This window comes from Bos taurus, chromosome X (assembly GCF_002263795.3).
Source record: "Bos taurus isolate L1 Dominette 01449 registration number 42190680 breed Hereford chromosome X, ARS-UCD2.0, whole genome shotgun sequence".
NCBI classification, from domain to species: domain Eukaryota; kingdom Metazoa; phylum Chordata; class Mammalia; order Artiodactyla; family Bovidae; genus Bos; species Bos taurus.
In genome coordinates this window covers 119,454,240-119,526,328 of record NC_037357.1, presented here as the reverse complement: position 1 = coordinate 119,526,328, position 72,089 = coordinate 119,454,240, and the positions used below count along the sequence as shown (strand labels likewise).

The 72,089-nt window shown below is 40.4% G+C and overlaps 2 protein-coding genes and 1 non-coding gene across 5 annotated transcripts in view; 2 read left to right on the top strand and 1 right to left on the bottom strand.

Annotated features, from left to right (window-relative positions):
• Positions 1–10,509, top strand: part of PRDX4 (peroxiredoxin 4) — a 16,129-nt gene extending 5,620 nt beyond the window's left edge. For 2 of the 3 annotated variants that reach the window (XM_059883284.1, NM_174433.2), the window contains 6 exon segments: positions 1,375–1,492; positions 5,635–5,751; positions 6,444–6,566; positions 8,379–8,509; positions 9,472–9,506; positions 10,399–10,509. In XM_059883284.1, the coding sequence (XP_059739267.1) occupies positions 1,375–1,492; positions 5,635–5,751; positions 6,444–6,566; positions 8,379–8,509; positions 9,472–9,506; positions 10,399–10,449 (575 nt within the window). In that variant the 3' untranslated portion in view covers positions 10,450–10,509. 3 annotated transcript variants of the gene reach the window in all.
• Positions 10,510–22,536: 12,027 nt separating this feature from the next.
• ACOT9 (acyl-CoA thioesterase 9) lies at positions 22,537–51,713 on the bottom strand. The gene is made up of 15 exons (NM_001034560.1): positions 51,568–51,713; positions 48,396–48,487; positions 46,369–46,414; positions 44,176–44,346; positions 43,900–43,937; positions 38,972–39,055; positions 38,471–38,574; positions 31,786–31,859; positions 25,727–25,794; positions 25,156–25,267; positions 24,918–25,008; positions 24,655–24,740; positions 23,580–23,667; positions 23,278–23,428; positions 22,537–22,840 (listed from the first exon to the last, which is right to left on the bottom strand). Exons 1-15 carry the CDS (start codon positions 51,585–51,587, stop codon positions 22,752–22,754), a joined length of 1,314 nt encoding a protein of 437 aa, NP_001029732.1. The 5' UTR covers positions 51,588–51,713; the 3' UTR covers positions 22,537–22,751.
• Positions 51,714–64,789: 13,076 nt separating this feature from the next.
• On the top strand, positions 64,790–64,862 carry TRNAE-UUC (transfer RNA glutamic acid (anticodon UUC)). Its single transcript has one exon. It is a non-coding gene; the product is annotated as a tRNA-Glu (tRNA).
• The last annotated feature ends 7,227 nt before the right edge of the window (positions 64,863–72,089 follow it).

Sequence of the window (72,089 nt, the reverse complement as noted above, 5' to 3'; positions counted from 1 at the left end):
CCCAAAAATCAAGATTTTCAGAGCAAACTTTTTCAGTTTTATTGCTTTTCCCAATATGCTAAAATCACTATGGACTATCATTGTAACACATTATTACAACTATAACCTCACACTTGAGTAGTATTTTTAAGTAATATATATAAAGCATATGTAGTTCCATATCCTTCTGCTATCTAATTCTCCCTCCTGGCCTTTACCTAATCAGATCAGGATGTTTTTGTGAGGTAGGCTGCTGGCTCAAGATAAGTAATCAACTGTTATACATTAACTCCACAGAGAAATTAATCGTAAGTGTGTCTCTATTTTCAGAGTTATCAAAAATGCTGGCTGCTATACAAAATATAATAAATGCTATTATAAGCCTTACTTTCTAGGAACCTTAGTCAAACTTGGAAGCAAGTATTGACGTTAATGTATGTAATGGTTCTGAAAGTTTAAGTGCTATCTAAATGTGTTAACAGAATATCAAGGTACATTATTATCAGAGCATGTTGGCTAGACTTCCAAGCATACCCTGACAAGACAGCAGCATGAACTATTCAATTTCCATTAGGTCACTTGTTCAAGAGGGTCTCCTCTTTCAAAGCCTGGAAAATAATCCTATGGTCTAGGATTTTACACTTCTGTCCTGACATATTTGCAGATTTCCTATTCCTTGAACGTAGCAGCAGGTCCTCCATGTATATTCAAGAAACTGGACAAACACTTAAATTAATACATCTGGAAGACTGCCATTAGAGAACGGAAAATCTAATTATTTGAAATGTGGCAAGCTGATTAACTTGGAGGAACTATAATGAAGTATCCTGTAGGGTTTAGTGCAGGGATAGAATGTAGGGGGTCTGTGAGCATGAATAGGAAAAAGAATCTTTATTTTCACTAATCTCCAGCTGAAATATAGCAGTTCTTTCCATTATGAACATCAGCAACAAACCACCTTAGCCTCAGCAGTACTCATTTGTAGTTGTCGCCAAGAAGAATCGCATAGATTTCATACCATTATTACGGGTGCTGCAGGTATCCTGAAACATCATTTACACTCATCACAATCTTGAGTAGTTACTAGATCACCGCCAGGTCTTGGAGTTTTAAAGTGTTAAGAAAAAGGACACGAATATTAATATATCACCAGTTTTTTTTTTATAGTTTTGATGATTGCATTTCAATGTAATTTATTTCCTTTGAAATTCTAAATATGCTAAATATTTTATGCATTCAGTAACCCTGCAGAAGTCCATCTGCATCACCAGACTGCTAAAAGAGGTCCAAAGATTCCCTCCAAAACCTTGGGTTTAGTGATGTCCTAAAGATGTCCTTCTGTCATCCCACCAACCTTCCCGTCGTTTAAGAACATCATATGTTTTTCTTTCTTAGTTTCCAAGCCAGCACCTTATTGGGAAGGAACAGCTGTGATAAATGGAGAATTTAAGGAGCTCAAGTTAACTGATTATCGTGGGAAGTACCTGGTTTTTTTCTTCTACCCACTTGATTTGTAAGTAATCCATATCATAGCAGCTAGTAATACCTCAGTCATTATTAATCTTTGCTCAGGAGCATCATGTAGTTAGAAATTTCTTAGCACTTGTTCGTAAAGGGCAACCTGAGGTGAGTTTTTTTCAAGAAGGTAATATCTTGAATATATTTCAGAATCATAAGTGTTTGATTGTGTTAATGTAATGTAATCATTAGACAAAAGCCACAGTTATATTCATTAAACTCTACTTACTAAGGCAAGAAAATGGACTGAGAATATTTTAGAAACCATTTAAATAGCAAGACTTAGGCCACAAATCTGTTTCTCTGTTAACGTGAATATTTATAAGGCTTTTTATCTGGTGATACCATTTAACTTTGGTTTTATTATTTTTGTTCTTTGCTGCATGTTACTTTCCTGTGATTTGAACATTTTCCTGAAAATATTGGATATGTTTAAGGAATAACACCTATTAACATAAAGTATGATTATGGAGGGGGTTCTCTTTAACTCTGACAGAGCTTTTATAGGTAGAAAGTTGACTCAAAGTAAAGATTCTTGGAGTTTTAGTCACACTGAGGATTTAATTTTAAATTTTTCAAATTCCATGAAAATGAAAAGAATACCAAAGAGAGTTAGCAAAACTTTGATCTTTTCTGTTTGAATATGTTTTTTGGTTACAAAAAGTAAATAGATTATTCTGTCTGTGCCACTGTATACTAAGTTCCTTTCTCCATTAGGAGTAATCTAGAACTATGTAAATATATTTTAAATTTGTAGGGAGGGTATACTTAAGCTCATATCTTTATGTCTATAGACCAGGGGCAGCAAACTTCTTCTGTACAGGGCCAGATAGTAAAAATTTTAGTCTTGAAGTGATCTTCATTGCAACTACTCAACTTTGCCATTATAGCACAAAATCAGATCAGATCAGTCGCTCAGTCGTGTCCGACTCTTTGCGACCCCATGAATTGCAGCACGCCAGGCCTCCCTGTCCATACCAACTCCCAGAGTTCACTGAGACATCCATCGAGTCAGTGATGCCATCCAGCCATCTCATCCTCTGTCGTCCCCTTCTCTTCCTGCCCCCAATCCCTCCCAGCATCAGAGTCTTTTCCAACTCTTCGCATGAGGTGGCCAAAGTACTGGAGTTTCAGCTTTAGTATCATTCCTTCCAAAGAAATCCCAGGGCTGATCTCCTTCAGAATGGACTGGTTGGATCTCCTTGGAGTCCAAGGGGCTCTCAAGAGTCTTCTCCAACACCACAGTTCAAAAGCATCAATTCTTCGGCACTCAGCCTTCTTCACAGTCCAACTCTCACATCCATACATGACCACAGGAAAAACCATAGCCTTGACTAGACGGACTTTTGTTGGCAAAATAATGTCTCTGCTTTTGAACATGCTATCTAGGTTGGTCATAACTTTCCTTCCAAGGAGTAAGCGTCTTTTAATTTCATGGCTGCAGTCACCATCTGCAGTGATTTTGGAGCCCAGAAAAATAAAGTCTGACACTGTTTCCACTGTTTCTCCATCTATTTCCCATGAAGTGGTGGGACCGGATACCATGATCTTCGTTTTCTGAATGTTGAGCTTTAAGCCAACTTTTTCACTTTCCACTTTCACTTTCATCAAGAGGCTTTTGAGTTCCTCTTCACTTTCTGCCATAAGGGTGGTGTCATCTACATATGTGACGTTATTGATATTTCTCCCGGCAATCTTGATTCCAGCTTGTGTTTCTTCCAGTCCAGCGTTTCTCATGATGTACTCTGCATATAAGTTAAATAAACAGGGTGACAATATACAGCCTTGACGAACTTCTTTTCCTATTTGGAACCAGTCTGTTGTTCATGTCCAGTTCTAACTGTTGCTTCCTGACCTGCATACAGATTTCTCAAGAGGCAGGTCAGGTGTTCTGGTATTCCCATCTCTTTCAGAATTTTCCACAGTTTATTGTGATCCACACAGTCAAAGGCTTTGGCATAGTCAATAAAGCAGAAATAGATGTTTTTCTGGAACTCTCTTGCTTTTTCGATGATCCAGCGGATGTTGGCAATTTGATCTCTGGTTCCTCTGCCTTTTCTAAAACCAGCTTGAACATCAGGAATTTCACAGTTCACGTATTGCTGAAGCCTGGCTTGGAGAATTTTGAGTATTACTTTACTAGCGTGTGAGATGAGTGCAATTGTGTGGTAGTTTGAGCACTCTTTGGCATTGCCTTTCTTCGGGATTGGAATGAAAACTGACCTCTTCCAGTCCTGTGGCCACTGGTGAGTTTTCCAAATTTGCTGGCATATTGAGTGCAGCACTTTCACAGCATCATCTTTCAGGATTTGGAATAGCTCAACTGGAATTCCATCACCTCCACTAGCTTTGTTCGTAGTGATGCTTTCTAAGGCCCACTTGACTTCACATTCCAGGATGTCTGGCTCTAGGTCAGTGATCACACCATCGTGATTATCTGGGTCGTGAAGATCTTTTTTGTACAGTTCTTCTGTGTATTCTTGCCATCTCTTCTTAATATCTTCTGCTTCTGTTAGGTCCATACCATTTCTGTCCTTTATCAAGCTCATCTTTGCATGAAATGTTCCTTTGGTATCTCTGATTTTCTTGAAGCGATCCCTAGTCTTTCCCATTCTGTTGTTTTCCTCTATTTCTTTGCACTGATCGCTGAAGAAGGCTTTCTTATCTCTTCTTGCTATTCTTTGGAACTCTGCATTCAGATGTTTATATCTTTCCTTTTCTCCTTCGCTTTAGCCACAGACAATAATAAAGGGGTTTAATACTCCATTGAAAGTTTATACAAAAACGATAAGCTAGATTTTGGCCTGTGGGCTGAAGTTTGCTGACTCCTACTCTAATCCAAACAGAATTCTCATAAAAACGTGTACATTGAGACTGAAACAAACCATGACTCTGCATAACATGTAATCTTTTAAATTAGTAAGAACTTCCTTCTTTCTAATCAATTGTACTATGGCTTGATTAACTAAAATGTGTACTATAACTTCTAATAGAAACCCGAAGTAGAGATTTTAATGTATATAAAATGATAGGCCTTCTAAATTCATGTTGCTGTAAAACCAAAAAGCAGCACACATATTAAATATATATGATGCTAAACCTGAATTTTGAAATTAGCCTAACATAGCAGACCGGGAGTTGGTGATGGACAGGGAGGCCTGGCGTCCTGCGATTCACGGGGTCACAAAGAGTCGAACAGGACTGAGCGACTGAACTGAACTGAGCAGACAAATAAGCTATTTCTCCAGTATTACTTAAAACTCCCTAATGAACAAGACATATCTAATTAGAGCATGATGTTAGCAATGGTCTTCTGGAGCAAGGAGCTAAGAGAGCTTCTGCTGTATGCATGTAATGCCAGCCAAACTGGACCTGGTTAGAGAAAGAAGAATCCTGGGACATTTCCCACAGTCTGCAAGGAAGAAAACCAGATATGTAACCCTTCGGGTTTCTGCCAAAATTTTTATGTTGGGCCAGTAAGAGAAGGAAATGGCAACCCTCTCCAGTATTCTTGCCTGGAGAATCCCACGCACAGAAGAGCCTGGTGGGCTACAATCCATGGGGTCGCAAAGAGTCAGACATGACTGAGCAACTAACACACACACAGTATATCTCTAGGTAACATTTCTTGGGATAACAGAAAGGAGGACAAGGGCCAATCATTCTTACCTTTTGGAAAATATTAAAAGTTCATTTTATAGGCCAGATTTCCAAAGATATAATCTGGATTAAAACTGTCTTCTTGTATATGGCAGTCCTCCACTCCAACAACTGAAACGAAAAGCCTATATTGAACTGTGGTCAGAATCTGTCCCCTAAGTCTACGTTTTTCAAACTTTCTTGACCATGACACACAGAATGAAGTCCATCTTTCATTGCTGCCCTATATACTTACACATTAACATTCAGTCTGTATGCACCAATATAAAGTTTATCAAGACATAATTAAGAACTCTATATTTTTTAATTAAATAATTTGATCCAGTGACCATTTTTTAGACTACTCCATCTTGAGAAGGTTCATATATAAAATTGTTCTTAATGTGCATTTTTATATACTAAAGTGTTTATAAAAACAAAATCATTTGAAACTAAGTATATGTGTATTTTGAGAATAATGATTTTTTTTTATTTCAGCACTTTTGTGTGTCCAACTGAAATCATCGCCTTTGGTGATAGAATTGACGAATTCAGATCAATCAACACTGAAGTGGTAGCATGCTCTGTTGATTCACAGTTCACCCATTTGGCCTGGTCAGTATCTTAAACTTAACATTTATAGGGAAAGAATAGACATACTCTTAAATTATGGGCAGACAACTCTTAACATGACAGGAATATAGTTATTTATCAGACAGTTCAGGAATAAATTTATCTGAGAGCTGCTAGTTCAATGAAAGTACGGTAAAAATGTTTAAAGATTTTATAGAACATTTCAATTTTGGAAACAGTTCAATTCAAAAGATATAGGGACTTCCCTGGCAGTCCAGTGCTGAGGAATTCACCTTCCAGTGCAGAGGGTGGCCGTTTATTTGCTGCTCAGGGAGCTAAGACTCCACATGCCTCACAGCCAAAAACCCAAAACATAAACAACAGAAACGATATTGTAACAAATTCAATAAAGATTTTTAAAATGCTCAGTACCAAATAATTATTTTTAGAAGATGAAATATCCACAGCAAAAACCACTGAATTCTATGATTATGATGATAAATTGGATAACCTTAATCTGGAGAAATAATTTTTTATATTTACTTTCTAAGAAGCAATGATTAAATAATTTTTAATTCATTAAACATGAAAAGATGTTCCACCTAATTGCAAAAAATTTAAAAGTAAAATGACAAGAGATGCCATGCACATGTTTGTGTACATATGCAAGGAGTGTGGACTATTTTAATATATGCTGTTTACTTAACCCTGAAAGGCACATTTTCTGTTAACAGGATTAATACTCCTCGAAGACAAGGAGGACTTGGGTCAATAAATATTCCACTTCTTGCGGATTTGAACCATCAGATCTCAAAGGACTATGGCGTATATCTGGAAGACTCAGGCCACACTCTTAGGTACCTTTCATTAGTTGTACATGATGACAAATACAGATATATTTGTAATCCTACTTGAAATGGAATTAGAAGATACAAGGTTTGATCAAGAAAATATTTGTTCTACTTGTAAAAATGTTGTAGATACCGTTAAAAATAATTGGTGAGTGCCTGACTTAAACTATGTGAGTGTCAAAGACTGTTAGAACTGGAAAATTCTAGAGGTCTTCAGCCCTGTCCTTTTACATAAAAACAGATTCAGCATTCCAAGAACTTAGCCAAAGTGACTATAGTTAATTGCAGAACCCAGACATGAACCCAGGTCCCCAAACTCTCTGTCCATTTCTTTCTCTTGTCCAAACTGACTCAAGTAATAGTTTTTCTAAATACAAGTATAGTATTTAGCCAACCTATGCCTCTGGAGTAGGAAAAATTAAGGATATATTTTACTTAACAGCTCTCATTGAGTTACTTGAGCTAATAACTGCTGATGTAATTCTTAGGAAAAAAGGGCAGCTTCAGCTTGAAATACTTGTAATTTTCTTATAATCATATTGAATTGCTTTGCAGTGCTAATAGTTCTTTTAATGTTTTATATAAAGGTGTCAGTATTTTATAATCTTGTGTTTTTTTAGAACTGCTTTATTGAGATATAATTCACATACCATACAACTCACCCATTTAAAGCATACAATTTAGTAATTTTTAGTATTTCACAGTTGTACAACCATCACCACAATCAATGTTACAACATTTTCATTGCTCCAAAAAGAAATCCCATACCCATTAGCTGTTACTCCCCATTTTACCCAGTCCCCCTCCCCTAGCCCTACACAACCACTAATCTACTTTATGTCTTAATAGTTGCCTATTCTGGACACTTCATATAGATGGAATCCTACAGTATCTGCTCTTTTATGACTAGCGTCTTTCCCTTAGCATAATATTTTCAAGGTTCATCCATATTGAATCAATTTATCCCTGCCAAGTTTCTTTTTGTTTTGTATTTGTCAAGTCTATAATGGTTTCTGCCTAGCAATTATTATTAACTCCCAAGAATAAATATGCCACTAAAGACTGAGGCACTTTTCAAATTGAAAATTATTTGAACATTAACCAAGTAAATTATCTAATATTAGCAAGCACAGCAAATGTCTTAGTCTCATAGTCTACCAAAGAAGCAGCTCACAAAATCAAAAGAGAAAACAGAAGCTACAGTTTGCTACCAAAGAACAGGCAGATTTTGTTTTTATGTGGAGTGCGTGGCTATGAGTGTTATGGAGGCAAGATCAAAATTTCTAATCAGGCTCGCTTACTTCAAAACAGACGTGATCACCTTTTATGAGGATTTTCAATTGTGAAAGTAGTATGTGAAAGAACACAAATATGAATAGTAATTAACAATTTTACCTAAGTTTGACCAAGTTGATCTGGTCTAAGGAGACTGAGCCCTAGTAGGTTCAGAGGTTGAGTTACTCATTCAAAAAAAATTTTTAAGTATTGTAGAATAAGGCTTTGCTATGCAGTTTCATCATTTACAGTACAGTCCCAAATCTAGTACACGTGAAGATTCAACTGTTAATACTACAGTACATCTCAAAGACAAAAACAAAAATTTAATGCTACCATTTAACAGTGATAATCCCAAAATACACAGTAGATAGGTGTGGGTATAGGGGTGTGTGCATGTACATACCAGTCAAGTAGGCAGGTAGTATGCTTTTGGCTCTGTATAACATCCTTCTGTTTGAGCAGTACAGGGATTGACAGTAACTAATATTTGTCTTAACTGAGAACAAATGTCCTCATCTTTCCCATTCTTCTGTTTTACAGAGGTCTCTTCATTATTGATGACAAGGGAATCCTAAGACAGATTACTCTGAATGACCTTCCCGTGGGTAGATCCGTGGATGAGACACTACGTTTGGTTCAGGCATTCCAGTACACTGACAAACACGGAGAAGGTGCCCTTTCCTTCTGTCATAGCCTTTGGATTTTTTAGTTTAAGAGATAGCAGCATAATATGGTTTCTTACCTTAAAAGTAATTTTGATGGTTCCAGAGTCTTCTAGTTGTTTTCAAATTATTAGATCTTTTAAGCAAATCAGATTTTAATTATTAATATGAAAGTGCTTTTAACAAAATATCACTAATATATACTACCTACTGAGTAGGATAGAAAAAATATTATTTTCATAGTCTTTGGATAATCTCAGAGAAAAGTTTCTGCTACTGTAATTTTTCCTATTATATTTCTATTAACTTAAAATGTGCCAGCCAATCTGGCCATATCTAGTAATGTAGGTTTTATTTGCATGTTTTACATTATTTAATTTAGCTTTTTTCTTCAAGGTAATTCAGAAATCTTTGAAGTTATTCAGTAACACATTAGTAATCTATTAGTTCATCCTTTCACTCCAAGTTTTTGCAGTAGCCAAATGGTAAACATCAGATTCTTCTTAAAAATAGAACGTATGTTATATATTCCTTTCAAAAGTATAACTCAGTGCCTGGGTCAGGGTGCTGAAACAGTGAACCATGGCATCAGGACCAAATACTGCAGGGCACACAAAGCAAGCTTAAGGGGATGGACATTTGAGGCATTTCACTGTACCCAGACCTTTCAATTCACCAGATTCCCAAACTTTCCAACTTTACTAGAGGAACACTCAATCTGATTTCTTCTGTTATAAATGTAACTAAACATGACTGAGAAAACTGAAAAACAGCTGTCTGCTGATAAGCTCCAGGACTAAAATTTCTTGTTGCAAGCCAGTAAGCTAACAGAACTCAAGTGTTCGGTGGCCTAGAAATGTTCTAATTAATATAGGTTCTATTTTCAGTATCATTTGGAAAAAGAAAAGCTGAGAGTTGCTAGAGAGAATTGAACAGTTTTTAAACTGTCTTTTGCCAATTTTTCCTTTCAGTCTGCCCTGCTGGTTGGAAACCTGGTAGTGAAACAGTAAGTCAAGTTCATTTTTCTGTTAAGGGGATGGCTGGGGCCAAAAAGAAGCCGCCAACCCTGGGATAATCTCTGTTTGTAACAGACCTGCCTTGATTTTGTAAATGAAGTAAACATTGCTAGGCACAACTCCTAAAAGAATTACAGGCATTCTTTGGACTGTAAGGAGAGTATCTAAAACTGGGAAAGCAGAATATGGGACTTGATGCTCTGGATTTTAAAACCAAGTATTCAGAGAATTCTGTCATTTAAAAAGCAGAAGGAAGGAAGCGGTGGAGACTTGTTAAATTCAGGGCAAAGAGAAAGGTCACAAGAAAAATTTTTCAGTGTATATATTTAAAAGCTTTAGAGAAAATCTGGCTTAACTGACAATGAATCTAATGATTCTCTCCTTGTCATATGAAGGAAGACAAGACTGAAACACATTCTTTCATTTAGGGAGGCTATATAGAGTGTTTCTTTTATTTTGCAGTTTGAGATTAAAAGGTTACACCCTAGACTGCCAAAAAATCCATTTGAGCTCTCTGCCCCCTTTTCAGGTTGTAGCATACCATCACTTCATCAGCAGATTATTTTACAAATGCATTAACATCTGTAGCCATGCTCCCTTAATGTGTTTGATTTAATTAGATCAAACCTGAAGATGCCATGAAAGCCTGGTGGCGAAGAGAAGAGTTATAAGTAAGTTTGGGAGGGCTTGAGTACAGATGTTAATTCAGTAGCAGATCACCTGCCTTCTAAAATAGCTGAGATTAAAATTAGCAGGTAGGACAAATCCAGTTTTTCCTAAATATATATAATTTGACACAAGAAAATAATCTTTACCTTCTTTAGTCAAGAGATGGACAACTATTATCAGACTACTGATGATGTACATTGTCTTCTTCAACAGATAATCCCAGATCCAGCCGGAAAACTGAAGTATTTCGATAAGCTGAACTGAAAATACTTCCTCAGGTCACAATGCTTGAAACTTCTCAATAAAACTCAGTGTGTGTTACCACATTGTGTTATAGTAGTAGTTTCTCGAATAATAGAAAAATCCATGTCAGGAGCCAAAGGTACTTAGTGTCATTAGACACTGATACCAAATTCTCTATCTTTCCAAAACATGAAATGTCAGATTGACTCAAACTAGTAACAAGAGTACTAACTGACATTTACGGAGTACATGCCATGGGCCAGGCATTGTTAGGAGTTTAGGTGCATTTTTTTTTCACTTAACTCTCACAGTAACTCTTTGAGTTCTTTATTTCACAGATGAGGAAACAGCTTGCAAAGGTAGAATCAGTCTTTGAACCCAGATAGGCTAATTCTAGTTTCGGGGCCCTTTACATTCCTCTGTGGCTCACCTCTGAGGGCAGCTGGAAAGAACAGGTTGTGAGCACAGTCACCTTCCACTGTGTCTGGTAGACAGTGGACCCCAGACTCTGCTCTGTACCCAGCATAAAGCCCTTTGGTTCTCTCTTTTATCTAAATTTACATTTTCAGCTTGTACCAAAATTATAAGAAAGAAATATTTGTATTTAGTTTACAGTGGGAGTTCCCTGGTGGCCTGGTGGTTAGAATTCCAGCCTTTCCCTGCCATAGCCCGATTTCTATCCCTGGTTGGGAAACTGACATCCTGCAAGCTGCACAGCATGGCCAAAAACAAAAAAAAGACATATAGTTTAACAAAAGTTGAATCTCTAAATATAATGTAACCAGCTATTCACAAATGACCACATATAAAGCTGAACTCCAGAGCTACTTCATCACCTGAATATAGCAATGGCTTTTTTTGTAGCTTTTTTATGGCGGGGTTTCTCCAGGCTCTCAAGCAAAGGGACAGAGTTTAAAATTATATTTCTTTACTTGTTTACTTTTTTATAGTAAGTTTGAGTAAGTTTTAGGGGCCATTGTCATTTAAAGAATATTGTATCTGGGTCTTCAAATTAAACATGAATGAAGCTGTTTCTATACCTAAAGGATATATGTGTACACTGACTCTGTATTTGTTTTTTTTTAATAGAAACCAGAAATTATTTTCTGTATTTAGCCTATCATAAGGAATTGATCTATATGTTAAGTATGTGATTTGAATTATGGTTGATTTACAAGTGTCACAACTTTTTAGAAAACATAACCCCTAATACATGTTAAACACCATTCACAAAGCCCGGATGGGCCTGTGGTTTGTGTAGAGATGGAAAAGGCAGGGCAATCCATCATTTCTCTTGGGTGGACAATTTACTGTTATAATAAGGGAAGCACAGAAGACCTATTCCCAAACATGCAACTTCATAATCTACAGCCAGTGGTTCTCAACTAGGCACCATCTTCCCAGAGCACAGATTGATGTCTGGAGATGTATTTGGTTGTCAACTATGAGAGTGCTACTGGCATCTAGTGGGTAGATTCAAGGATGCTGCTACACATCCTACAATGCACAGGACATTATCTGGTCCAAGATGTCAGTAGTAGCAAGGTTGAGAAACCATTCTGTAAGGACAGTTGCCAACAGATTAAGGAAAGGAGACCAGTAATAGTTTAGCTACCTATGCAGCAGGAGGATAGACTATGCCATGACAGTAGAAGATTATCCAAAATAATAGGTCAAGAGGTAGCCCAAAGTTTCTATGAAACACTAGGCCAAGTCTTTTCTGTGTATGTGTGTGTATACACACACACACACATACATACACCATATGGGCTTCCCAGGTTGCACTAGTGGTAAAGAACCCACCTGCCAATGCAGGAGATGCAGGTTCAATCCCTGAGTCAGAAAGATCCCCTGGAAAAGGGCATAGCAACCCACCCTAGTATTGCCTATAGAATCCCACGGACCGAGGAACCTGGTGGGTCACAGTCTATGGAGTCACAGAGTCAGACACGACTGAAGCAACTTAGCACACATGCAAGCACATACGTCAAAAAGCTTCCCAGGTGGCACAGTGGTCAAGAATCCACCCGCACTGTGGGAGACCCAGGTTTGATCCCTGGGTTGGGAAGATCCCCTGCAGAAGGGAATGGCTACCCACTCCAGTATTCTTGCCTGGAGGATTCCACGGACCAAGGAACCTGCAGGCTACAGTCCGTGGAGGTCTCAAAAGAGTCAGACACAACTGAGCAACTAACACTTGCACTTATTTCATACACCACATATATGAACAACATATATATATATATATATTTATGAATAACATCTGTAATTCCCTGCTTCTCCCTCAAATCTCTGATCTGTTGGCTATTCCCCAATTGAGCCTAGCCAGTGTTCTGACCTCTGAAGTGCTCATGGTGGCCTGCCCTTTCAGGAATTTTAGTCCCCAGAAGCTCATGCAAGCAATCATTCCTCATTCCCATCATTTCTTCCATATCCAAGGATACATCTAATCCAACATAGTAAAACTTTGCATCTGTCAGTAGACTTCCAGGTTCTATATTTTGTTCTTAAATATATTAACCACTTTTATTAATATTTTTGTACCTTACCCTCCCCATGTGATGTTATGGAATGCATTCTTGTATTTTGTTACCTATGAATTATGTCACTAAAATATCTCTGAATAGAGGTATTAACGTGAATGTGAAGAAACACATACTGCATGCAAATAGCTCCGTAAAGGTCTCCATGCCAGTCGTGGTGGGGCTGTATAAATACTAATATGTTTGTGTGTATACATACATATGCATACACATATGCATACATATATATACACTTCTATAAAATCATTAAATTTTTTAGCCTTTAAAAGGAAATAAAATGTTTATCGTAGTATAGTGTACTACTATGTATTTAGTCCAAGATAGCAAAGAAACTTTTTGTTTAACATATCTCTGGAAAATTTAATTTGGACCATATTTTCTTTTGCTGAAAACATCAAATATTTCCATACATTTTGGGTTCCACAACTTACAAAGGGGCAGTGGGTTTCCTGCAGTTACATACTGTACCCGACTTTTATAGAAAGATCAGACATTTTCTAACCTTGCTTTTGAATATTGTCTTTAAAATGCTGCAAAGCAACTTTTAAGAGTTCCACTGTTAACATAATAACACAATCTGTGCATAATATTGTACACTTAGGTAAATTCCTTAAAAAACTTTTTTAAAGATTCACCATACTGAGGCTTAAGCTTATAATTTTTTTAATTAACAAGTTAAAAAGCCAAGTCAAATATCCAAATTCACCTAAATCATGCATCCATTCACATAGAAATTATTTATGACTTGCATACGTGCGAGGTACTTTGCTACGTAATATGAATAAAAAGATATGGCACAATTCCTTCCCTCAAGAAGCCGTTTCCCAAATAAGCATGTAAAAAAAAAGTGAATATATCAGTGAAAAAGAATAAATGCTAAAAATGCTGACACTTGTGTTGGCTCCAAGGCCAGCATGAACAACAAGGGAAGACAGGGATGAGAGAAGGCATCACAGAGGAGGGGAAGTGTAAGCCCATTTCCTCTTCCTCCACTGAAAGCGGAATCCACTGCAAGTATACTGTCCTTACTTAAAAAGGCAGTACATGTGACCCAACCTTGGGAGACTAAGCGCTGACTGGTCTCATGATCATCCTCTCTCATGACTGGCTAGAGTTACAGGTCGAGTGTGTGGCCAAGGATAAACGAAGGTAAGAACTGAATCTTCAGACTTGGGTTTAACTTTAAAGCTCTGGCCATTTGTACAGCGCAGCCAGGACAACAGAAAAACAATTCGCAAGTTCTCTATCAAAGGGAGTTATGTTGCACTGTAACCCAAAGGCCACGAGATGGCGCCCAGCACACCAAAAGCCCCTAGTCCTGAAGTTTCCGCCCAAGCCCCCCACCCCACCCCCTTTCAGGATAAACTATTCAGAGCAACAACTGACCCAAATGATTTTCGATTTTCGGAAGGCTTTTTTCTTTTACTTGGCCGGGCAGCACAGCATGTGGGATCGTTTCCTAACAGGGATCAAAGCACCCCCTACACTGGAAGTGTGAAGTCTGAGCCACTGGACCACCAGGGAAGTCCTTGATTTTTGTTTTTTAACCAGTCTAAGGAAAACAGTATCCCTGTGGCTCAGACAGTAAAGAATCCGCCTCCAATGCACGAGACAGACCGAGGTTTGATCCCTGGGTCAGGAAGATCCCCTGGAGAACGGAATGGCACCCCACTCCAGTACTCTTGCCTGGAAAATCCCATGGACGGAGGAGCCTGGTAGGCTGCAGTCCATGGGGTCGCAAACAGTCGGACATGACTAAGTGACTAGTGCACACAAGAAAAAAAAAGAAAAAAAAAAAAAAACCTTAAAATTCAGACCAATTCAAAACTAAGTACAACTCAAGGAAGCATCTTAATCTGTACTGAGTATCCCTCCCATCAATGACCATGACCCAGTTAGAAGTACATTTTACACCATGACCTAGCACAACCGTGTGTGTGTGTGCACCATGCACGTATATAGCAAGTTTCATATGAACTGTTACTATGTGTGACGCAGTCTTCTATTTTTGTAACGTTGGCTACAACCCACTGAATTACATGACCTATTAATGGGTCACTTTTTTCTAACAAATGCATATATATATAATATAGACCAAACCAGTCAATCCTAAAGGAAATCAGTCCTGGATTTTCATTGGAAGGACTGATGCTGAAGCTGAAACTCCAATACTTTGGCCACCTGATGTGAAGAACTGACTCATTGGAAAAGACTCTGATGTTGGGAAAGATTGAAGGCAGGAGGAGAAGGGGACGACAGGATAAGATGGCTGGATGGCATCACCGACTCGAAGGACATGAGTTTGAGCAAGTTCCAGGAGTTGGTGATGGACAGGGAAGCCTGGTGTGCTGCAGTCCATGGGGTCACAAAGAGTTGGACACAACTGAGTGACTGAACTGAACTGAAATATGTGTGTATATACAAATAAAATCAGGATACAATAAATGCCTGGCATATCAATACTTTGTCATATGTAATTTTCCTTCCATTATGGTTTTGTTCATTTGTTTTAGTCATACTATTCCCTCCATTAAAGGTACATAATTTTCGTGACACAGGAAAAAAATTTCCTACCCTTTCTTTCATTTACTATAATCCTTTCTCTGAGGTATTACTTTATCAATGCCTGTGGCTTACTGAATGGTTTTGAGAAGGTCTTGGTTTATTCTGAAGCTCCATTTTTTTTAGCTTACACATCTTAAATGGAACTTGATTTTTTACATTATGTGCAACACAGGTATTAAAATTTTTCACTAACCAAACAGCCAAATCAAGTGGAGAAAAATAGGCCTAAATCAGGAAACTGTGGATGAAAAACTGCCTCTCCTTTTATGGAGAAGGAAACAGAACCCAAAAAGATGAACCACCCCCCAAACCTATCCTCTGAACAGGCTGGTTGCAGACACAGGCAAGAATGCATAGGTATGGACATTTGGGCCAGCAACCCTCCTCCCACATCACACTGCCTGCCTGAAACCCCCCACTGGACCAAAGGACGCCAAATCCACCTCAGATTGATCCCCTTAGAGCAAAATAATCCCATGATAAAACAGTTTTATCTAGAGGCAGTGACTCTTCAAGGGTCCTTAAATCCGTTTTTCAACTTGCCAAATCCCTAATCTCTCTTTACTATTATCTATTTTAAAATAGTTCATTATTTGTTGCCAAGGGAGGGAGAGAAAACATTCACAAGTCACTTTAGAGAGTGAATCACAACTGTACCAAAAGTTTGTCTCTAAGAGCAAGTTAAATGCCCGGGGGCTCAGTTATAAAGAATCCACCTGCCAATGCAGAAGACATGGGTCCTATCACTGATCCAAGATCTCACATGCCACAAAGCAACTAATTCCGTGCACCACGACTCAGCCTGTACTCTAGAGATCAGGAACCACCACTACTGAAGCCCACGCATCCTAGAGCCCATTCTCCTCAACAAGAGAAGTTACCGCAATGAGAAGCCTGTGCACTCCAACTAGAGAGTAGCCTCGGCTCGCTGCAACTAGAGAAAAGCCTGCTCGGCAATGAAGACCCAGCACAGCCAAAAATAAATACTTCTTGTAAATGTCCCAAATAAGTCAGCCATCCTCATCTCTTATGGTTGAGACCCAATTATATTCCAATGCATATTTACATATATATAAATCACAAGTTAACTCTTATCACACTAGCTGAGAAAATGTTATGTGGTAAAGCTTCTAGACATAGTGTGGGTCTACAGCACCTATTCCTACCTCTATACAGTTACAAGATAAGCTGTGGCAAGTTAGTTTCCTCTGTCTCGCTTTCCTCATCTGAAAAAGTGGGTAATAATGGTGTTGACCTCAAAAGCTGATTGTAAGGATTAAGTGAGAAAATACATTTTGATGCCATTAGCACAGTGCTAAGAATCCAATATGTATTAGCCATATATAAAAATTTTATATTGATTACATCTTGTGACTGATATTTTGCCACACTGCACATTAGTATTATATATTACAAGTATTAATATGTTAATACAAGTTGCTATGGGATTCTATGTAGCCAAATAAAGAATCCGTGCATGTATGCTTAGTCGTGTCCGACTCTTTGTGACCCCATGGACTGTAGCCCACCAGGCTCCTCTGTCTATGGGATTTCCCAGGCAAGAATACTGGAGTGGGTTGTTAGTTCCTGCTCCAAGGGATGTTCCTGCCCCAGGGATCAAACCCATGTCTCCAGCTTAGCAGGCAGCTTCTTCACCACTCAGCCACTTCTGCTGCTGCTGCTGCTAAGTCACTTCAGTTGTGTCCGACTCTGTGCGACCCCATAGACGGCAGCCCACCAGGCTCCCCTGTCCCTGGGATTCTCCAGGCAAGAACAGTGGAGTGGCTTTCCATTTCCTTCTCCAATGCATGAAAGTGAAAAGTGAAAGTGAAGTCGCTCAGTCGTATCTGAATCTTAGCGACCCCATGGACTGCAGCCCACCAGGCTCCTCCATCCATGGGATATTCCAGGCAAGAGTACTGGAGTGGGGTGCCATTGCCCTCTCTGCTCAGCCACTGCAGAGGCCCCTAGACAACTGGCAATTATTTCCAAATGTTTTCACATTAAAGCATACATCACTGAATTTGAGCCTGAAGCTCTTGTACAGAAATTGAATAACACAAACTTGTATTCTATCAGAATGGACGCAAATACCTTATAAACTAACCTTCACCAGCTTCCTGTTGTATATCCTTCTGCCTTCCTCTTCACATCTGTAAATGGGGCATAATGCTAGAAGATTGTGTGTATGCATGCTTAGTCGCTCAGTAGTGTCTGACTCTTTGTGACCCCATGGACAGTAGCCGGCCAGGCTCCTCTGTCCATGGGGATTCTTCAGGCAAGAATACTGGAGTGGGTGGTCATGCCCTCCTAAACAGGATCTTCCCAACCCAGGGACAGAACCCAGGTTTCTCACACTGCAGATGGGTTCTTCACTGTCTGAGCCACCAGGGAAGTCCAAGAATACTGGAGTGGGTAGCCTATCCCTTCTCCAAAAGATCTTCCCAACCCAGGAATCAAACCATGGTTGTTTACCAGCTGAGCTACTCAGAATTTTAAGTTAAATGCACTGTTATGTGTTAATGTTTTATAAAATATCAGCAGTGACAGCAAGAAATTACACTTCTGCTCAGCTAGTGAAGAATCCACCTGCAATAAGGGAGACCTGGGTTCAATCCCTGGGTTGGGAAGATCCCCTGGAGAAGGGAACGGCTACCCACTCCAGTATTCTGGCCTAGAGAATTCCATGGACTGTATAGTCCATGGGGTCACAAAGAGTCAGACATGACTGACTTTCACTTTCAAGATAAAAAACTTATAACCAAGACTGGGAATTCCCTGTGGGTCCAGTGGTTAGGACTCCCCGTTTTCATTGCCAAGGGCATGGATTCGATCCCTGGTTAGGGAACTAAGATCCTGCTAGTCATGTGGCAAGGCCAAAAATCAAAATAGACTAAATAAGTAAACATAAAAAAAAAAAGCAAGACTGCCAACACTGGAAAGTGATAAAAAGTCAGTCAGATCTAAAATGCTGCTCTAAATTTGTTTTTAAGATACATGTATATGTATGGCTGAGTCCCTCTGCTGTTCACCTGAAAGTACCAAAACACTGTTAATTGGCTATATCCCAATACGAAATGTATTTGGTGTTAAAAAAAAATTATAAAAATAAATAAATTTGTTAAGAAACATAATACTTGATTCTCCATAGCAAAAAAGGGCATATTTTCCCCCTTGGACAATATACATACGCCTTTTCAGGTTACAAAATACAGAGTATAATCATGGCTTTGTAAAAGCTATTAAAACACCTTATCTTCTGTTCAGTTCAGTTTAGTCGTGTCCAACTCTTTGTGACCCCATGAATTGCAGCACGCCAGGCCTCCCTGTCCATCACCAACTCCCGGAGTTCACTCAAACTCAAGTCCATCGAGTCGGTGATGCCATCCAGCCATCTCATCCTCTGTCGTCCCCTCTTCCTCCTGCCCCCAATACCTCCCAGCATCAGAGTCTTTTCCAATGAGTCAACTCTTCGCATGAGGTGGCCAAAGTACTGGAGTTTCAGCTTTAGCATCATTCCTTCCAAAGAACACCCAGGACTGATCTCCTTTAGAATGGACTGGTTGGATCTCCTTGCAGTTCATGGGACTCTCAATAGTCTAATATGTTCCATTTATTCATAGGTATTAACAATGACAACAAAGTCCTTAATCAAACAAGTTTCACAAAAGCTGGTTTAAAAAGTTAAAGAGCTGTTCTAATGGCCCTACTTTTCAAAGTCTTATTTAAGTTAATACGCATCATAAACTACTAGAGGAGGGCTATCTGATGCAAGTGCCTCCCAATGTTTCTTGTAAATAAAATATTTATAGGAAATTTTATAAAATCTCAATTGTACTAAACTGTTTATAATATAAACACATAAAATGTTTATCAAAGAGCATCTCATCAGAGTTCAAGGACTTCACCCAGAAAAGAGAGTTGCATGCTTGGAATTACTCAGCCTCATTCCACCCAGCCCTAGACACCATTGCTTTTTGAAACCATTTTTTTTTCTTACCAGCGACCTCTCAATCATTCAACTGGTAGCTTCTTTCCAGTGCTCACCTTTGGGAACTTCCATGACACCATGATCACTCTTCACAGAAATGACTTTGAGAGGCAGATGATGACACAGTTAGGAGCTAGGAATCTGGCTGGTTGCTCATGGAGCCCATAAGACAGCATATAAGAAATTGAACTAGCCTGTTCAGAGAGGCCTGGCTGGCCCCCGACCCATTCCAGCAGCCCCAGCTGATGGGCCAGCTGTTCTAGCCCCAGAAGAGCTCCTAATTGAACACAGCTGCCTGAGTGATGCCAGCCAACACCGCAAAGAGCAATAGAACCTCTCAGATGAGCCCAGCCATGCCACAGAATCAAATGTGTCTTTTGAAAGATGACAAGTCTTTTTCTCTGCCCAAACTCATAGAAATGAAAAATAAAATGGTGAATTTCCTGGGGTGGGGCTGGAGGGCAACCTTCAGTTCTTCAGGAATCAAGTTACTGACTCTATTCCCAGAGAGGAGAAAGAGCAGAAGATACAGAGAATGCAGGTAGCAAAGGGAACACATAGCCACGTAGAACACTCTGGTTACCACGAGAAATGGAGCCACAGCCTCCTGTGGACACACACAACACAGTGCAGAGCACAGTAATGTGAAGTGAACTCTTTTAAGAAAACTAACAATAAAGACATCATCCTTGAAGACTTCCCAGTGAAGAACTACCTGAGCAAAAAGTAGGAACATGGTAATAATGCCTGATGTAAAATGGGGCACATGGACTAGTCAATATAAAACTATGTCCCACCCATTTCAGCAAGTTCTGCGCTAGACCAGCAGCAGGACTGGTACTGGCTGAAAGTCCGCTTATCCTCACAGAAGAGGGACAAAACACTGAACACCAAGAACCTACTGTGTATCCTTCAGAGTTTGCTTCATCTCATCTTCTCAAAGTCCTGTATTAAAATCCCTAGCTCTTATAATATTAAAACTGTTACTGGCAGACAACATAATTTGACTTAAAATCTGATATCCAAAATTACTCAAGTTATTTAACTGAAAAAAAAAAAAAAAACGATACTTAAAAGTTCAATCTGAGTAGAATTCAAAGAAAGCAATTAACAAATGTCATTTTTCACCTATTGAAATGGCAAAGATGTTTTTAAAACTAAAGAATAGGGACTTCCCTGGTGGTCTAGTGGTTGAAACTTCACCTTCCAAAGCAGGGGTGCGGGTCTGAACCCTAGTTGGGGAGCTAAGATTCCCACATGTCAAGTAGCCAAAAAACCAAAACATAAAAAACAATAGAAGCAGTATTGTAACAAATTGAATAAAGACTTTAAAAATGGTCCCCATCAAAAAAAAATATTTAAAAAAAATAAAAGTTAAAATTCAGTCAAATTCAGGAAAATTGCTAATAAGTTAAATGAATGTGTTCAACTGTTAGAGAATTACTTGAAATACATATTCAAAGTCTTGCGCATACTATTTTGACATACAGATCACTTATCAACAATTTTCCAAAGAAAACAACTTAAGAATTAAATGTTTTAGCTTTAGGATATTAACTGCAACATTTCCCACAACAGGAAGAAAACTTCTTACAAAAGCTTCCATGTACAGCAATAAGCAGTTAAATGCATAATGTACAAGCTATATATCAACATGCAGTGGGTCTCTCAACTGAACTCTGCTTATTAACACATTCAGACAACTCCGCAGGGCTGTCCCTTCTTCCCACCAGGCAGCTCAGGGACCCCACCAGGTTATAGACAGATCTGCAAAATGCAGTACTGAAGGGCCAGGTGAAACTCAGGATGGTAGTATTGATAATACAGCTCAGGGGGCCGGGGGCAGGGGAAGGAAGATAGATGCAAGCAAGCTTACAATGTGGCACACACTGGGTGCCATGAGTCCAACTGCCCACCTCCAGAGCAGCTGTTTGTTCCCATGACTATTTATGCCAGAAGTACTCATTCATGTAACTGTGGTTTCAATAAACATTACATTAACAGAATAAAAAAAAAAAAAAGTACTACAGCCAATTCAGAAGCAGAGAGCCAAGTTTGTGACAGCCATTCTAGAACCCACACTGTTTCTTTCCCGGGAACATCTTTTCAGAGGTGACTTTTTCCCCTCTGTGCAGCCTGGTTTTTCTCTCTTCTGTACTTGATCAACTTCAATCAAAGAAGAAACTGGGTCTTGGCCGCAGACTCATGGGAATACGTCCCTTTGGGTTTCCAGGTGGCTCTGTGATACTAGGCATAACCTCCCTTGCTACATTCCCAGAAAGCAGTACCCTGCTCCACACTACCTGGTTATGAATCCCAGCAGCACCATAGACCAGCTGAAGGAGCCTAAGCAGGTTATTAACCTCTCTGTGCTTCAGATTCTTGAGTGCCCGAACCCAATGAGCGGGTTACACAGCCTACCTCATGGTGTCAGTGAAAGCAGCAAATGGGCTGATACGCATCACGCACTTCGCAGAATGCCTATGTAGCACAGACAAGCTCCAGAAGCATAAGCAGCTGCTATTACCATTACTGTTCATATTTTTTCATCAGATATAAGATTCCTAGCCCCTAGCAGAGTGTACTGAAGACCTGTCAGGTGAGTGGAAGAAGGAACATTTGGTCCTGCATCTCCTGATCTAGACCATCTGTGAACTCCTCCTCTTGGTATGGTTTCCGATCTAAAGTGTCCCACAGATTCTTACAAATGCTGTGTCTTTTGTTGAATCCCTTCACTTCAACTTTTCATCTGTCCTCTGCTAACAACAAAAGCTGGGAAATATAAAGAGGTAAAATTACAAAGGAATCACATAGGGTAGATAGGATTTAAACAACATAGGGGAACTGCAGTACAGGTCAGGTTTAACAAATGCCCTCCAAATGCCTGGGCAGGAAACCATGTCAACTGACAGCTGCAATATGTGTAAAAACACTGTGTGTCCAGCCACATAAAAAGGCATTCTGCCCTCATTTCCTGAGCAGACAGGAGACAACATGGTAGCTTCACAATTTAAATTCTTAAAAGTATTTATTATTCAATAATTCTTTCTTCCTCTGCCCCACCCAGCCATTTCTCATTCCTCTTTTCTGACCATCCTAAAAGCTGAATATATCCTTCATCTCCATGGAAGATGAGAATAAACACTAAAACCAATACACTCGCTCAGGCCTTCATCCGGATCTGTGTCACTGCGGGGTGCTGGGCTTCAACAAGAGCAGTCTTCCTAGGGCTCGACCACGTAGTTCCTTTTCAAGGTCACTGGTGCACTCATAGATTTGAAATGCCGCTGCCCATCTAAATACAACATGGACTCTGGAACACAAGAGAGAAAGAGCCCTGGAGAAACCTAAGAAAATTATTGTACAAACACAAGACCACCTGGGAACACTGGGACAGCAATGGGAATGCAAACTTGACACCAGGCATGCAATGCTGGGCCAGAGAACGGGCCGCATACCCCAGGGAGTAGGCCTTAACTCCAGCCCTTTGGCAGGACCAGTCCTAACCACCAGTGGCTGCTTGCACTGGCACCAGCCCTTCAGACAATGGCCAGGCAGGCAGAACAGCAATGGCCACCTGAGGGCCATGAGGCACCCTGACCTTCGGGGCTGCACAATCTCAAAAGCACAATCCCTTAAAGACATGCACTCGGGCAGATGGGCATCAGAGTACTTCTTACAACAACCTAAAAGGAGAAAACTATCTTTGAAAGTTCCCCTTGTTAGGGACAAGCAGTCATTGTCACTTACCTCCATATGTTCTGGGGAAAACCAAGGGCACTTCCTTTTCCGACATGAACGTGAAATGAAAGACATTGGTGGTCATATGCTCTTTATCCTGAAGAGAGGCCACCTCACTGTGAACTCTGACTTGAATGTAATTCCCCTGAGTAAAGCAGACCTAAGTGATTAGGGACATGATAGTTAGTCAGTTGCATCAGGAAGAGGGAAGAAAGCAGTCATAAGACAAATGGTGGCTTTAGAATACAAAAGCCTCTCTTTTAAGCCCAAATAATAAAAGAGTATATTTCCCTGTCTCATCACACACCTACCTGTGCAGAAAGAAACAGCAATGATCCCACCTCAACAGGTTTCTGAAACATGATATCATCCACAGCAACTATAAATGGTCGGGAACCACTATCAGGGAAAGATAATACTTGGGGTCAACTGCAAAATTCAGATGATCTCTAGTTTTCCCCTAATAATCCTCTAAAGCAAACTTCAAAAGATCAAAGAAGAAACCTAGAGGAGGAGGAAATAATCACACCAGTAAGGAATGGTAAGAGATGTCACTGTGATCAGATCAGTGCCAAAATCATCTTTTCCCTGCTGCGTGTCATCACCCCTTTTTCTCAGCAGGTCTTTAATGTACTGACTGACAGCATCAGAGCAAGAGCTTTCTAAAATGAAGATCAGGGGAAGGAGAGAGTGGGACGAATTGGAAGAGCAGCACTGACATATATATACTGCTGCTGCTGCTGCTAAGTCACTTCAGTCATGTCCGACTCTGTGCGACCCCATAGATGGCAGCCCACCAGGCTCCCCCGTCCCTGGGATTCTCCAGGCAAGAACACTAGAGTGGGTTGCCATTTCCTTCTCCAATGCAGGAAAGTGAAAAGTGAAAGTGAAGACGCTCAGTCATGTCCGACTCTTCGCGACCCCATGGACTGCAGCCCACCAGGCTTCTCCATCCATGGGATTTTCCAGGCAAGAGTACTGGAGTGGGGTGCCATTGCCTTCTCCGATATATATATATATATACTACCACATGTAAAATAGCAGCTAGTAAGAAACTGCTTATAACACAAGGAGCTCAGCTTGGTGCTTTGTGATGACCTAGATGGGGAGAAGGGGAGTGGAGTGGGAGGCTTAAGAGGGAGGGGATATATGTACACTTATAGCTAATTCATGTCATTGTACAGCAGAAATCAATGCAACATTGTAAAGCAATTACATTCCAATAAAAAATTTTAAATAAAAAACAAACCCATCTGGAACCAGTGTAGCACTTATTTAAAAACACCATATATTACCAAACCCATTTAGACTGGTCCAAAATGTTTCCCCGAGTGTGGTAGTATAAACGGCTTCTCAGGAGTTAAGACTACCTTAAATTTAACTCACCCAAAGTTACAAGCAGTAGCCCATCCAAGTTCATATGCTTTCCTCATAAGGAAACCACCAAAGATTCGATTGAAAATGTTCCGCTCCTATAGGACATAAGATAAATATTAATAAATACAAGCTTGTGACTATCCAAATCTACAGAATAAGGAATTAACAATGCCATAGAACAGAGGACAGTCTTGAAAAGCAGGTCAAATCTTAGATGAGTGTCATGAGTCCTAGTTATCCTGTTCAGAAGATTCTTCACTAAGTTCCAATACCTGAGGGTGGCAAATATCCAAGCTCTTGAGTTTTGAATTCTCCATCCACACTGAATTAGCAGGCAAAACTCGACTTCGAAAACTTATAGTCCTGTGCAAATGGAGATTGAGGAAACCCTGTCAATGCCATGGTTCTACTGCAGAAAGGTAAAATATTTCCAAACACCACCCAAAAGAGCAAGGGTAGCTCTGGAAAAGGCCTACTTTCCCAACCCAGAATCTCACCATCCTAACTTACTTTGGATCCAGCGTGTTAAGAAACATCTCATGTATGGTTGTCCTCTCCTCGGCAGTGGGGGCCATTTTCAGTAATGACGTGGAGCTAAAGGCGACCCTTCTCCCCTTGTTCACTGCAACAGGGGACAATAAAAGCTATGATCAGAAGGGCCACACTACAGCACAAGGTTCCTGTCCAGGGCTGCCTACGACCCTATAAACACAGTATTTCCAGATTTTGAAAAGCCCACTGGAAATTGTACATTTATCCCAGAGAAGGCTGCTGAGGCTACATAAAACTTCCAGTGATTTTTTTGCTTTCAGATAGAAATCATATCAACTCAGTGTGAGATCACTTATAATCACCTTGACCTACAGCCCCAACCAGCAGTTATTTCATGAAGAGACAACTCGCATTTCATCAAAAGTGAGAAAACAAATTACTTAATATTGTATGATCAATAAAATTGTTCAAAGAATGGACTCTTTGGACACTTGACTGGTATGTGGAGTCCATACATACTCTTAATTTCCTCTGCAACAGAGTAAATATGTTTTTTAAATTATATCTTATTATGAACAAATTAATATACATTCTCCCTGTTGAAAGAGCTCTTCTTCCTCTGGGCTTTCAAGAATGAGTGGATTTACAAAGGCCGGCCTAAAGAGAAAAAAGAAAAAAAATTTAAGACATGCCGTTACCTAAAAAAAAAAAAAGTGAAGATTTGCATTTTAGGTAATGCTACTGACAGCTTCACATAAGAGCTCTGGAACAATCAGGGGAGCCTTCTGGACAGACTTATCTGCACACTAGAAAGTTCATATTGTAAAAAAGGATATGGCCACTTGTCAAAATGTTTCACCTGACTCTAATTATGAGGAAATAGCCAAAAACAGGTTGTAAAAATTCTCTAAGACAACTGGCCTGGACTCTTCAAAAATGTTAATATCTTTTCAAGGCAATCAACATATTCAATTCAATCCCTATCAAATTACCATGGAATTTTTCACAGAATCAGAACAAAAATATTTTAAACTTGTATGCAAACACAAAAGACTCTGACTAACCATAGCAATTCTGAGAAAGAAAAACGGAGCTGGAGGAATCAGGCTCCTCAACTTCAGACCATACTACAAAGCTACAGTAATCAAAACCATATGGTACAGGCACAAAAACAGACATATAGATCAATGGATCAGTATACAAAGCCCAGAAATAAACCCACACACTTATGGTTAATTAATCTACCACAAAGGAGGCAAGAATATATCATCCATGGAGAAAACACAGTCTCTTCATTAAGTGGTGCTGAGAAAACTGGACAGCTACATGTAAAAAAATGAAATGAGAACATTCTCTAATACCATACATAAAAATAAACTCAAAATGGATTAAAGACCTAAATGTAAGGCGAAGTACTACAGAATTCCTAGAGGAAAATATAGGCAAGATACTCTTTGACATAAATAGCAGCAATATCTTTTTGGATCTGTCTCCTAGAGTAATGGAAATAAAAACAAACAAAAAAAGAAACAAATGGGACCTAACCACCCTTATGGCAGAAAGAGAAGAAGAACTAAAGAGCCCCCTGATGAAAGTGAAAGAGGAGAGTGAAAAAGTTGGCTTAAAGCTCAACATTCAGAAAACTAAGATCATGGCATCTGGTCCCATCACTTCATGGGAAATAGATGGGGAAACAGTGGAAACAGTGGCTGACTTTATTTTTTGGGGCTCCAAAATCACTGCAGATGGTGACTGCAGCCATGAAATTAAAAAACTTACTCCTTGGAAGGAAAGTTATGACCAACCTAGACAGCATATTAAAAAGCAGAGACATTACTTTGTCAACAAACGTCCATCTAGTTGAGGCTATGGTTTTTCCAGTAGTCATGTATGGATGTGAGAGTTGGACTATAAAGAAAGCTGAGTGCCGAAGAATTGATGCTTTTCAAGTGTGGTGTTGAAGAAGATTCTTGAGAGTCCCTTGGACTGCAAGGAGATCCAACCAGTCCAACCTAAAGGAAACCAGTCCTGGGTGTTCATTGGAAGGACTAATGTTGAAGCTGAAACGCCAATATTATGGCCACCTGATGTGAAGAGCTGACTCATTTGAAAAGACCCTGATATTGGGAAAAATTGAAGGCAGGAGGAGAAGGGGACGACAGAGGATGAAATGGTTAGATGGCATCACCGACTCGATGGACATGAGTTTGGGTAAACTCCGGGAGTTGATGATGGACATGGAGGCCTGGCATGCTGCAGTTCATGGTGTCACAAGGAGTCAGACACGACTAAGCAACTGAACTGAACTGAACTGAATCAAATTTAAAAGCTTTCGCACAACAAAGGAAACCATAAACAAAATGAAAAGACAACCTACATACTGGGAGAAGATATTTGCAAATGATACAAATGACAAAGGATTAATCTCCAAAATATACAAACAGCTCATACAGTTCAATATCAAAACAAACAATCCAACAAAACATGGACAGAAGATATAAATAAACATTTCTCCAAAGAAGACACACAGATGGCCAAAAGGCACATGAAAAGATGCTCAACATTGCTAATTATTAGAGAAATGCAAATCAAAACTACAATGAAGTCATCACCTCACACAGGTCAGAATGGACATCATCAAAAAGTCTACAAATAGTAAATGCTGGAAAGGGTGTGGAGAAAAGGGAACCCTCCTACACTGTTGATAGGAAGGTAAATTGGTGCAACCACTATGGAAAACAGTATGGAGGAGGTTCCTTAAAAAACTAAAAACAGAGCTACCATATCCCACTCCTGGGCATATACCTAAAGAAAATCATAATCCCAAAAGATACATTCACCACAATGTTCACTGCAGCACTATTTACAATAATCAAGACATGGAAGCAACCTAAGTATCCATCAACAGAGGAATGGATAAAGACAATGTACAAAGAAACAGAGGAAAACAATAGAATGAAATATTATTTAGCCATAAAAAAGAATGAAATAATGCCATCTGAAGCAACATGGAGAGACCCAGAGATTATCATACTAAGTGAAATAAGCCAAAGACAAGTATCATATGATATCCCTTATATGTGGAATCTAAAAAAAATGATACAAATAAACTTATTTGCAAGACCAATAGATCACAAACAGAACACAAACTTATGGATACCAAAGGGGAAAGGGGGGAGATAAATTGGGAGTTTGGGATTTACATATACACATCACTATATGTAAAATAGATAAACAGCAAGGACCTACTGTATAATACAAGGAATTATAGTCAATATTTTATAATAATTATATGGGGAAAGAATCTGAAAAAGTGTATCTATATATATATAGAGAGAGATACATAACTGAATCACTTTGCTGTATACCTGAAACTAACACAGTATTGTACATCAACTATACTTCAGTAAAAGGTTTAAAAAGTCAACGTCTTAAAAGACAGAAAGTGCGAGTGGGATTGTTTTAAGGGAAATTATTTAAAGAAACATGATAATAACATATAATGTGTGCTTAGTCGCTCAGTTGTGTCCGACTCTTTGTGACCCCATGGACTGTAGCCCATCAGGCCTCTCTGTCCATGGGGATTCTCCAGGCACGAATACTGGCTTGGGTTGCCATATCCTCCTCCAGCGGATCTTTACAACCCAGGGATCAAATCCAGGTCTCCCACATTGCAGACAGATTCTTTACCATCTGAACCATCAGGGAAGCCCCAACAGCATACTACACATGGTCCTTAATCAGACCCTGACTCAAGAGAAAAGGTTATAAAGAATATTTTAGGGACAACTGGCATGGTTTGAATATGGATCAAATATTAGAAACAATAATTGTATAACTGTTAAATTTCTTGGATATAATAAAGTTGCTGACGTTATATAGGCGAATCACCTTATTCTTAGGAGATACATGTTTAATTATTTATGGGTAAAGTAGTCTCAACCTTACTTTGAAACCATTACATGAGGAAAAGTGTATATATTTGTATTTACTGAGAAAGGGCAAGAGTAAGGTAAAAGTGGTAAAATCTTAATTTGAGAGCTTAGGTGAAGGGTGCTCATTGCATTATTCTTTCTACATTCCTGTAGGTATCAAATTTTTCAAACTAAAACACGGAGAAAAGGGATAATCCTTCACTATGGTAGAATCCAAAGGTTGGATGAAACAAAAATGGAAACAAAAGTACTGAAATAGCAGCTTGGAAAATTAGAATGCATCAGCTGGGTGAGAAACTTTAAGTAATGCCTTTAGTGCTGGAAAAGGAGCCCCAGGTCAGCCACTAGGAGCAGCAGGTCAGCTGGAAGTGGCTGGAGGAGATAGAGAAGACAGGTGGATACTTCACTCAGATAAGAGTCACCAAGGGATTTTTTTGCTCTTAACTTGGGTCTCCAAGTCAGTTTTCCATGCAGCAAAAGAGATTTCTCATTGAAGACTCCTAACTCAAATTTTTGAAACAAATCAACTTCTCATAGGCCTCCAGACTCCATCCTGTACAATAGCAACCCTGTAACGTTCCCTCCTACCCCACTCCCACACACATAATTAAATAGTTTTTCCCAGTTTGAATGTCTTGGGTATAACTGGCATTAGGAACCAAGAATTCAATGTAAGAAAGAAAAGATAAGGCATAAAGCTTTAAAGTATGTATAGCTAACCTTGACTTGGAAATGACAGTATAAATTTATGAGGTTTTTTGTTTTCTTTTTAACACACATTCAAGCTCTGTCCACTGAAAAAGCCTAGAAACAATGACAAACTAATAAAAACATATAGTTCTGGTGCCCAGATTTTGGTGTCTAACTACCAGTTTCCCATTAAAAGGAATCTGAGGACTCCTTGGAGAAATTGCTGATACCAGGCCTGGGGTAGGAAATGTAGAGGATAAGTTCAAGGTATCTCATTGTACCAGAGAGCAGAAAGTTATCAAAGACTAGGAAATGTAAAAATAGCTCATCACAGGAGGCAGCTTAAAGGAGTTCCCACTGACCAAAGATGTTCATTCCAAGGAACAGGAAGAACAATGGCTGCAATTTACTGAAACATATTTACTATATTAAAATCCATGAACTCACAGTGATACTTTCTTAAAAAGCAAAAAAAGGCAGAAAAACTGTCATCACTAGCTAGTAAATGTGTAAATAAAGCAAAGAATGAAACATTGATCCTCATCTTCCTTGACAAACCAAGGAAGAAAAAGTCTTCTTTACAGATCTCTGGCTAACAAATACAGAAAGAATGTCAGAACTTGAGAATCATTTTATATCCTCTAATGAAAATGATTAAACTGCTAATCAGCAAAGGACATTAAAAGCACTGAAGGAAGACTGATGGGAAACTAGCTATTTGTAAGATGTACATGGGATACATCTTGTACTGTACTACGCCTGCAGATTATTGTTGATCATAAGAGGATAAACTGAAGTGCATAATGGAAAGATCAGTCTGTTGCTACTTGAACCCACACACTAATCCTACCTTTACTATGAGTGGGAAAATCTGACATGATACAATACAGAGACAGCATCATCTAGGAAGTGCTCTCACCAAATACACTGAATTCAAATCTAACTAACCTTTTAGATCTAACTTCAATTTACAGAAAATACGAGGGATAGTGAAACAAATTAAAAAAAAAATACCATGAAGAAGCAGTGAGACAAATCCAGAAAGTGAGACACTGTATAGAACAATGCATCTGGGCTTTTGCCCACTTCATGAGAAGGGGTAAAGGACAGGTGGGTGCACACAACCATTCCAGATTAACACAGGCTGAAGAGACTGCACAGTTTTATGAATATACTAAAAGCCATGAATTGCATGTACGTGAATTATATCTCAATAAAGTTGCAAACAAAAAAAGCAGACTTAAGAGACATAAAAATCAAATGCAGTAAGTGGACCTTGTTTGGATCCTGATTTAAATAAATCATTAAAAAGATAATTGGGGAAAAGTGAATATGAACTATTAGAATACATTAAGTACTTACTATTATTTGTTAGGTGTACTAGTGGTAATGTAGTTATTTAAGAAAATATCCTCATTTTTAAAGCAATGCCTATGCTAAGGTATTTAGAGGTGAAATGTCATTACATCCGGAATTGCTTTAAAATATGATACAGAAAATAATATACCTTTAAAAAAAAGCAAATATGGCAAAATATCAAAACTATTAAGTCAAAAAAAAAAAAACTCTTAAGTCTAGGTGATGGTATCTAGAAATTTATTAAAGTCTTCTCTCCAGTTTTCACATATCTCCAGATATTTTAAAAATATATTTAAGGACTTCCCTGTAGCTCAGATGGTAAAGACTCTTACTGCAATGCAGGAGCCCCATGTTCAATCCCTGGGTCCAGAAGATCCTCTGGAGAAGGGAATGGCAATCCACTCCAGTATTCTTGCCTGGAGAATCCCATGGACAGAGTAGCCTAGCAGGCTACAGTCCATGGGGTTGCAAAGAGTCAGACAAAACTGAGTGAAATTTATTTGATCTAGAATAAATCTAGAAATTTAATTAATAAATCTAGAAATTTATTAAAGTTTTCTCTCCAGTTTTCAGATATCTCCAGATATTTGAAAAATACATATTTTATATTTTTCAAAGAACAGGAAAAAAGAAGAAAGAAATAGGGAAAAAAAACAGCAATTACCCTTTATTTTCAGAATCACGAGCCACCATTACAAATGTCGCATCCAAAACAGGAGAAAAGTCATTGCCATGTAACTAGAAAACAAAGAAAAGAAAATGCAGCTGTAAGAAATGCGTTTAGTGGGAAGACCTAGTACAATCTTAACAGATACCGGAGCCTTCAGGAAAGGCTGAAATTAGCAAAAGAGGACGAGTGCATTCATTAATTGCCATCTGCTGAGATCCCAGAAACATGACTAGGCTCTGGCAGGTGGCGGGGAGTGGCAGCAAGATCAAGGAATCTGTGGTCTAGCAGAGAATGGAGACACCTCCAAAACCCAAACAGTACACAGAGTGAGAAGGGCTAGGATGGGCACAAACTATCCCTTGGAGCTGCATGACTGGGATCCAGGGCAAGGGTCACAGAGGGACCTTATGCATCACCATCACTTAAGTGTAACCATCTTGCAGAAGGCTGGCTTTCTTCAGGCCTAGCTGTCCTCCCAAAGGCACACACAGCCAGGCAGACCTCCCATCGCTCACCCAGACATTCAAATTTTCTGGAAACTTGAGTGTGCCAACTACTAGGATGTGCCTGTTTCCTTAAGCCCAGCACAGGGGCTTCCAAGAATGGATAAGATGGGTGACAATTCTATGGATTAAGCTAAATATGTACAATGCAGAGCCCATCAAGATTTTAAGGTATTTTTTTTACCCCCGGGGAGTCTGTACTTCCAGGAAAGTTATATCCTCAAGTCCTATTGTAACCTGGGGTTATAGTTGTTTCCATCCTCAACAAACCTCATCACTAGTCCTCATGACCAATATCCGTTCAACCCCTTATGAGCCCTCCCCTTCAACTTTGGGAAGAGTCTCCCCCATCTTACTATGTCCCTGTCCTGTTCAAACCTTCCAAGAGTTCCTCCTTTCTCCCAGCATCTGTTCTAAGCCTGCTGGAAAGCTTCTGCCACGGAGCCCAGATTTTTCTCTGATTGTTCACTGAACATTCCCCTCGTGCCTACACCTTTTTCTTTAGCCACAGCTAACAACTTGGAGGTCCTGAAATGTCCCATTTTGTCACCTGAGCACCTCCCCTCCACATCTTTGCCTGATGCCTTCCTCAGGGCGGCATTCCTCAAGATACTCCTCCCCATCCCCGGTCACAGCCCTACTCCCCAGGCAGAGTTGATCATTCCCTCCCTTTTTTTGTCACCTAAGTGGAAACAAAGGCCTCTTCTGACAGTGGTTCTCAACATAAGCTAGGAAGATATCACCCCCTAGGGGCATCTGGAAACGTGCAGAGCTGGTGATGGTTGCATGAGCTGAGGGACATTACTAGTGCAGCACAGGTAACACTTCACAACACAGGGGAAGGTCCTGCAGAACAAAGAATTCTCCCACGTACAAAGCTAATAGTGTCCCTGTTGAGAAATAGTGCACAGTACTTAGTTTGTGCTTAGTCGCTCAGTCCGATCTTTGTGACCCTTTGGACTATAGCTCACCAGGCTCCTCTATCCGTGGGATTTTTCAGGCAAGAACACTGGAGTGGATTTGCTGTTTCCTCCTCCGGGGGATCTTCCTAACCCAGGGATCAAACCCACGTCTCCCGTGTCTCCTGCATTGCAGGTGGATTCTTTACCACTGAGCCATCAGGGAAGCCCACTTAATTGACTATACCATAATGATTTACTTACGTGTCTGTCTTCCTACTGCACCGAGAACTCCTTGAGGACAAAAACCATTTTTATTCACATTTGTATTCCAGCAACTGGCACAAAGACTGGCAGACAGCAGATACCCGATCAATGATTGTCAATGAATGAACTGACTGTTGAGCACTACTAGAGTGTGAACTCCAAGAGAATGGAACTTTCTCTGTTTTGCTCACTGCTGTATACTGAGAACACATGGCACACCCCATAAATCACTGCAAAGCCAGTGTTAAATGTTGGCCATCAGGAAGTGGGCTAGATGACTCACTCCCAGATCTCCTTGGGGATGCGCACATAGTCAAACAGAAAAAACACGTGCGTACAGAGCTCTGCAGAGCAGAGGATAGCAGGAACCAGAAGAGAGGGATGTGGGGAAGGAACAGGTACTATGAGCTGAAAGGATCAGGGACAGACTGGAGCATGAAGTGACCCGGAAGCACAGGTGGAATGGGAGTATGGGGAGACACTGCCCAAGAAATCCCGGCAAAGGGAAAATGTACAACAGGATACTCATCCACTCACCTACTGTGTAATGTTCCAGTTTATTGTAATTAACATGCACTAGTGCTAAGCATCGTGGGTGCAAAACAAACAACTCTACTCTTAGGATGCTTAAGGTCTCCAGTGGTGTGCTCTAAGGTGTGTGAACCAGCCACCAGGTAGGTTGGTGCTGTTTATGGAGCATCCTAGATCATAACTGGTGTCTCAGATGGTAAAGAATCAGTCTGCAGGAGACCCGGGTTCGATCCCTGGGTCAGGAAGATCCCCTGGAAAAGGAAATGGCAGCCCACGCCAGTATTCTTGCCTGCAGAATTCCATGGATAGAGGAGCCTGGTGGGCTACAGTCTGTGGGGCTCGCAAAGAGTCGGACACAACTGAGTGACTAACACTTAGATTCTAACTAGTCAAAGGAATTTAGACTTTGAACCACAGATAATGGCCATTGAAGGGTTCTGAGAAGGGAAGTGATATGACTGAAGATCAGTTGTGGAAGATCTATCTGGTAGATATGTGTAAAATTAAGACAGAAGAGACTAAAGACAGGCAGAATAATTAAAAGACAACTAAGACGCTCACACAAGAGGCAGTGAGGGCTTGAATGAAACTCAGAGGCCAGGGGGAAAGGGAAGCAAGGACTCTGGTGAGCAACAGTGGGTGACAAATCTGCAAGACTTGGCAAAAGGCTGCATGGGACAGGGAAAAATTAAAGCTTTCACAAAGGTTTGGAGCTGGGAGAAACAGGAGGGTGGGAAAGGGGAAAGCAAAGGAGAGTCAGGATTGGAAAGGAAGCTGACACAGTCTGGAACACACCGGACTTGGGAGACAGCAAGAGTACACATGGGAGAGAGATCTATGGGAATCCCAAAAGGCAGGTCTGAAGGTCAAGCCTAGAAGAGATCTGGAACCATCTCCACAGCAATGATGATAAATTAACATAATTGGCAACATTTGATTAGTGGCTACTGTGGCTAACAAAACAGCATCTCAGAGAGGGCAAGAAATCTGCCCACAGTCACATGGCTAACAAACAGCAGAATTAGGATTTTTTTTTTGCTCACACCATGTGGCATGTGGGATCCTAGTCCCCCAACCAGGGATCAAACCCGTGCCCCTTGTAGTGGAAGTGTGAAGTCTTAGCCACTGAACTGCAAGGGAAGTCCAAGAGCTGGGATCTGAACCCTACATTTTAGCCAAACCAGAGGCAGGGTATCTATTGCCAAGCTCCTTCTCTGGAATAAAAGATCACTTAAGCCATGAGTTATTCATTAAAATGGCCAATGAGAAATGCAAATTTAAAACACAAGTGTATTTCTGGCACTGATTTTTCACTGGCTTGCTTCCAAATAATTCCTTTATCTCTTTTTCAATCTATTTGCCAAAGATTCTTTAGAAAGCAGGTCTTATGCCAGGAACCCACTGTGAATCAACCATTAGGGCTAAGAAAGGAAGTGAACAAATCATAGCACCATCCCCAACAACTTCATGTTTGTTTGTTTGTTTGTTTTTTTAAATTTAGACATTGATTTCTGAAATACACTGTAAACAATAAATGGCATCTCTTTCCATTGTTTGGATAACAGATGCTATGTTAAATATTTTTTTTTATTTTTTATTTTTTTTAATTTTATTTTATTTTTAAACTTTACAATATTGTATTGGTTTTGCCAAATATCGAAATGAATCTGCCACAGGTATACATGTGTTCCCCATCCTGAACCCTCCTCCCTCCTCCCTCCCCATACCATCCCTCTGGGTCATCCCAGTGCACCAGCCCCAAGCATCCAGTATCGTGCATCGAACCTGGACTGGCGACTCGTTTCATACTTGATAGTATACATGTTTCAATGCCATTCTCCCAAATCTTCCCACCCTCTCCCTCTCCCACAGAGCCCATAAGACTGTTCTATACATCAGTGTCTCTTTTGCTGTCTCGTATACAGGGTTATTGTTACCATCTTTCTAAATTCCATATATATGTGTTAGTATACTGTATTGGTGTTTTTCTTTCTGGCTTACTTCACTCTGTATAATAGGCTCCAGTTTCATCCACCTCATTAGAACTGATTCAAATGAATTCTTTTTAATGGCTGAGTAATACTCCATTGTGTATATATACCATAGCTTTCTTATCCATTCATCTGCTGATGGACATCTAGGTTGCTTCCATGTCCTGGCTATTATAAACAGTGCTGCGATGAACACTGGGGTACACGTGTCTCTTTCCCTTCTGGTTTCCTCAGTGTGTATGCCCATGTTTGGTTTTAAAAGCAGTATTATTATTATTTAAAAGCAGCAACAAGGGAGTTTAAAAAATTCGATGTTTACATACAGTATCAAATTTTAAAAGGACCTATTTTGTTTATTTAACTTAAATGCAGAGTACATCATGTGAAATGCTGGGCCGGATGAAGCACAAGCTGGAATCAAGATTGCCGGGATAAATATCAATAACCTCAGATATGCAGATGACACCACCCTTATGGTAGAAAGTGAAGAAGAACTAAAGAGCCTCTTGATGAAAGTGAAAGAGGAGAGTGAAAAAGTTGGCTTAAAACTCAACATTCAGAAAACTAAGATCATGGCATCCGGTCCCATCACTTCACAGCAAATAAATGGGGAAACAATGAAAACACTGACAGACTATTTTCTTGGGCTCCAAAATCACTGCAGATGGTGACTGCAGCCACGAAATTAAAAGACACTTTCTCCTTGGAAGAAAAGCTATGACCAACCTAGACAGCATATTAAAAAGCAGAGACATTACTTTACCAACAAAGGTCCGTCTAGTCAAAGCTGTTTTTCCAGTAGTCATGTATGGATGTGAGAGTTGGACTATAAAGAAAGCTGAGCAGCAAAGAATTGATGCTTTTGAACTGTGGTGTTGGAGAAGACTCTTGAGAGTCTCTTGGACTGCAAGGAGATCCAACCAGTCAATTCTAAAGGAAATTAGTCCTGAATATTCATTGGAAGGACTGATGCTGAAGCTGAAACTTCAATACTTTGGCCACCTGATTCAAAGAACTGAGATTGGAAAAAACCCTGATGCTGGGAAAGATTGAAGGCGGGAGGAGAAGGGGACGACAGAGGATGAGATGGCTGGATGGCATCACCAACTCGATGGACATGAGTCTGAGTGAACTCCGGGAGTTGGTGATGGACAGAGAAGCCTGCAGTGCTGCAATCCATGGGGTTGCAAAGAGTCGGACACAACTGAGCGACTGAACTGAACTGATTTTGACAAAATACTTTTAATTACTGCAGAGCAACCTCCAGACTTTTTCCAAAAGGTGAAATGCTTCATGATTTCATAACAGAAAAGAAAAATGTATCTGAATGACAGATCCATCTAATACCCTGATATAACTAAGTTGTTCTTAGCTAAGTTTCACAATGAAATCTTGAACATATTCTGAATTATTTGATTTCTGTACTATTATCTTCGAGGTACTTTTTCTTGACAAATTTCTTCATCTCTCTTTAAAAAAATATGTTTTAATTTATTTGGCTGTGCCAAGTCTTAGCAGCATTCAAACTCTTAGTTGCAGCATGTAAGATCTAGGTCCCTGACAAGGGACTAAACCCAGGCCCCCTGCATGAGGAGCACAGAGTCTTAGCCACTAGGCCACCAGGGAAGTCCTTCTTCATTACCTTATAATAGCTGTTCTGACTTGTGCTCATCAGAGAGGCTGTTCCTAGATGCTATAGTAATCTAAGTGACTGTTATGGGTTGAACTGTGCCCCCCAACAAGATATGTTGATGTCCCAACCGTCAGCACAGGTGAAGGTGACTGTATTTAGACATAGGGTTGTTGCAGATATAATCAGATAAGATGAGGTCACACTGGAGTAGGTGGGCCCTTAATCCAGTATTATTGATGCCCTTGTAAGAACAGAAGAGACATAGAAACACAAGAAGAAAGTGCTATGTCATGAAGAAGGAAGATAATGAGTGTTAAAACTACAAGCCAAGGAATGCCAAAAAGCCAGCGAACCATTAGAAGCTAGGAAGAAGCAAAGAAGGCTTCTCCTATACAGGTTTTAGAGGGAGCATGGTCCTGCTGAGACCTTAATTTTGGATTTCTAGCCTTGCAATTGTAAAACAATTAATTTCTGTTGTTTTAAGCCATCTGGTTTGTGGTACTTTGCTACAGCAGCCCTAAGAAACTAACAGTGACCAATTCCATTTATGTTTAACAGAACTCAGACTGTTGTGAAATTCTGTAGGGTAAAACCAGAAACAAGTACCTTAACATGGAGCTATATATGATTTGAAAATAATAAACATTAAGCCTAAACACCAAATAATCTGTCAGTCTTTGTCCAGGAGGATACTAATACACCATCTGTATGACATGAACTTGAATTGCTCTTCTATAAGTGGAAAACTTATAAAACTATACACCTGTCTATGGATAGATAGGTAAGCAAGCTTTTCTTTCACTGAGACTAGCTGGCTGTATTAGAAAAAGGGGGCAGATTTCGGCACAGACACACCTGGAACATGTGCATCTTGACTTCCATGGATGTCTTCCCAACCCAACTGACATGGCCACTGAACTTGATGTCCTGTTCTGGGCTCAAATTCTTCTTACACATATCTACAAAACAGAAAACCAACCTGAGCATAAACCATACTCCAACTTTTCTGTGCTGTAAATCGACATATTTCATTGGAAATTTTCATAAATTTCATTATATTTCTTTTTTGTCTTGAAAACTAAAAATATGATTCCTTTTTGACATACTGAAGACATGTGTATGTCTTTCTGAAAAATAAGGCAATGCAAAGAATATAAAAAGTGAAACCAGAATCACGCAAAACCCTTCCACTCGAAGATAATTATAAAAAACATGTTGGTACATAGCTGACATTTTCATATGCATATACATATATATACATAAAAATTTCTCCATAAAAGGAAAATATTTCCTCTAATATCGATATTTTATAATTACTAAAAATTCTAAGTATGCCAAGAAAATAATATCACTTACCAATCTTGTCCACCAGGGCTGTAACTATCGATAAAGGAGACATCTTAGCTGAGTGAATTTTGTTGTGCATGTAGCAAATAAGAACTGTAGGAAAACAGAAGAGAACCAAATAAAGGAAAAAGCAAAATTATTTTTTAATGTTTACAATTCACTCCTTGAAACTCATAAACAGTCTTATCTGGTTTTGAAGACCCAATTCCCCATATCCCACTAGTGGTCATACCCTAGAACCAAAGATTTTGATACATTAATGAGATCTAGAAATCCTCTAATCTGTCCGTTGAATTTTAGCTCTGATGAGGAAACTGAAGCCCAAAGCCCAGGTCTACCAGGTGGCTTATTATCTTCAACCAAGGTATGGTGCCTAAGTCAGAAAAAGCCCCCAACACATGAGTCTGAAAACATCAAACATCTTCAAAAAGAGAAATAAAAGACAAGGACTCACCTACCTGTTTTCCTCTTGACTCTTCCTGAATCATGAAACTATTATTTGGCTTAGAGCTCTCCCTCCTTCCCCATAATACCCTCGGCTCCTACACTACCCTGTGGTGATATGTATGCTTCCCATATTTTAACAAGTATGTACAGGTGCCAAGCATGACTCTATGTACCTTACAAATATCAACTCATTTAAAATTGTACTGTACTTCTTCAATAGCATCCCTGCCTACCCTATGATTCATTCAAATTTGTATCATCAACCCTCAGGACTGGGTCTGTGCTCAGTATCTGTTGAGTAACAATAAACTCTTCCACCCATGCACCTGCTAAAGGATGTACTGGGAGGGGGATGAGGAGCGAAAGGCAAGAAACACCATTTACAAACCTTAATGGTACCCAGAAAGGAAACTGTAAGTGTCTGACCTATGGCACATTAGTGGAAATGAAGACAAGAGAAAAGATCCAAGAGCTAAGAAGAAGGCAGGTTTGACAAGACTTAAATTAACTCAGGTATCTAACTTGCATGAGTGAAGACAATGTACCATTCACTGAGAAAAAAGATATACACAGGGAGAGCAGAGTGGACTATTTTCAACACACTGAATTCAGGAAGTCCATGGCAGATCCAAATGAAGATGGCCAAAAGGCAGGAGGACAAACTGGTCTGCAACTCACAAGAGCAGGCCAGGAAATGTACCTTATATAGCTCCCATACTAGAATTGATGCTTTGAACCATGGTGTTGGAGAAGACTCTTGAGAGTCCCTTGGACAGCAAGAAGATCAAACCAGTCAATCCTAAAGGAAATCAACCCTGAATATTCATTGGGAGGACTGATACTGAAGCTCCAGTACTTTGGCCACCTGATGCAAAGAGACCTGAGGCTGGGAAAGATTGAAGGCCAAAGGAGAAGAGGACAACAGAGCTTCTTTTGTGGAGCACAGGCTCCAGGCAAGTGGGCTTCAGTCACTGCAGCACGTGGGCTCAGCAGTTGTGGTACACGGGCTTAGTCGCTCTGTGGGATGTGGGATCGTCTTAGACCAGGGATTAAATCTGTGTCCCCTGCATTGGCAGGTGGATTCCTTATCACTGAGCCACCAGGGAAGCCCCCATTTTTGGTTGGCTTCTTTATCTTTTTCTTATTCATTTGTAGTAACCCTTTTATATAGTTTATTATTTTCTTCATTCTTCTTTTTGGTTATTCTTTCTTGCAGAAATGTGCTAGGGTTTTTGTTGTTATTATAGTATCTTTGGTCATATGGGAGTTTTTCAATTTAAAGCAGTCAAATTTAGCAATCCATTTTGAACTAAGACTATTACTACGTGCAAGCAGGTTTGCAATTTTTATATTTTCATGGTGAATTTTTCCTGTTCTCATGTTTGTGCCTCTTTATACTGGTTTTTATTTAAGTACATTTTAGTGAAATAAATACAGCTAATATAGGAGGAGAAGGGGACAACAGAGGATGAGATGGTTGGATGGCATCACTGACTCAATGGACATGAGTTTGAGCAAACTCTGCGAGATGGTGAAGGACAGGGAAGCCTGGTATCCATGGGGTCAAACACGACTGAACAACTCAACAATACTGAGAACAACTGAAGCACTGGGATTCGAGATTTATAAAGAAGGTGCATCTATCAACAACAAAAAGGGGCAGAAGACAACACCCTGGAGATCAGCAACATTTAAAGGATCAACAGAGAAAGAGGAAGCTACAAAGGAGACTGGGAAGTAGCAGCCTGAGAGGTGGGAGGAGATATCGCCAATGCCCACAGCTGAGTTCAACACTGTCAGGAGCTGCAAAGGGGTCATGTATGCTAAGAAGCACCTGTGAGATCACGCAGTAAGGCAGCAACAGACTGCTTGGCATAATCAGCTCAATGACACAGAGGAGCAGAAGCCAGAACAGAGTTAGCTCTCAAGTGAGAGGGAAAGAAAACTGCAGAGTGCTATAAGGGAAGGGGATTTTACCTATTTTTCATTGTAAGACTCAAGAGCCTTGAATATGTTTAGAAACTGAGGGAAAAGTGAAGTTGAGCAAAGGCCTGAGATACGAGGGAGAAAGTGTATGTGATAAAAGGCGAGTTTCTTGAAAAAAGGGATGGAACAGTATCAAATGAACAAGGGAAAGGGACTAGCCATCTACATGAGGTGATGAAGAAAAACAGCATAGTGGCAGGGGAGTTTGTGTATTTAAGCTAAGTGTTAGTCACTCAGTCATGTCCAACTCTTTGTGACCCCCTGGACTGTAGCCCACCAGATTCCTCCGTCCACGGAATTCTCCAACCCAGGTATCAAACCAGTGTCTCCTTCACTGGCAGACACTGCAGGCAGATTCTTCATCATCTGAGCCACCAGGGAAGCCCATTTATTTAGGGACACCTAAGTAAACCAAAGTCAAGTCAGTGTGTGTGTGTGTGTGTGTGTGTGCGTGCGTGCGCGCGCACGTGAGAGACAGAAAGATCTTTTTTTAAGAGCCAGTAAGAATTTTTAGGGCTTCCCAGGTGGCACTAGTGGTAAAGAACTCGCCTGCAATGCAGGAGACAGAGGAGACATGGGTTTGATCCCTGGGTCGAGAAGATCCTCTGGAAAAGGAAATAGCAACCCACTCTAGTATTCTTGCCTGGAGAATTCCATGGACGGGCTACTGTCCCTGGCAGTGTCACATAGAGTCACACAACTGAGTGACTAACATTAACTAACTTATGAATTTTTAAGCAAGTTTATTAATTTCAAGAAAAACGTAGCTAGGTGTAAGACCAACAATGGATTACGTCTCTATTTTAAAGATTAACAGAGCCTTTCTTTAAATGCTTTCCCAACAGTTCAGTCCAAAGGCCATTCAGTAGGAGCAAGCAGCACAGCCCCAAATCCCAGATCGAGTGCTGAAGCCCACATGGGGTCAGGAGGACACACAGTGAGGCAATGAGAGCCATGGCCCAGCAAGCTGCAGCCCAAGCACAATGAGGATGGTGACCTGCAGAGGGTCACCTGGTACAGAGCAGCACCCCAGCAAGGTGAGGGGAGCATCCAGGAGGATTTTGAGGTGGCAGTCACATGAAACTGGCTACATACAGGGGAACTGATCAAATAAGTAATTATATTCTGGATAATGGAACCAGCTGGAGAAGGGAATTACAAATGTGAAAAGGGAGGAATAAAGAATGAACCTGTGGCTAGATTAGAATTGGGACTATCAGTATGAACCCAAGGTTCCAACAGACAGAGATATAAACAGATGGAAAGAAGGAAAGAGATAGATTGGCAGGCAGGTATAAATGGAAATGAACATGTATGTGCATATATTCCCCAGCTCACATACTAAAAGGGCATTGGAATAGTGATACCCCAGCAACGATGACCACTCCAGCACCCAGATCTTGGTTTCTCCATTAAAAAGATCCAGGGCTCCTCAGAGATTTGGCTGATTCCAGGACTGGAACACAAAAAGTAGAAATGAGCCTAGAAGATCTTGTGCCAAAAAGTGAGGAAGTTCTCAGAGAATGATGGGGACACATCCAAGAAAAAAAATAAATAAATAAAAACAGAAAAAACCATAGAAGTCAGCATGAAGGGACTGAAACAGTCCCGGGACAATTTGAACATCAAAACAGATGATAGAAATACATTCTACTCCATTCAGTAACATAGGAATCCCTGAGTCCCTACTGAGTTTAAAATAATTGATAAAAGTCTGATGAGGAATGGGATTTTCACAAGTCCCAACAAGGTACTTATTAATTTAAAAGGGGAAAAGAGTAACTTTACAGCAAAGAAACCTGGCAGACACCACCTTCACCAAGGAATCAAAGATAACATCACAGGAATAGGACAAATTAGAATTATGCTCTACCTGCTAAGATGCAACAGAAACACAGCATCCCTTCTACGTCACTCCAGTCAAACATGCATGTCCCATATCTAATCTTGGGGACGTGTCAAACAAATCCAAATTAAAAGAAATTCCACAAAAGAACTGGCGCATAACCTTCAAGAGGATCAAGGTCATGAAAGTCAGGGAAAGACTGACGAACTGTCTGTGATACAACAACTAAACACAATACGTGATTCAGAAGTGGATCCTCCTGCTATAAAGGACCTCTGGCCAAAGTTGAATGGGGTCTGAGGATTAGACTGTCTAAATGTCAGTGTTAATTTCTTGATTTTGAGGGTTATCTTGTAGTTAATGAAGGAGAATGTCCTTGTTTGTAGGAAACACATGTGAAAATAGCTGGGGTTGATGTGCTTCGTGTCATCATCATACTCTCACATGATTCAGGGAAGAACAACTCCTTGTACTCTGCCACTTTTCGGTTAATTAAATAAAATAATTATGACAATTCAGAATCAGTAGATGCCATTCTTTTTCTGCTCTTTTAGAATATCTTCATCTGTGCAAGTTAAAGAATAAAAAGACCTTTTCCAGCCATAGGCATCAATGTATTGATATAAGTCCCTATTCAAAAATATTAAAATATCAGTACCTCCTAGGCTGTCAAGATCCTCAAGAATCCTGCCAAACCTGTAAAATAAAGAAAACTGTGATGAAATGAAAATCATGATGATCACCCTTTAAAAAAAATAACACATCATGAGGTGATAAATATCTACTAAAATTTATTATGGTGATGGTTGTACAATTCTCTGAATATATTAAAAATCAGAGAATCACACATTTTAGATAAGTGAACGGATCTCAAAGTTATAACAAAGAAAGGAAATAAAAACAAATGGCACAAGCAAAACTAGCGCTGTGTTACCTTACGGTGTTTTGAACAGTCAAATATTTCTCTCGTAATTCAGGCTGACTGCCCAAAGGCAAGAAAACTTCAATGTAACTGTCTTTCATGGTCCTAGGAGGCAGTCCTTTTTGTGACTTAGCCAGGAAACTATGAAGTAGTTTTCTTTCCTCCATTGCTTTCACATGGTCTCTGAGAAGAAAGGATACAAGCTTCATGAAACACAGGAACCTGCTCTCCCACAACTTCAGTGCTATACAGGCCAGTCAGACACCATGAAAGGAGGAAAGAGCAGGTCTGGACCTACCTCATCTCCTTTTCCTTCCCTCCCTTCCCACCTGCCACTTGGTGAAATTAAAAATGTCTTTTGAAATTTCTCAGCCTAGTAGATAAGAAAAATACACTTATAAGTGATACAGATATATCCAAATGAACGATACATTCACCCTCATCAAAAAGTGTATTGAAAGAATAGAATCTTGGAAATCAAACTAAAAATACAGAAATGGACATAATAAAAATATATATTTTTTAATATATATGTAAATGCACTAAAGAACAACATGGCCACTGAACTCCACATTCCCATTTCTCACCTGGACAAGTCTCGTTTTTTCTGTGCCCCAGCTCTCTCTCTCTCTCTCTGCCTTCAATTTCAGTAAAGAGAGACAGAGGAGGAAAAATGGAGTATATCCAAAAGAAGTTTGGAAGGCACACCAAAAGGTAAAGAGGAAGATAATATGAAAAGGAGACAGAAAGGGAAGAAAAAGAAGAGACGATTAAGGTGGAAGAGGAGAGAGACACAAGGGGATAGGGAACTAAAATATTCACAGTATCATTCATTAAGCTGTCTTTCTAAGCTTACTTATGAAGTATAACTGCCAGAAAGGTGAAGCCTACAAATGGAACCAGGTAAATCCAGAATATGGAACATTCAACAAGACAAATGGCTTGGCCTCTTTAAAGTTAAACTCATAGGGATAAAAAAGGAGGCAGGGGTAATTATTCTACACTAGGGGAGACGAGAGTCATAAGCATGCAATTGTTTACTGGATCTTGATTTTTATTAAAAGTTATAAAAAAATATGTGGGGAACAATGGAGGAATGCTGAATATGGATGAATAACATACTATTAGGGAATGACTGTCAATTTCACCACATGAGAGAACATCTTACTTATTGGAGATTTATAACTGCTTGTTACATAGGAAAATATATTTATTTATTAGAGATGTACTGGAACATAACTGGAGCTGAAGTGTCATGAACCTATATAGCCAGTATATGTAAGTGAAAGTGAAAGTGAAGTCGCTCAGTCGTGATCAACTCTTTGCGACCCCATGGACTGTAGCCTATCAGGCTCCTCCGTCCATGGGATTTTCCAGGCAAGAGTGCTGGAGTGGATTGCCATTTCCTTCTCCAGGGGATCCTCCCGACCCAGGGATCAAACCCGGGTCTCCCACATTGCAGATGCTTTACCATCTGAGCCACCAGGGACTTGTATATGTAAATTGGCAAATTTGGAAAAATGTTCCTAAGTACCCAATTCAGATGGTGGGAACAAAAGGTATTCATTTTTTCCACTTTTAAGTAAATTGAAATGTTTCATACAATGAGATAAAAAGAAGTCATCAGGTAATTTTTATACCAACAATAGATTATTATTACTGTGCTTTCTGTTTATCTCATTTTAGCCTCAAAATTCTGTTCACCAAGAGGGATACTACCCTATTTTACAATAAGGAAATACTGAGAGATAAAGATTGTATGGAAGACCTGGTTAATTATGAACTCATAAGAAGCAATAAAGGAGTCATGCTTCATGAAACAGATGAACCAGGAAACTTGGGTTCAAGTTCCAAACCCCAGTACTCGATCGTTCAATGTCTGAGTTTCAGTCTCATCAAATGCAAAAAATGAACAGAAACATATGTCATAGGCATGTCCTAAGTTTCACTGACAATCAGTCAGGTAATATACCTGAATGCACTTTGAAAAATGTAGAGTACATATAAATTACATGATTTTACGACAACAAAGCATCAACTGATGAGTATGCTGGAATGTTGATCTTCTCCCCCAGGTGAAAAAACCTCTCAATCCATTTCTTAACAATGGGTTTCCCCCATTCCTACAATGGGAGCATCAACTGAGCCTAAATAAGCCTGGCATACCACTCCAGGGATAGAAGAACGAATGAACAGAGTGCATACCTCCAGTTTGTGGATGCTCCTACTATCTCCCGCAACTTATCTCGAACTGAAACAAAAATAAAGAGTCATTCCATGAAACTAAGAATGTGAGAACTGGATTACGGTAATGAGCTCCAGAACTCCAAAAAGTGAGTCATGCATTCAAAATCTTCAAAGAGCTATGAATTTCCATTTAATGCCATAAACAAACAGCTCAGGGAAGGGATCAGGCCTCTGCGTCCCCAAAACTTGAAACAATTACTGTTTCCTTAGTGCTGCTGCTGCTGCTAAGTCACTTCAGTCGTGTCCGACTCTGTGCGACCCTATGGACAGCAGCCCACCAGGCTCCTCTGTCCACGGGATTCTCTAGGCAAGAATACTGGAGTGGGTTGCCATTTCCTTCTCCTTTAGTGCAGAAAAGAATATCCTGTGTCAATCACTGGGATTTTTTGGGCTGGCCAAAAAGTTTGGGTTTTGCATAAAATGATACAGAAAAAAACAAACTTTTTTCCTTATAAATAAGCAGAAAAGGGTAACTCCAATTATTCATCAGATGAGGCTGTGTATCAGCTTCAGTTGGAGTCCCTTTATGATGAAGACATTATGAACAGAATCCCAGCCTATCTTCTTATAGGCAGTAGGACTTTTATCAAAATTTGAGTCTCACTCTAATTGATTTCTCATACATTTATATTACCCTAAATGTTAGAAAAATTGAGGCAAGGAAAATGAAGCAATAAAGGAAAGGCAAAGAAAGCAATTTAAGTTTAGTTAATGCCCATTGCCCCAAATTGCAAGAATAAATTATTGCAAAAAAAATTTAAGCACTTAAAAAAAGAGTTGATACCAATTACCACACACACATCGTGATTCACATGTATAGGTGAATATGCTATATGGATAAAGGGGAAATAAATTAAGATTAAACAGTAGTTAGTCAACATTAAAAAACAAATCTATAGGATTTTAAATAATGTTTTGAGTTCATGCATTGTTATCTAGCATTTTAAATATACATTCCGGTTACAGAAAATTACCTACAGCAATCCTTGTTCCTTCAAAAACTAAGTGATCAAAACCAAATATGGTTAGATGAACATGCATTTTACTTTTCATGAAAAAGTGGTTGATTTTTCTATCAAACAACTGTTATAGCAAATTTCTTGGTGGTCCAGTGGTTAGAACTTTGTACTTTCATTGCTGGGGCCTGAGTTCAATCTCTGGTCAGGCGACTAAGATCCCGCAAGCCACACAGTGTGGCCCAAAAAACCCAACTGTTATATACCATAAATTAGGTCCAAACTCTAATTACAATTAAACCATAGAGTACTGTGCCAAAAATATCCATGAGTAAATTAGTCTTATTTCTGACTTTTTTTTCCTCCCAAGTCCTTTAAATAAAAGAATGGACAGAAAGTATCCCAAATAGTACACAGATTACTGATGCTCAGTGATAAAAAATGATTATTATTAGTTTATAATGAGTTTAAGAAGAGAGGCAGCTGCTGAGGGCCAAGAAAACAAAGCAAATTTTAAATTTTGTATATATATATATACACACATATATATATTTGGATCCTTTAAAGAAGCCATAATTTTCATTATAATGAATATTCCTACACTGACACAGACATCCATAGTTTGCATATCGTATTAGTAACTGAAACTAACTTCGATTAACCATAGATTAATAAGATACCTCTAACAAAACTACAGACTAGGAGTCTTTAGTTGGTACAACGGAAGGGCCTGTCTCTTGCTCATGAATTATATCTTTTTTCCATGCCTTCACAGTACCTACACAGAGGATGTAAAAATCATTTAACTAAAAGCTCAGTCCCTAAGGCTTGCAGGAACCAAAGGTCAAGTTCTGAATGTGATTTCTATCCAAAGCTATCCTGGTCATTTTATAAATGAGAATCTTATGAAAAAGCAACCTTTACTATGCATCATTTGCCCTAACTGTCTATCTACATGCCTCTCAAATAAAACAGGGTTTTGTTTTTTTTTTCCCTATATGGGCCTAAAAGGTAAGTACTCATGCTTGCCTTCACGGATGTGGAAGACATTCTCCGGGTTCTGAGATTCTTGAGTCAGTCCTCTGCTGGGAGCAAGCAGCCCCTTGCTCAGGGTACAAAGCCTATAAAACAAGAAGAAACACACTTAGAGAAGGTTCCATGGCTTCTTTCCTCACAATCCCAAAGACCTGTGCCTCCTCTGGAGCACTTTGCCATTGCACACTCTTAGTAAATACTGTCTTTACAGTGTCTGCACTAGTTTCTCAAGTGTATGCATATTTGCTTATGAGGCTACACCATAAACCATCTCTCCAGTGAGAGCAAATTAGGTTAACAATCTACAAAATAAATAAATAAAAGATATCAACCAGGTTTCATGGTTCTAACTTATTACCTTCAGAAGCCCAGAATCTATCCGGTAAACAGCTGAGTAAACGAAGAATATTTATTTTGTTATTGTCATACCATACTTCCTCAATAAATAAACTAAACCCAATTAAAAGTCAATCAGCTTTGAAAACAGAATGAACCCTTTCCAGGGTTACTCAAAGAGAGTATTTAATGTACTTAGGCAGAAATTTCCTACTCCCCAATGGAATAAAATCCAAGGTATTCACCCAAATATGCTTAACCTGTTCCCCCAAAACAAGCTGTTTAACTTGATTTTGGCTAGTACATAAGTTTTGACTCCTAACCACACACTCTGCTATCAGGGATAACACACACATAGTATCAGGGACTGACAGACTGATCTGTTGAGAGCCCAGTGGACTAAGGCAAGGCACTGAAAACATCAAGAACCCCAGATATTGCTATTAATTCCAGCTCAAGTGACTAGTAAATTCTTACTACCTAATGGCACCCCACTCCAGTACTCTTGCCTGGAAAATCCCAGGGACGGAGGAGCCTGGTGGGCTGCCATCTATGGGGTCGCACAGAGTCGGACATGACTGAAGTGACTTAGCAGCAGCAACACCAGGTTCAGTAATAACTAACTTATTTTCTTTAGAGTCCAAATTTACTATAGATTTCTCTTCTGAATTACAGCATTCACAAAGGGTCTCTGACTAAAAATATCTGGTAAAATCTCCATGTAGTTTTCAGTCATGTGCTACTAGAACAAATCCTGGTCCTTTCACCAAATCAACTACTCTAACTGCAAAGAATACAGAAAGGAGCACATGCTCAGTGGCTAAATTAACTCCTTAGCCAGCCAGACATCACACTGTCTCTGATATGCTCCCTGCTCATCCACTAAGACCAGAATGCTTCCTAAAGGGTTCAGGTTTTGGTTTTGTGTTTATTCTCCAATTACACAGCTAACAAGACTCGATCTTACACAGTTTTGGTTTATCTTTTCCCAATAAATTTTCCATTTCTGTATTTTTATATGTGGATTAATATTTCAATCTTCTTATTCTTGACCTTCTAATTTGTGTTTTCTCAGAACATGAGCTGAACTTTTTCACTATTTCACTTTCTGTATACTCTGTAGGTTCAAATCCCTCACTGAAGGAAATAGAGCATGTGGTCTCAGAAACTACTATTCTGCAACTGAATATATTGGGTTTTAAAAAGCACACTGGAAAAAGCTAAAAATCTTCCATTGCCACTATTAGCTGGAAGAGCAAAAAATCATGCCCTCAATACATTAACTGGGAATAATAATAGATGGAGTAGATGATCACAATATAAGAAGCAAGATCTGACTCTGAGTGGGTAAATACTTCAAATACTAATCACGAACTAACAGGAGCTATACAACTCATCTCACATATTTGGGTAAATACACATTTATACAAGCATTCTGTCTTGTTCCTTAAGAAGCAGCATTTTCTGCAGACTGAGGAAAACTATCTCATTCTGCCTGAGTGAAGAGCAGTGTAGTATACAGAGGTTAAGAGCCTACCATGCTGCTTGTTAGCTGAGTGACCCTGAGCAAGTTACCTAACCTCTCTGAGCTTTAGTTTCCTCATATGTAAAATAGAGAAGTTAACACACGTTAACCTGGGAGGGGCATGCCTACTACATTGACAAGTCCTCAAAAAAACATGAGCTATTCCAGAAAGGCATGCTTCTTCAGAGTCTCCCCTAAAGGTCAAAAATGACCAGAAGTTTGGGAATAAGCCAGGCACTATAATGGACCATCTCTGAATAGAGTATCAAATGGAGATAGTGAAGAAAGGAGTTGGTAAATACAGAGAAACACTTGGGTCAAATTATTTGGAAAACTGTGGTCCTGGTCCTGCAACCCTGCTCTTTGCACACTGCCATAAAAAATGTGGAAATACATCCCTGTAGCACAACGAAGGCCTAATGTGAATGCTCTTTTTAAAAATCATTGATTATACTAATCGTGTATCAGTATAACAAATTTCTATTCTCCAGTGAATATTCAGTGTATTGTAACTTTTCACTACAATTTCATGTTGTCCCTACTGATAATCTGATGAAACCTGTGGCCCCTCATGCCTAGTAGCTGGGGTGGGGGGATATATTTTATTGATATACACAATGATATATATTATTTCAGATGGTTCACAGACCACTCCCTTTTGACACCCCCATGGGCCCCTAGACTTAAAATACTGTGATTCAGATCAACCTCCTTGTCCAAGTGGCCCAATCAAAGCCACTCCCCCACCTGGCCTTAAGGGTCTTGCTGTTCAGTAAAAGTAAAATTCAATCAGCACCAAGGGACCTAGTCACACAGTTCTGAGGTCCTGAGAGGCCGGAAGGTACCCTGCAATCTCTACCCACATTACAACACACTCAAGTCAGAGTCCAAGTCTGTCAAGCACTTAACCATAAACATGCTCTGCAAAGAAGCATAGAGGGTGATAAAAGTAATATGCACTCCTAAACTCTAGCCTTCTGACAAAAGGCTAACTCCACACTACACCCCAGACGAGCAAAGAAAAAGGAATGTCAGGGAACACCCAACTTCCTCTCTTCAAGTGTCGCTTCACTTTTATCATCAAACTACGGCCAGAAGACGCGCAGGCGGGAGGTGCAGTGCAGAGGCTGGCGGGGTCACGGTACGTTAGTGTCTTTCCCTACCCGACCCTATTTTCTGCCCATAAGTCCCCGGCATTAGTTCCGCCTGCTGCGGCCCGCTCCTTCCGCCCGGGCCGGCTAGCAGCGCCGAGGCAGGGAGTGGGCGCCCCTGGGTCCGCGCCCCACCAGGCGCCCGGCTACCTACCGCAGCGCTGCTCGCCTCATCGCGCTTGGCCGCCGCTGCACGCGTGACCACAGAGCCGGGCCTCACGCACCGGTCGGTGGAGAGAAGTCGAAGCAATGTAAAGCGCGAAGACGAAGAGAGCGCTCGGGCGCCAGATCCGACCTCACCCAGACCGCACCCTTGTACCACGGCCGCGGAATGGGGCTGGGGGCGGGGCTACGCAGTCCGGGAGCCGAGTCTCGCGGTCCAAGGGCGGGGCCTCGTTGCCCAGGGGCGGGCCCACGCTGAGCCTGCAGCCCCACTCATTGGCGAGAAGCTGTAATCCGTCTCCCCCCAGGTTCCCGCTCAATCAGCAGCAGCGGGAGTGTTGCTAACTACGACACTGGCCTATCACAAATACTGTGGATAAAATGCACCCGGCGGCACCGGAGTGTGACGCAGAGGCTAGGTTCAGCCGCATCCTTGGAGCTTGTCTCCGTTATCCCACTCAGGGCCCCACCCTCTGGAGATGCTGATTTAGTCAGAGGTAGAGTTGGACACGACTTGGCGACTGTACAACATCATCATCATCCTGGTGCAGTATATCTCAAGGCGACCCAGGTCATGCTAACGTTAGCAAAGGTTGAGAACTCTGCCCTCCGGGGGAAAAAATTGTTCCTTTTCTAATCTCGGTCTGCCCCCTAGCGTTTGGCAGTGGGCGATCTTGGCCCGCCCAGAGAGATTCAAGGCCAGAAAGTTAAGACGATGTTACCCTAGGCTGTGATTCTCCAATTCATTCAACGAATTCTTATACAGCTGTTTGCAGTGTGCAGGACTCTGTAGATTCTGAAGATGCAGCAAAATAGACAAAACTCCCTGCCCTTTGGAGGCTTACCTTATAATCATCAAACAAGTTAGCAAACTGCATCGTTTCAAATGTGATAAAGAGGTCAAAGGAAGAAAGAAAAGAAGGAAATAAGAGGGATCTTTCCAAAATATACGCACGTCTTTCTTTGTCCTTGAAGATGGTAATTTCCTGTAAGGCAGGGTAGATATTGTATGCTTTTTCTGATACCCCATGCTTACTAAAAATTTGTCAGTTTTAATTAAGCTGGCTCTTTTTTAAAAATCAGTTTATGAATTACAGATGGCCCATGGTCTTTGGCTTCCTCTTTCCTCTCCACCTAACTTTCCCTGCTTTTATCAGTCCCACATCCAGATGATGGTTAACTCCTGAAATCCCACTCTCCTTTTGGCCTGCAGGGATCTCGACTTTCTTTTTGTTCATATTGTCCATACCTTTCCAGTGTTGGTTTTGTTTTGCTTTATGACAGTTCTACTGAAACAGAGCAGGACCCTATAGGGCCTTCCCAGGGACCGATTACCCCCACCCCCACCATGTCCCCTGCCTCTCATTTGGAGAAAAGCTTTAGCCTCATAGCTCTGCCCCAAGTTCCATGGAGCAAATTTAACTGGAGAAGTGAGAAAATACAGAAGCAAAGGAAAACAGTCAAGCAAGACAAAATAATATTAATTTAGCCATAAAGCAAAGTCAAGGACTTTTAGTTACTCCTCAAGAGCTATTGGGGTTTCCCAGGTGGCATTAGTGATAAAGAACCCGCTTGCCAATGCAGGAGACGTAAGAGGTGCGGCTCGATCCCTTGGTTGGGGAGATCCCCTGGAGGAGGGCATGGCAACCCACTCCAGTATCCTTGCCTAGAGAATCCCAAGGACAGAAAAGCCTGCCAGGCTACCATCCATGGAGTCACAGAGAGTCAGACACAACTGAAACAACTTAGCACATAGCACAAGAGTGACAGATAAAACCCTGAGCCATAGCCTTGATTTTTTGTTTTTTGCAGATACTAAAACCCCCACCTGAATGTTGATTACAAGCACTTAGACCCCAGATCAGTTGGAACCAGAAGGCTGATGATGGTTAACTCCCAAAATACCACCGTTGCCTCACTGCCAACCAATCAGAAGAACGTCCACACACTGATCAGGCACCTACAATGTCACCTATAATATGGCCTTTAAAGACCACTTTGGGCACCTTGCAATAAACACTATACTTTCCTTCACCACAACCCGATATCAGTAGATTGGCTTTACCAGGAGTCAGGTGACCAGACCCAGGTTTGGTTTGGTAACAATACTTCTTTGTACTCTACCATACCTAACTTGGTGCAATAAATATTTTATCGAATTACACTTTCTTGTTGGTTTTTACTTGAACTTTTGCTTGAGGCAACAGTAGGTTCAGGGAGAAAAATTAAGTGCAAGAGAATTTTTTAGGTTACATAGATGGTATAATGATAGGTAGGCATAGCTTATAATTTTGTGCAATTGAGTCACTTTCCAGCCAGACACATTCTCATCAGCCTGTAATCAGTGTATTGTTGTTTAGTCGTTCAGTTGTGTCTGACTCTGCAACCCCATGGACTGCAGCCCACCAGACTTCTCTGTTCATGAGATTTCCCAGGCAAGAATACTGGAGTGGGTTGCCATTTCCTTCTCCAGGGGATCTTCCTGACCCAGGGATCAAACCCAAGTCTCCTTCATTAGCAAATGGATTTTTTACCACTGAGCATCGGTGATTCAGTGTATAAATAGTGTCATTTTGGGCTGGAACAGCTAGACCCAGTGACTTGATGCCATGAAGATGCTTTTTCTCCATCACTTATCTTTGCTTTACTTTGTGCACAGGCTTCGTTCGTTTTTCCCTATATAATGGTGTCCTCCACATGGTCAAAGCAGCTCCTGAATTTTACATTTTACAATCACAGCCACATCCACATGCTTGGAGACTGATCCCAAAAATCTGTAGCCCAAATACAAAAAGTCCTGAAAGAGGTAGACCCAGGTGGGATTAGGTACACACCCCTGAGCTGGTCAACTGCGGCAGCAGGGCAAGGTCACATGATTAGCCCATTTGACTTAACAGGAACCTCCTCACCCAGGCCTGTGGACACATCACAATCTACTCATATGGCTATCTTCATAAGTAGCCATTCAAATGGGGATATGGAGCTCTCCTTAGAAAAGGAGTACAGAGCAATCAACCCCATAGATGTCTCACTGCAGATATTATTTAAAGAACAAAAAAAATCATATCATCATCGTTTAGCCCACTTACCTTAGTTCTAACCTCAGGGAACCCCTGTTAAAACCCAGCCAGTCCAGCATTCATCCATATGTCTACAATTCTCTCAATTGGCAGCCTGTGTAAAATTCTTAAAACAGCTCAGCAACCCTGATATCTGTGTGTGTGTGTGTGTGTGTGGCAGGGTCGGGGGGCGGGGGGAGGTGTACATTTGGTATATGCCATACCAGATTTTGGGTAGCAGCGATAGAAGGCAAAGTGGTCATAAAACAAGGCCAGGAAACGGGCAACAGTTGTGTAGTGGTGAGAATCACTGAAGTAACAGATGTTCTACCCCACATTTTTGTTTCCTGTTATTCTCCACCTGGGCTTCCCACGTAGCGCAGTAGTAAAGAACCTGTCTGCCAAGCAGGAGATGTGGGTTTTATCCCTGGGTTGGGAAGATCCCTTGAAGGAGGAAATGACCACCTACTCCAGTATTCTTGCCTGGGAAATCCCATGGACAGAGGAGTCTGACGGGCTACAGTCCATGGGGTCACAACTGAGCAACTAAACAGCAGCAGCAGCAGCTCCAGCAGAAGTAAAACTCAGGCTAGGCAATTTCAAAATGGTGGTAGTTTTTATCACTTTTCTTACCTTTCCTGAGCTCCACTTTTACTGCTGCTGCTGCTGCTGCTAAGTCACTTCAGTCATGTCCGTCTCTGTGCAACCCCAGAGATGGCAGCCCACCAGACTACGCCATCCCTGGGATTCTCCAGGCAAAAACACTGGAGTGGGTTGCCATTTCCTTCTCCAATGCATGAAAGTGAAAAGTGAAAGTGAAGTCACTCAGTCGTGTCTGACCCTTCGCAACCCCATGGACTGCAGCCTACGAGGCTCCTCCGTCCATGGGATTCTCCAGGCAAGAGTACTGGAGTGGGGTGCCATTGCCTTCTCCACTTTTACTACTGTTCATCAAATCCAAGTGTTGAAAGGTTTATGTCTTCAACAATGCTCTTTCCCTCTAACAGTATCCTCTTGCTTAAAAATGGCAAACATGTAAAACACGGCATACTATTAGTGACACGGGATCAGAGGGTCTCTTTAGGCTACGACATCTTCATTTCAGAGTGTCATCTTCAATAAAGATGTCTTTCAATAAAATAGAACTTAAAAGGTAAAATTACAATGGGCATCTCTCCTACCCATACCTAATCTTCTATCATTTTCACCTTGTCATGCCCACCCTCCCAGCCACTTCACCCACTTTCTCCAACAAAGTCAGTTCTCTTCCATTCATTTCTCCCTCTGTATCCTATTTATCTCCATTCTCTTGCATACCAACTTTGCATCATTTTTTCACATCACCTCAACTGCTACCATTCCAGCTGGGAAATAGAGCCTCCCTTCAGACCCCAAAGCAGTCCATTCAACTGGGCCAGTGGAGGCACCAACCCTGCCATTCCTCAGCCCAAGGAAAATCAACAGGTACTTCCAATACAATTACAGCTGCACCAGATGCATGACATAGAGGGAACAAAGCTGTAAACATACTGCACTATCGCTGCAAAAGTTCATGCTTCAGAGCGCCGGCAAGCTTTCAAAACTGCCTTTACAATGAGGATTTGTATATTTTAGAGATACTAAAAATCATGCTGTTTGAATTTACACAACATTTTTTCCAGTATAAATGTGTATCTTGTGCTATTTGGAGATGGGGCCACACAAACACAGGATGGTGCCATTAGTATTAGCTGACTTTATCTTCAGAAACAGTGACGGTATTCTAGCAGTTTATCTTTATGTGTGATCTTTATGGGATTGTTAGCTTGCTTTGGTCTGTTTATATAAGTAACTCATTAGCACACTGCACAGGTCACCACATATGGCTTTGCATTTGGCCTCATCTGTGGAGATGCAAAAACCATGCCTGGAGAGAGGAAAGATCCCTATTTTACTCCTAAAAAGGCTCTTCAATGGGGCCATTTCTTCCTTGACTCCAGTTCCTACCATAACCCACAATTACTCACTCCTTGTGTATTGTTCAGGCTCCTCCATCTCCCTCACCCTGTCCCTAGCAGTTCCCTTAAAAATTCCCTAAGGAGATACATATGTATTTCTGAGGAGGTATAGGTATAGATCAAGACATAGATATAGATACTGTCAAATACAGCACATGTACGGACTTCCCTAGTGGTCCTGTTGCTAAGACTCCATGCTGGCAATGCAGGGGGACCAGGTTCCAACCCCAGTCAGGGAACTAGATCCTGCAAGCCGCAATTAAGAGTTCACATGCCACAAGGAAGACTGAAGATCCTGAATGCTGCAACTAAGACCTGGTGTAGCCAAATAAATAAATGTTAAAAAAAACAGCATAACTAAAACCACCAAATCGATAAAACAGTATTTAGTAAGACTTTGCTGTGTATATAAAAACAGTTGTCAAACTGGGAGCTTCCAAATTCAAAGACTGATATGAAGCTCATGGGAAAGTGAAAAAGAGAAGGGTATTAACATTTACAGTCACTGGTTATTACACTGGGGTTAAAGATGGTAGTGACTGCTTAGAAGTTTTTATTTCATACCACTTTTAGGGAGATGACTAGTTTTGTTACAATGGTAAGAAGCATTTATAAGAAATAACCTAAGTTGAGTTGTGCTTATGTTCATGAAAAAAGCTAGACTCAGTCTGGCTTCCATGGCTTCTGTGGTTCTGTCAGCTCGGGGAGTCCGCAAGTCTAGTCTCCATTCTGTACTTACGTTTAGCAGCTCCCCCCTTTTTGGTCCTTATCTCAGCAAGTACAGAGTGTGACCAACTAGTTTAGCACTGTTCCTAGTGACCACTGTTGATGCAGCCAGGCTGAAGCATCACACATTCATTGTCTGCAATAGTTGAGGCATCAGGACAGAGAGTCACGTAGCTGCTGTTACCAACAGCTGCATCATCACAGACCAGGGAAGTCATATCACGGAGTTCTTCAAGTTGTCTAATCCTGATGGATATCATTTGGTATATGAGAGGCTGCTAAAGGCATTTAAAACCCATAACAGCCAAGAATTTTTCAAACTCTCCAGGGCAGAGATTCCAAAGAGCTAAGATTTAACCAACTAAATTCAAATGGATTTTAACCAACTTCAACCTTTAGCTTTCTGAGACAATCTATCTAAAATTTTTTTACATAGACACAACATGATGTATTAGCAATCATATATCCTCATTATTACTTAAGACAGGGTGAACATAAGGGTATTTTGTATTTTAGCTCAGGAGGTGGTGCTGTAGGTACAGTTCAGTTCAGTTCAGTTCAGTTGCTCAGTCATGTCTGACTCTTTGCAACTCCATGAATCTCAGCACACCAGGCCTCCCTGTCAATCACCAACTCCGAGTTCACTCAAACTCACGTCCATCGAGTCGGTGATGCCATCCAGCCATCTCATCCTCTGTCGTCCCCTTCTCCTCCTGCCCCCAATACCTCCCAGCATCAGAATCTTTTCCAATGAGTCAACTCTTCGCATGAGGTGGCCAAAGTACTGGAGTTTCAGCTTTAGTATCATTCCTTCCAAAGAACACCCAGGGCTGATCTCCTTTAGAATAGACTGGTTGGATCTCCTTGCAGTCCAAGGGACTCTCAACATTCTTCTCCAACACCACAGTTCAAAAGCATCAATTCTTCAGTGCTCAGCCTTCTTCACAGTCCAACTCTCACATCCATACATGACCACAGGAAAAACCATAGCCTTGACTAGGCGGACCTTTGTTGGCAAAGTAATGTCTCTGCTTTTGAATATGCTCTCTAGGTTGTTCATAACTTTCCTTCCAAGGAATAAGCATCTTTTAATTTCATGGCTGCAGTCACCATCTTCAGTGATTTTGCAGCCCAAAAACATAAAGCCTGACACTGTTTCCAATGTTTCCCCATCTATTTCCCATGAAGTGATGAGACCGGATGCCATGATCTTCGTTTTCTGAATGTGGAGCTTTAAGCCAATTTTTTCACTCTCCTCTTTCACTTTCATCAAGAGGCTCTTTAGTTCCTCTTCACTTTCTGCCATAAGGGTGGTGTCATCTGCATATCTGAGGTTATTGATATTTCTCCCAGCAATCTTAATTCCAGCTTGTGCTTCTTCCAGCCCAGCATTTCTCATGATGTACTCTGCATATAAGTTAAATAAGCAGGGTGACAATATACAGCCTTGACATACTCCTTTTCCTATTTGGAACCAGTCTGTTGTTCCATGTCCAGTTCTAACTGTTGCTTCCTGACCTACATACACATTTCTCAAGAGGCAGGTCAGGTGTTCTGGTATTCCCATCTCTTTCAGAATTTCCCACAGTTTCTGGTGATCCACACAGTCAAAGGCTTTGGCATAGTCAATAAAGCAGAAATAGATGTTTTTCTGGAACTCTCTTGCTTTTTCCATGATCCAGCGGATGTTGGCAATTTGATCTCTGGTTCCTCTGCCTTTTCTAAAACAAGCTTGAACATCAGGAAGTTCACAGTTCACATATTGCTGAAGCCTGGATTGGAGAATTTTGAGCATTACTTTACTAGTGTGTGAGATGAGTGCAATTGTGCAGTAGTTTGAGCATTCTTTGGCATTGCGTTTCTTTGGGATTGGAATGAAAACTGACCTTTTCCAGTCCTGTGGCCACTGCTGAGTTTTCCAAATTTGCTGGCATATTGAGTGCAGCACTTTCACAGCATCATCTTTTAGGATTTGAAATAGTTCAACTGGAATTTCATCACCTCCACTAGCTTTGTTCATAGTGATGCTTTCCAAGAACACTTGACTTCACATTCCAGGATATCTGGCTCTAGGTGAGTGATCACACCATCATGATTATCTGGGTCATGAAGATCTTTTTGGTACAGTTCTTCTGTGTATTCTTGCCACCTTTTCTTAATATCTTCTGCTTCTGTTAGAAAGTGAAGTCGCTCAGTTGTGTCCAACTCTTTGCGACCCCGTGGACTGTAGCCTACCAGGCTCCTCCATCCATGGGATTCTGCAGGAAACAATACTGGAGTGGGTTGCCATTTCCTTCTCCAGGGAATCTTCCTGACTGAGGGATTGAACCCGGGTCTCCCGCATTGCAGGCAGACGCTTTACCCTCTGAGCCACCAGGGGATATATTATCTGCTTCTGTTAGGTCTATACTATTTCTGTCCTTTATTGAGCCCATCTTCACATGAAATGTTCCTTTGGTATCTCTGATTTTCTTGAAGAGATCTCTAGTCTTTCCCATTCTGTTGTTTTCCTCTATTTTTTTGCATTGATCGCTGAGGAAGGCTTTCTTATCTCTCCTTGCTATTCTTTGGAACTCTGCATTTAGATGCTTATATCTTTCCTTTTTTCCTTTGCTTTTCACTTCTCTTCATTTCACAGCTATTTGTAAGGCTTCCTCAGACAGCCATTTTGCTTTTTTGCATTTCTTTTCCATGGGGATGGTCTTGATCCCTGTCTCCTGTACAATGTCACAAACCTCCCTCCATAGTTCATCAGGCACTATATCTATCAGATCTAGTCCTTTAAATCTATTTCTCACTTCCACTGTATAATCATAAGGGATTTGATTTAGGTCATACCTGAATGGTCTAGTGGTTTTCCCTAGTTTCTTCAATTTAAGTCTGAATTTGGCAATAAGGAGTTCATGATCTGAGCCACAGTCAGCTCCTGGTCTTGTTTTTGCTGACTGTATAGAGCTTCTCCATCTTTGGCTGCAAAGAATATAATCAGTCTGATTTCGGTGTTGACCATCTGGTGATGTCCATATGTAGAGTCTTCTCTTGTGTTGTTGGAAGAGGGTGTTTGCTATGACCAGTGCATTCTCTTGGCAAAACTCTATTAGCCTTTGCCCTGCTTCATTCCGTATTCCAAGGCCAAATTTGCCTGTTACTCCAGGTGTTTCTTGACTTCCTACTTTTGCATTCCAGTCCCCTATAATGAAAAGGACATCTTTTTTGAGTGTTTTAAAAGGTCTTGTAGGTCTTCATAGAACTGTTCAACTTCAGCTTCTTCAGCGTTACTGGTTGGGGCATAGGCTTGGATCACCATGATATTGAATGGTTTGCCTTGGAAATGAACAGAGATCATTCTGTCGTTTTTGAGATTGCATCCAAGTACTGCATTTCGGACTCTTTTGTTGACCATGACGGCTGCTCCATTTCTTCTAAGGGATTCCTGCCCGCAGTAGTAGATATAATGGTAATCTGAGTTAAATTCACCCCTTCCAGTCCATTTTAGTTCGCTGATTCCTAGAATGTCGACGTTCACTCTTGCCATCTCCTGTTTGACCACTTCCAATTTGCCTTGATTCATGGACCTAACATTCCAGGTTCCTATGCAATATTTCTCTTTATAGCATCGGACCTTGCTTCTATCACCAGTCACATCCACAACTGGGTATTGTTTTTGCTTTGGCTCCATCTCTTCATTCTTTCTGCGGTTATTTCTCCACTATCTCCAGTAGCATATTGGGCACCTACCAACCTGGGGAGTTCCTCTTTCAGTATCCTGTTCATACTGTTCATGGGGTTCTCAAGGCAAGAATACTGAAGTGGTTTGCCATTCCCTTCTCCAGTGGACCACATTCCGTCAGACCTCTCCACCATGACCCGTCCATCTTGGGTGGCCCCACATGGCATGGCTTAGTTTCATTGAGTTAGACAAGGCTGTGGTCCCTGTAATTAGATTGGCTAGTTTTCTGTGAGTATGGTTTCAGTGTGTCTGCCCTCTGATGCCCTCTCGCAACACCTACCATCTTACTTGGGTTTCTCTTACCTTGGTCATGGGGTATCTCTTCATGGCTGCTCCAGCAAAGCACAGCCAATGCTCCTTACCTTGGACAAGGGGTATCTCCTCAGGGCTGCCCCTCCTGACCTTGAACGTGGAGTAGCCCTCCGGCACCCGTGCAGCCACCGCTCCTTGGAATTGGGGTTGCTGGTAGCTGATTATAAATGCTTTCAGAGAGAAATCAAGAGGAAAAACAATAGCTATGAGTGACAGAAGACTTAAAAACCAGCATGGTTAACAATCTGGTGAGAGGCCACCAAAAAGTGATGCAATTGAGAAGCAAACTATTATTTTATGCATACATTATAAAATAATGACTAGAATTTTGACTGATCACATTATACCAAGACATATCAGATTTTTTGGAATTTTATATAATTTCTAGAACACATATTAATAATATATACTATGTAAATATAATCTAAGAAGAACATTACTTTTTATTTGACAATGTTTCCTATAGAAGTTAATATCAAGTAAGCCTAAATAAACTGAGATTTCTCTTTCATAAGGAGAAAGAGCAAATCTTTTGTGATCTTCAAGGGCCCTCCAGAAAATCCCAAAGTTAGTTTGCAGTCAAAAAGACTTCGTTCAGAATTTGATTTGGGGAAGTTTGTTAAAAATGTCAAAAGATTAGAAATAGCTCATCAAATAGGAGCATAAGTCACTATGAAATAATACTTAGTTATCCATTCACCAAAGTGACAACTAAAAGATTTCAAAGGCAAATATACAAAGTTAAGTAGCTATAAAAAACAAAAACAAAATAAACAAACAAACAAACAAAAAACCTTAGCTTTTAAAACTGAAAAGACTGTGTTTTCCTAATTAATCAAAGATCTGACAAAGACAATTTGGAATAAGGGAAATATTTCCCATGACAGAGAATCCCTGTTTCCTAGGCAGGTTACATTAAAGGTAAAGAAAAACCTTTTATAATATTTTATTAAAAACAGACCAATAATCTAAGAAATTTTGTGATTTTAACAGAGAGAAAATTAAACTCTAGTTTTTTATTTTAAAAATCCTTGTATAAATCTATTCAATTTAGCCGGCTGTAACCTCACAACATAAAATTTCTTTTCCACAAACCTTTTGCATCTTTCTATATCCATTTAGGTTTTGTCTCCTTCTTTTTCCTTTTTTATTCTGAAAAAAAAAAAAGTTTATTTTAGACATTACTCTTTCTCCTTAACAAAACTACATCCTATATTCCTCACATACTCCTCAAATAAAAATACATCCCACTGTAGATCAACTATACTTCAGTTTTTAAAAATTCCAAGTTCAGGCCTCATAATAAAGATTACTTTGATGTTTCATACTCCTAGAATCAACAAAATCTTCACTATCATTGATTTCTTCCAATCAATGTGAGAGACAGCAATGTCAGTTTTCCTTTCTTTGAATCAAAGTGAAAAAATGCACAGGCAGAATAGTTTAACAAATCCTGTGCTGTTGGGTGTCAAAGAGTTAGAGGGAAAGATAAAACCAGCCACCAGCTCCTCTTCCCTGCAACACACTAATCCACCAGCTCAGGTAGTTTTGTGTCCTATTCACTTGTGCAGTAACTATTGCTTGTATCTATGCCATGCAAACGTAGTCTATTATTTTCAGGATGTAGAACACACCTCTACACCCTTAGCAAGAAAATGGAAGAGCCAGTCTCATAATGAATGAGCAATTTGGCACTTGGAAGGGATTTATATACTCGAGTTTAGACAATGAGTTTAATTTCCTTATGCCAGATATTCAGGGGCCTTATGGACAATGGATAGAAACTGTGTTGACAGAATTAAAGGCTATGTGACTGTGACAAAATTAAGAATATCTCAATTCTACTTTGTAGAAAGAAAAGTATGTAGAAAAAATATGCAAACACTTACTGAAAACTATTTGCTCTTTTTTTTAATTCAAATATTTTATGGAGTTGCTTTTTATGAGCAAATGGAATAAACCTGTACTGATTTTTTAAATCTGATTTTCTTCCCTTACTTTGTATACAAAGTTGTTTTCCTTCATTCTTCATTATTTGTAGTAGCTCTAATTTTACACATTGTTCATAAATTTTAACTATGAGTAATCTTTAACTAAAATCACTGTAGATGGTGATTGCAGCCATGAAATTAAAAGATGCTTACTCCTTGGAAGGAAAGTTATGAACAACCTAGATAGCATATTCAAAAGCAGAGACATTACTTTGCCAACAAAGGTCCGTCTAGTCAAGGTTATAGTTTTTCCAGTGGTCATGTATGGATGTGAGAATTGGACTGTGAAGAAAGCTGAGCACCGAAGAATTGATGCTTTTGAACTGTGGTGTTGGAGAAGAATGTTGAGAGTCCCTTGGACTGCAAGGAGATCCAACCAGTCCATTCTGAAGGAGATCAGCCCTGGGATTTCTTTGGAAGGAATGATGCTAAAGCTGAAACTCCAGTACTTTGGCCACCTCATGCGAAGAGTTGACTCATTGGAAAAGACTCTGATGCTGGGAGGGATTGGGGGCAGGAGGAGAAGGGGACGACAGAGGATGAGATGGCTGGATGGCATCACCGACTCGATGGACATGAGTTTGGGTGAACTCCGGGAGTTGGTGATGGACAGGAAGGCCTGGAGTGCTGCAATTCATGGGGTCGCAAAGAATCGGACACGACTGAGTGACTGAACTGAACTGAATCTTTAACTTCCCAGGGAAAATTAGGAAGTAGGCAGTAGTGAGCTATTAATCACATATTTAGCATCTTATAGTAAAATAGAAAATTTATAAAAACATAATTATGTAAATTTGTATTTTTAGAAATATGCTTTTTATAGTACAATTTTAATGTGGTTTTAATGTGACAAAAGACATATTTATTAATAGACTCCAATATCCTTTGTCTCTGTAAAAATTAAGAAAAGTAAATAAATTTAAATTTATGTTCAGTGATCAATGTCTCAGTATACTATCTTATTTGGAAATGAACTAGATATAAATATTAATTATTTAGTTTAACTTAGTATAAACTTTTATCTTATTTACATTTATTTAAAATATTTGTTTTTAACAATTATGCTTAGACATCAAACAGCTAGCCATCATCTTAAGTTATTTTGTAACATAAAGATAGCATGAGCTTATTTGACAAGTAAACAAAGGTAGAAAAAGTTATATGCTTGCATTACATTTAATAATGACAGTTCTAAAACTTTGCTTGTTTTTATCAAACCAACAAACTTAAACTAGCTTTTTTTCATCAAAGATTTTTCTGATCTTGTGGACTTGAAAACAATTGGGTTAGAGTTTCTATTTCTGAAAAGTTTTAGGAATACTTAATTTATATAAGCACTTATTTCTCTTTAAGCCAACTAAATAGAATTCTTTTAAAAATATCATATATACATGGGAATTCCCTGGTGGTTCAGTGATTAGAACTTGGCACTTTCACTGCTGAGGGCCCAGGTTCAATTCTTGGTCAGGGAACTAAGATCCCATTAGTCACATGGTACAGCCAAAAAAAATCATAAATACATAATACACGTACATATATGGATATACCTAAACAAGTAGGCAGATACAGAGACATTATATTTTTCATTTTTAAATTTTAGCTCTGTCTCAAGTATAATAATATGAAATGCAAAAGAATCTGAATCCAAATTGTGTTTCTGGCCAACAGACTAAGTTAAGGTTACCTTTTCAGACAGCCAAAGTTTTTTTTTTAACTATAGACTGTGTGTGTGTGTGCGTGTGTGTGCATTATAAAAATTCTTTAAGAAAAGCTATTTTTGGAGTCAGTTGGTCTCTTAGAAACTTCTGCATACTGATCAAAGAGTATTTTCCATTATCTCTGAGAAGTTTATAATCCTCTTTTCAAGGGCACCTCTTAAAGTAGACTATGTTATCTAAGTTAGAGTTTCCCCAAAGTGGCCATGATAATTCCAAATTATTCTTTGTAAAGTTCACTCATTTTGCCAGAAACGCACAAGATTCTGGCCCATAGTGGTTATATATACAAGAAGCAGGAGTCTTTAAGCGGGGAGGAGAATGAGATTTAGACGAGGTGGAATCTATCTCTGCCTTTAGATTCCCTGAAACAATCCATGAGGAGCTCAGTAATCCTACTGCTGCCTAAATTCCAGGGAATCACAGGTTTTCTCCCCTTAAAGACAGAAGGGTGACTTGCCAAGAAGCTAGAACAAACAGAATACCGGTATGCATGATAAAGTTGGAGAGTTCAACATGTAAAGAGAGCAGCACTCAGGCTGACTGCAAGGTCGATGAGAAAGCACTGAGCTCCTTGGGTCCTGTGGGTACCAGCACGTAGTTGCTCGCTGGCTTCAGAGTTGTTGAAGGTCTTATTTGGATCCCACTTCTGATGCCATAAAACTGTCAAAAATCCAGAAATAACACAATTAAGATTCCCTGGTGGCTCAGTGGTAAAGAATCCGCCTGCCAATGCAGGAGATGTGGGTTTGATCCCTGGGTCAGGAAGATCCCCTGGAGGAGAAAATGGCTACCCACTCCAGTATTCTTGCCTGGAAAATTCTATGGACAGAGGAGCCTGAAGGGCTACAGTCCATGGGGTCACAAAGAGTCAGACATGACTGAGCACACATGTATACACGTAACATAATTAAAATCACCAAATCAACAAATAGTATTTAATAAGAGTTTGTTGTGCACATAAAAACAGTTTGGGGGCTTCCCTGGTGGCTCAGTTTAAAAAAAAAAAATCCACCTGCCAATACAGGGGACACAGGTTCAACCCCTGATCCAGACAGATTCCACATGCTGTGGAGCAACTAAGCCCATGCTCGACAACTATTGAGCCTGTGCCCTAGAGCCCAGGTGCTCCAAATACTGAAGCTTGTGTGCCCTAGAGCCCGTGCTCTGCAACAATAGAGAATGAGAAGCCCACGCACCACTAGAGAGTAGCCCCCGCTTCCCGCAACTAGAGAAAAGCCTGCACAACAACAAAGACCCAGCACAGCCAAAAATAAATAATTTTTTTTAATAAAATAAAAACAGTCTGGGACTGGGGGCTTCTAAATTCAAAGATGGATACGAAGCTCGGGGGCATTAAATCACAGCAGGGCTTATAGAAGTGAAAATGAGAAAGTTATTAATGCTTACAATAACTGGTTATTACAAGGGGGGGAGGTCAAGGTGGCAGGGGATTGGTTAAAAGTGATTACCTCATACCATTTTAAAGACGATAACTCAAGTTTCTTTTATGATTGTCACAGGCATTTACAAGAAATGACCTAGGTTAAGTTTCACTTACTTTCATGAAATAAGCTAGATTTAAGTTGAGCTTACTGGCTTAAATGGTTTTGTCTGCTTGGGGAATTCTCAAATCCCGCCTCCATCTTGTATATAATTTTAACCACATGCACGTGCGCACACACACACACACACACACACACACACACACACTAAGAGCAATCTGCGTTAATAGACTGAAATAAATGTCTTGGAGCAAGTCTGCCAGAATATGGGTTTGCTCATAAAGGGCACATTCAGGGCCCCTGAAGGTACTGCAGTCTACTGCTGGGAAACGAGAGAAACAGTGTCACTCACTGGAAGCCCAAATTGAATACTTCGGTGACTGGAGCTGCTCCAATTCTAACTGAAGTCTGTGGCTTTCAGTCTGGGACTACAAGGGTTGAGAAACACTCTGAGTAAGGGAGTGGGTGACAGGGAATCAGAGAGGAGTTCACTGTTGATGAGACATGCTCATCAATCATTCCTGGACCAAGAAACCCACAGAAACCAAGCTGCTTTGGCGCTGCCTCCTCCTGCCTGCAGTGAACCTGCAGATGCTCTGCATTCCAGCACTGCCAGCCCACACCACACAGAACTAACGTCAGCCAGATCCAGTCTTCACCAGTTCCTGAGCTTCCCCTCCCTCGTGCTGACGCCACCATGATCACGTCTCCTTCCCACGTGCCTCCCCTCTTCCTCCTTCGTCACCAGAGACACACATACAGAGTCAATGACATTTGAGGGACTAAGAATACAGAGATGAAAAAAGCACAGTCCTGCACAAGGAAATGCAAACAGCCTAAAAGAGAGAGAACAGGAAACAAATCAATATAATATGACTAACTCTAATGGAGCAAGATGCAAAATACTCCTGGTACAGGAAGAGTGAATTGTTCCTGGGCAATGTGATGTAGACAGTATTTTCCTCACCTACTATATTTGTTCCCTGTTGCTGCTGTAACAAATTACCGCAAACTATGTGAGTTAAAATAACACAAATTGATTATCTTACAGTTCTGGATGTCAGATGTCTGACACAGGACTCAGTGGACAAGGTTTTGGCAGGGTTGTTTTCCTTCCTGGAGGTTCTAGGAGAGAATTCATTTCAGAATCCCCTGCAATCCAATTCTGTGGATGGTTTTTAGTTGGCCAAGAGGCTCTTAAGTCTCAGTCAGAGAAAATAAAGATAATGAACAGGAGGAATTTTTCTGATGAATTCTATCTTGCTGCTGCTGCTGCTAAGTCACTTCAGTCATGTCCAACTCTTTGCAACCCCATGGACTGTAGCCCACCAGGCTCCTCCGTCCATGGGATTCTCCAGGCAAGAATACTAGAATGGGTCTCCATGCCCTCCTCCAGGGGATCTTCCTGATCCAGGAATCGAACCCGCATTTCCTGCATTGCCGGTAGGTTCTTTACTGCTGAACCACCAAGGAAGCAAATTCTATCTTAAGTTCCTTAAAAGTAATCAATAGAGCCAATATATTAATTTAATCCATTTATTAAGCACCTACTATATGCCAGGTGCTTTGCTGGGTGCTGAGGCTACAACAATCAAACAGAGAGAGTTCCTGACCTCCAGGAATCCATCACCCAAAGAGAAAAAGTAGAAACATTATCAAATGCACTGTGACAACTGCTCCAATGAATACTGTGCCATAAGATCAGAGGAAGCAATATAAATAATCCATTCTGCTGGGAGGGAGAGTTGGAGGAGTCTTGGTGAGGACATAGGCTAGTGGCCCGTAGAATCACAGGAAGAGGTGACATTTGAGAGTTCTTCCCTTAGGCAAAAAGAGACTAAACTATCCAAATTGAATTGTCCAGTTTCATAAATAAACTTTATAAAGAGGTTAAGAATGTTTTCCAAGGAGTTAAATGGGAATGTTTGTTGTTTTTCTGTCTCACATTATCGCACATACCTGGCTAATTAAAATATGTCACTTTAACTGAAGGTACCCTTGGAGGGTGGCCAGGTATCAATGTTATCAATGTACCCACAGCCCAGCTGCTCATTTCCCAACAAGCAAGCTCCCTAAGTGACCTAGTAGTGTCACTATCACAACTGACCCAGTTGAAACTTATGTTGGAGGCAACCAGGGCTCTGTGTCCTCAGTAGAAGTGAGTTGCACGCACAAGCAAGATAACCGTTTCGCTGCATTCTCAGAGGACTTAGTCCCATACCCAGGGAGAAGTAATGTGCCTGTCTCAGTCAGGATAGTTCTCAGCTGAGCCCCAGATTGCTGAGGGAGATTCATGGCTTGCTAACATAAACTGCTGAGGGAGATTCATGGCTTGCTAACATAAACTTTGTCCCTGGGTGGACAAATCTCCAAGCCATCTCCTCCACATGTCATGTTTGCTCAAGTCAAGATGCATACTTGCTCAAGTCAAGTGCCTACTCTATGAGAGAAATCCTGCTTAATGATAGAGCCACAAGACTGAAGACAACAGTCTGTGCTGCAGAGGGGCTCATATCTGGCTTCTGATTCATCTCACAGATGAGGAAACTGAAACTGAACTTTCTGGTTTCTTTCTCTGGTCTGCTCATGCTGTATTCCCTTTACTGAGTACCTTACTCCCTTCCTGTATTCACAGAGCCCAACTGAAGTTATACTTCTTCTAAGAGGATTTCCTGACTCTGTAATCATTTCCTTTGTCTACATTTCTATTTCACTAAGTCTGTATCTGGCAACTTATTATACTTTTCTCTGTATTATTTCTTTAATTATGTAAAGTGTCCATACTGGTACTCCAATGATACTGCAAGCTTCTAGAAGGCAGGAGTCATCTTTTATATTTCAAACCTGGGCACATAGTTAACTCTCAACATCTAGTCAAGATTTAACTGATTGGATGATGGAAACCAGCTCTCAAGCAGTAATAGGAGGAGAGGAATGGTAAGCAATGCTCCCCCCTTTTAAAGGCTGCTAAGCTGCTGCAGTTAGTGACTCAGCGACTTCACTTTCACTTTCTTTCAACCTGCTGCTAAGTCACTTCAGTCGTGTCTGACTCTGTGCAACCCCATAGACGGCAGCCCACCAGGCTCCCCCGTCCCTGGGATTCTCCAGGCAAGAGCACTGGAGTGGGTTGCCATTTCCTTCTCCAATGCATGAAAGTGAAAAGTGAAAGTGAAGTTGCTCAGTCGTATTAGACTTTTAAAGGCTGGTTTGGTCCTAATACAGCCTTCAAAAACCAGCTGCACTGGGCTTAAAGAACCTTCTACAAGAGCATAACATAAAAATGAAAGGGTCCACATTATAGACCATATTCACAATTTATCCAATTAAAGATTTGGTCCACTGCAGTAGAAAAAAGATGATTTATTATAGCCATGCACACACATGCTAAGTCACTTTAGTCGTGTACAACTCTGTGCGACCCCATGGACTGTAGCCCACCAGGCTCCTCTGTACATGGGACTCTCCAGGCAAGGATACTGGAATGGGTTGCCATGTTATACTCTAGGTGATCTTCCCAACCCAGGGATCAAACCTGTGTCTCTTCTGTCTCCTGTACTGGCAGGTGGGTTCTTTCCCACTAGGGCCACCTGGGAAAGTAAAAGTGAAAGTGACTCAGTCGTATCCGACTCTTTGCAACCCCATGGACTAAAACAGTCCATGGAATTCTCTAGGCCAGAATACTGGAGTGGATAGCCTTTTCCTTCTCCAGGGGATCTTCCCATCCTAGGGATCAAACCCAGGTGTCCCGCATCAGGTGTATTCTTTACCAGCTGAGCCACAAGGGAACTCCAAGAATGCTGGAGTGGGTAGCCTATCCCTTCTCCAGATGATCTTCCCAACCCAGGAATTGAACCAGGGTCTCCTGCATTGCAAGTGGATTCTTTACCAACTGAGCTATCAGGGAAGCCAACAATGTAAATGTTAACCTCAAAAGTTAGCCTCCCCAGCATCCTAAATTTAATTTAAGCAATTTATTATCCATGCATTAACCTAAACCCTTTGAGACTTTTTTTTTGAGGCCAACAGCCTTGTAGGATTTTAGTTCCCCAACCAGGGACTGAATTGGGCCCTCTTCAATGAGAGCGAGGATCCTAATCATTGGACCACCAGGGAATTTCCCACTTAAAGACACTTTTAAATTAAAAATAACTTTTTTATTATTGCCATAAAGGACTGTTTTTTCCTCCCTCTCCCAGCCCTATTCCTAGGGTCTGGCACCACCTATGAAAGCCTGATTAACAGAAGTAGGCATTTAGTAGGGAAAGAGACAGCAACTCTTTGCAGCATTACAATGCCTGAAAGGACATGAAGGTTGGCAGTGGGAAAGGTCTGACTTTTCATAACCATGGTTTATGGACTCTTTCTTTTCTTTCCTTTTCTACCTACTTGTAGGATTCAAGCCCAAGGAAATTTAATCCTTTTCTGACCCCTGGCCTGTCTCATCCAGGAACTAGATGACCAACACCTTCCTGAAGGCTATGGAATGGAAGATGAATGAACGGCTGGGTTTTCCCCACAGGCTGGAAAAAAGGCAAGTCCAGTACTTTCTTCTGGAAAGAAAGAAAGAACTGGAAAAAACAGTCCTTTATGGCAATAATAAAAAAGTTATTTTTAATTTAAAAGTGTCTTTAAGAGGGGAATTCCCTGGTGGTCCAATGATTAGGATCCTCGCTCTCATTGAAGAGGGCCCAATTCAGTCCCTGGTTGGGGAACTAAAATCCTACAAGGCTGTTGGCCTCAAAAAAAAAGTCTCAAAGGGTTTAGGTCTCAAAAGTCTCAAAGGGTTTACTTCTCTTGTGGAAAGGCTGGAGTGGACATTGGGTCTGGGTTGCTTCATGTCTATATTCTTTTCTCTTGTTACAGTAGTGTTTTCCCCCTGGTACTTCAGCAGAACATTTCCCCTAGTAAACTAGGTTCTGGGAAAGGGAAAGGGAGATGAAAAGGAAAGGAAAGGAAAGGAGGAGCAAAAGTCCTGTCATGAGCCTATGTGGGGCAAAAGTTTGCACAACCTTCATACCCCTCTTTTGTCCTATAGTGAGCCAGAACCTGGCACATTGTAGGAAGGCATCTGACAGTGATCTCTTTCACCGAAGAGAAGATATCATTGAAGAATTCCAAAGAACTCACAAAAGAGAAGTGGATTCCCATTAGTAGAACCAGAAAAGCTTATCTAGAGTCTTGAAGGTTAAGTCTTATTTCCTGGCTCCTAAATTTGGCACAGTGCCTGATACCCTGTAATTATATAATAAAATGGATTGATGAAATGACAAAACAGCAGTGATAGCTACCATGTGTTGAGTACTTATCTCAGTGCCTAGCATGTTGAAAATGTATAAAAAATATTTGTTGAATGAAGAGGGAATATCAGGAAGGATAGTGTTATTTATTGAGAACTAATTGGTCAATTATCTTATTTAATCCTCACAAAAACCATGTTGTTGCTGTTTAGTTGCTAAGTCGTATCCGACTCTTTGTGACC

Bases quoted from the DNA above. Each gene is read 5' to 3' on its own strand.
- ACOT9 (NM_001034560.1), bottom strand. From the start codon at position 51,587: ATGAGGCGAGCAGCGCTGCG. The intron at 44,347-46,368 runs GTATGCACTCTG...CTTTCTTCTCAG, and splicing joins GGAGCATCCACAAACTGGAG to AGACCATGTGAAAGCAATGG. The intron at 31,860-38,470 runs GTGTGTCTGTGC...TTTGTTTTCTAG, and splicing joins TCAAGATGCACATGTTCCAG to TTACATGGCAATGACTTTTC.